General features: G+C 43.4%; 1 protein-coding gene and 2 long non-coding RNA genes across 4 annotated transcripts; 2 read left to right on the top strand and 1 right to left on the bottom strand.

Moving 5' to 3' along the window:
* Positions 1 to 487: 487 nt before the first annotated feature.
* Positions 488 to 47,524, top strand: LOC114233355 (uncharacterized). 2 transcript variants are annotated; one of them, XR_008557469.1, is made up of 4 exons: positions 488 to 685; positions 2,734 to 2,798; positions 19,409 to 19,696; positions 47,462 to 47,524. It is a non-coding gene; the product is annotated as an uncharacterized LOC114233355 (long non-coding RNA). The 2 variants fall into 2 exon arrangements; XR_008557468.1 differs by lacking the exons at positions 488 to 685; positions 2,734 to 2,798 and adding an exon at positions 4,168 to 4,267.
* LOC114233356 (uncharacterized) lies at positions 32,526 to 33,515 on the top strand. Its single transcript, XR_003619512.2, has 3 exons — positions 32,526 to 32,638; positions 32,779 to 32,932; positions 33,275 to 33,515. It is a non-coding gene; the product is annotated as an uncharacterized LOC114233356 (long non-coding RNA).
* A 4,795-nt stretch (positions 47,525 to 52,319) lies between the features above and the next one.
* On the bottom strand, positions 52,320 to 57,074 carry MSTN (myostatin). The gene is made up of 3 exons (XM_008146508.3): positions 56,683 to 57,074; positions 54,592 to 54,965; positions 52,320 to 52,726 (listed from the first exon to the last, which is right to left on the bottom strand). The coding sequence occupies exons 1-3, from the start codon at positions 57,053 to 57,055 to the stop codon at positions 52,346 to 52,348; spliced, it is 1,128 nt and encodes a 375-aa protein (XP_008144730.2). The 5' UTR covers positions 57,056 to 57,074; the 3' UTR covers positions 52,320 to 52,345.
* Positions 57,075 to 60,948: the final 3,874 nt, after the last annotated feature.

Genomic DNA, 60,948 nt, shown 5'->3' with positions numbered 1-60,948 from the left:
GGAACTTATGATTTTTTAATCAAATATTTATGGCACAGAGCACATAATACTTTCTTAGGAAATTGACCATATTGAGCAAAAACCTCCTGTAAGTAATTTTTTGCACTTTAATTATGTCCTAATCCTTGCATCTCACCTTATTAAAGAAGATATTTTAGATACCACTTCACTTTTATATTTAAGCTCTAAGAGCAGTTTTTTACCTAAGATTATTATTATGATTAATAGCTAATATTTATTGCATTCAATATATGAAAAATATTGTGCAAAGAACTTTATACATATTATAATATTCTTGTCCCCTTTCTAGATGAGGTAATTCAGCCTTAGGGACATGAAGTAAATTGACAGGTCTTATAGCTGGGAAGTGGCGGAGACGATTTCATTAAACCCAGGCCTCAGGCCTCTTGTTCTTAACAACTTTGCCTTTTTCCTGCTGTTAACGTCTAATATCGACATTATACAGGGAAAGTGATGTGCAGTGTGAACTTGGACAGTGTCCTGTGTTTGAAGCCACTGTGTGCATCCCAAAGTGATGATGATACATCCAGTCCTCTGGCCCAAAAAGCAAGCACATTTAACACATGCGTGGACGCATGGAGAGATGGAGAGCTCCGATTCCTGGTGTCTCACCCCACGATGACTGTGCCGATGCTCTTTGCCATCAGGAGTGTCTCACTCTCAGGTCTGCACTGGAAAAGACTCTCAAACTCCCTTTCGTGACTTTAGCCAATTGTGCTACTTTGTAGAAACAACTCCCAAAACCTCTTCCCTTTCCCAAAAAGAACCTTTTTTTTTTTTTTTTTGAGAGAGAGAGAGAGAAATATTAATTCTTTTAAAGATATGTTTCTATATTGTTTTTAAGAGGGGGAGAGAGATAGAAACATCCATGAGAGAGAAACATCAGCACAGATCAGCTGCCTCCTGCACAACCCACACTAGGGATTGAGCCCGATACCCAGGCTTGTGCCCTGACCAGGAATCGAAACAGTGACCTCTCGGTCAGAAATTATTAATTATTTCTATACTCTTATTTTGTCATTTGTCATAGGAAGTATCCCATTGGATATATGAAAAAACTAAGACTCAAAATTTTTTTAATAAATTGGCCGAGATCACAGTAAGTAAATGATATTTGTATGCATTTAATTTGTTAGAAAACTAGAAATCTAGAAGTATTCAGCTAATTATTTTTGTAGAAAGTTTTGCGATTTCCACCTGTACCAGATGGTTACATCAGTGTAGTTTCTCTCTTGACAGTGATGAGACTGTTCATAAGATTAACGAGGATCAGCGATGTCATAAGGTATAGCTAGAAGAAATTGAATAATGTAGAAGTCCATTATAAGGTGGTTCTTAAGAGAAAAAGTGTTCTTGCATGCAAGCTGTCTGAAATATCATAAAGATAGGCATCTTTTTGCATGCAATAATATGAAACATATTCCACGTTATCAGAGCTTTTAATGAATATTTCACATATTTTACTAAATGTAATTAGTTATCCTATATTCAGCATTACAGTTTTATCCAAATTGTTTCTTGTGTGTCTTCATCAAAACTAATTACTTAACACAAAGAACATGAGCTAAACGATGAAATGATATTTTATGCAGTACAGACATTTCTCAGGCAGAATTATTTGGTAGGTTTTTTTTCTTTGCATTTTTTAAGACTTTTTTATTTTATTCTTTTTTGTTGATTTCAGACAGGAAGGGAGAGGGAGAGAGAGATAGAAACATCAATGATGAGAGAGAATCATTGATCGGCTGCCTCTGACACATCCCACACTGGGGATCGAGCCCAAAACCCGGGCATGTGCCCTGACCTGGAATCAAACTGTGACCTCCTGGTTCATAGGTCAATGCTCAACCACTGAGCCATGCTGGCTTTTTTAAAATATATTTTTATTGATTTCAGAGAGAGAGAGAGAGAGAGAGAGAGAAACATTAATGATGAGAGAGAATCATTGATCAGCTGCCTCCTCCACACCCCACACTGGGGATCACGCCTGCAACCAGGCACGTGCCCTTGACTGGGAATCGAACTGTGATCTCCATAGATCAACGCTAAACCACTGAGCCGTGCCAACCAGGCCATTGCTGAAGAATTTTTAAAAGTGAAAGTTTATTTTGAGATCATTGTAGATTTGCATGTAATTTTAAGAAATGGTAAAACAGAGAGCCCATGTACCCTTTACCCCAGTAAAACTCCATAGCACAGTATCCCAGCCAGGACACTGATGGCGAAACAGTCAGGGTACAGGCACTTCCATCACCACGGGGATCCCTCGTGTCACCTTTCACAGCTGTGTGCTTCCACGCCACCCAGTCCCTTGGCCACGATAGTGGCTCATCTGTTCTCCACTCCTGTACTGTTGTCATGTCAAGCATGGGATTTTCTATATGGACAGTCATGTCATCTGCCAATCGGGACCGTGTCCTTTCTCTTCAGTTCCTATGCATTTGTTTTGCCTTTTCTACTTGGTTGCCCTGGCTGTACCTCCCAGCACTATGTTAGAGTAAGGGGTTACATCCTTTCTTGTTCCCATTTTAGGGAAAAAGTGTTCCGTTTTGCAACGAATTGTAGGTTTTTATAGATACTCCATCAGCTTGAAGAAGTTCCCTCTTTCCTGTTTTTCTGAGTTTTCTAAAATGAAATGGGTATTGAATTTTGTCAAATGCTTGTTATGCATCAGTTCATATGGTGATATTTCTTTATCTTGTTAACATGCAGGAATACATTGATTTTCAAATAGTGAACCAGCCTTGTGTCCCTGGAATAAACTTCAGTTGGTCATTGTGAGTAAATCTTTTTATATATTGCTGAGTTCTAGTTGCTAATGCTTTGTTAAGAATTTCTGTGTCTATATTCACGAGGGGTGTTGGTCTGTAGTTTGCTTCTTTTGTACTGTCTTTGTGGTTTGTGTCAGGGTATCACTGACTTCATTAAATGAATTGCAGCGGCCACAGAAACCGAGATGAATGTGCATATTGTGAGCTGCTACGTTTGTGACAGTTTATGACACTGCAGTAGACAGTGAGCAGAGTGCCCGAATATCCATTCCCACTTTCTGCACGCAGTGGCCTCGCCTCCTCCTTCCCCTCTCCCTTCCCCTCCCACCCGGTGGGCTTGTCGGGAGGAACCCTTTTGTCCATTGTCTGCTGTGATCTCTGGACCTCCTGCCCGAAGGTTCTTGTCCATGGCCACCTTTAAAGTGCACGTTCAAGAATATGCTCTCGGTGGATCCACTTTCTCCTGGTGCGTTTTTGGTAGCTCATCGCCTACTTTAGTGGTTAAATAAGGAAGGAATGTGACTTCCTTCAGAAATCCTCTCAAATCTCAGGCTTCCCACTCAGCTGAGTCTAGTTTGTCACAAGTGTAGGTAACCATAGCCCAAACCTCAACTGGACATGCCTCTCTTCCGGTGCCACGTGCTTGCTGCTGCCTGGCTTTCCTTTCCTTCCGCGTCAGAAGCGACTGGGAGCGGTGAATGCTGATTGGAAACGCAGAAAGAACCGGGCCGGGCGGACAGTCACTTTCCTTCTAGGAGAACATGTCCACTGCAGATCCTGAGAATCTGCTCGAGACGGTGGATGCACACGGCGTGAGGGTCCTTTCCATGGAGGCCATGGAGCAGGAACACAGATCAGTCCCACTTCGGTCTCCAGCAAACGGTGGTGCCATTTTCAGGAGGGAATACAGGAAGAGCAGTGTCAGGGGAGGCAGGAAGCATAGGGGTCGGAGAGGATGATTTTAATGTCTGGCATGCAGAGTTAGAGGTTTCTGAAAGACAGCTAACCAGATACGCCCACGAGTCCATTAGTGGGTATGGACTTCAGGAATAGTTTAGGATAGGAGTTTTTTTGGATTCATTCCCATATGTGCAACGCATGGTTTCTGAAGACAGGACTATGGGATAAAATCACCCAGGGATAGTGTGTATAATGAGGAGAGATTATGTGGGCCTAGGACCGAATCTTAGAAGTAACAATTATGCCTGGGTCTCGGGCTCAATCCCCAGTAGGGAACATGCAGGAGACAGCCGATGGATGATTCTCACATTGATGCTTCTCTTTCTTCCTCTCCATTCCTCTCTATTTTAAAAAAGAGAAATGAGTAAAGGAAGGGGAACGTGCAAAGGATACGAAAGCAGAAGAAAAGAAGAAGAAAACATAGATGATCAAAGCCGGGAGAAAAGGATGTTTTAAGAAGGCAGAGTCTGTTATCGAACACCATATCGACATTAAGGACAAAAAATTAGTGAAAAGTAAACATATGATCTTGCTGAAAAAATGATTTTAGTGAAGTGATAGTAGAAACCTGCTTATACTGGAATAATGTATGTGTAGAAAAGAGAAATCTGACTTGAAATTAATTTAGGTACTTTTTCTTCCTTATTGTCCCAGTTTTCTAGTTAACAACTTTTGCAGTGTTTATTCTTGACATTTGATTGTTCACGAATGGCTGGAATGTATAGGCATTTTACAATTTATTTTCCTAAGGTCGAACCCACTACATCTCACTCATCGCAGGACTTTGCATTTCATTCTGTGGATATGACTGTACTTGTTCCACATTCTCAGAAAGATGTCCAACATGTTGTCTGTGTTCTCTTGAGTGACCTTAACTTTTCAATACCTTTTCTGCTTTAGCTATTAGTACTCAAGCTGAAATATGAGCTCTCTTATCTTTTCTTCTCTGCTAACTGCAAAAGTTTAGAATAACTTATATTATGCACTTTTGATCAAGGAGTGAATACTTGTTTGAGTGATAGAGGAGTTTTTTATGAAAATTAAATTAATAGTTGAAGGCTCATATTGCAAAAATTAAGTGAAAAGCTCTGGGCTGGGGTGGCTCAGTTGGTTGGAGCATCGTCCTGTACACCAGAAGGTGGCCAGTTCAATTCCCAGCCAGGGCACATACCCAGGTTGCAGGTTCCATCCCTGTCAGAGGCGTGTACGGAGGCAACCCATCAGTGTTCCTCTCCCTCTTTCTCTTTCCCTTCCTCTCTCGCTCAAATCAGTAAAAAAACAAAAACTACGTTAAAAATATAGTAATGAATAGGAACTTGGTTAATTTATATTTACAAATAAGTTCTGGTGGAAACAACTAATTTTATGCAACTTTTTTATTCTTTTCTTTTTTAATTTGAAATAACGTTAGACTTAAAAAAGAGTTGCAGAAATAGTACAATGATTTCTGTATGCCCTTTTAAAGTCTTGAGGTTACACACAGATGCCTCTGAACCTCTTAAAACTTCACTGTGTGCACCCTAAAAATAAGGAGTCTCACTATTTCAATACAATTATGAAAATCAGGAAATTGACATTGACATAGTGCTATTATCTAACCTATAAACCTGTGCCGTCCAATATGATAGTCACTAGCCAAATGTAAATGTGGCTATTTACATTTGAATTAATTAAAATTAAGTCAGAGACTCAGTATCTCCATCACGCTGGTCACATTTCAAGCATTCAGCACCCAGTGACTGTCCTATTGGAGGACACAGATGTGCAGACCGTTCACATCACTGCACAGTGATGTTCTAGACCAGAGGTTCCCAACCTTCTCCTGGCCATGCCCCCCTAAGCATCTGTACGATCCCGATGTCCCCCTGTGACATATAGTTCTTATTATTCAAAAAGTGAGCTCCTGTTCACAGGAAGGAAGCCTAAAAGGCCATAACTTGGTCTAAACAAGCTTTCAAAGAACCTGGCATCCATGAAAGAGAAAAATAAAAGAACGGAAGGACAGTTGAAGGACTGAGGAAGAAATTGTTTTAAAATAATAATAATATGAAGTGATATGAAAAAATAGCAAATAAAGTTTCAAAACATATAATAGAGTACTGAAATGCCTAAATATGTCACAATATATATTTACATACTGTATATGAGGCCCCTAGAACCATAAGAAATGCCAAAAATTCACAGTTAATAACTCACTCTCAAATTGCCCCCCGGTGATTGCCCCCACTTTGGAAACCACTGCTCTAGATGTTGAAACTGTGCCAGTTGTCCCACCAATGTCCTTTCTAGAAAAAGAAAAAAGAGTCATTCCAAATTTTGTTACGTATTCCACTGTCCTCACTTTGGTCCAGGACCCCTGATTCACTCAGTTGTCACATCTCTGTTAGTCTCCTCCAGTCTGGGGTATTCATGACAAATTACCTTTTTTCTAATTCTATCATTTCTACCACTTTTATTAGTTGGAATTCTATTTTAAGAAAAAATGTTTTCTCCTTTATTTATTTACTCTTATTGGTAGGTGCTCATGAAGTCTTTCATTCTGTAGTTAAAATCCATTACTGTCAGTTATTTTATGCTCAAATCATCCCAGATGTGAAGAGTAAGAGCCCTCTAGGCTGGTTTATATGCTGATTGGACAGATCCCCTAATAAAAATGGGGTTGTTTTGCAGTGTTGGTACCATTCAATTAATTAAAAATCATATGGTTCATGGCATTTTTTATCTATTGAACCATAAAGCTATTTAAAATATCGGAATCATCATTATATCCTAAAAAGCAAGGATTATTCATCATGTGCTTATCTGTATTTCTAGATTATCCTCCATCTCTTGCCCATTGTTAAGAACAATATATTTTCACTGACATTGCTTTGTTATCCTTAACTTGTTCACTGCTTACTGTTCACTTTTCAGCTTTGAGAGAGCTTTCATATAATCAGTATTTCATTATTTTCCGTTAAGTGCCTTTACTGATGTTAGTGCTTGTGAAACAAGGTTAACACTACATAAGAGTTGAAATTGGCATTTATTCATGTACAGAAGTCTTTCTCAAAAAGATTCCTAGTCTTGGGGCGGGGCAAGACTATGAGGGTGGGGTGGGAGCAGCTTCCAGGAAGTCCAAGCCGCGTACCCAGTGCCCCGCACTGTGTAGGGCCCTGCCGGTGCTCTGTAACCACCTGCCGGACGAAGGGGTAACAGCGAGAGGAGGGCTCCCCGACAACTTCTTTTCTCCTAAATTCCTTCAGATTGTTTTTCACTTACTAGTTTTTCACATCCGGGCCATTTTTACTTTTAACATTTTGCTGCCTAAATATCTCTAATTATCTATTAAAGCATTCCCAAACTGTGTTCTGGGGGGAGAGGGAGAGGGGGAGGGAGTGGTGTTGACATTTTCAAAGCGGGGTAGGAATTCCCTGTAGAACAAAGAATTCCCTGTAGAAATTTCCTGTAGGGTGGTTATTTTTCTGCACTTTGCTCACAGAGCCTTCCGCATGTTTTTGTGCACTGTGACCTCTTAGGGAAGGACAGCGCCCCCAGATGACATGTCCTAAGAGGTCTATTGATTGCCTCTGAAGCGGAGCCCTTGAAATGGAAATGGCCTTAAGAAGATTACTCATGTAAACATGTGTCACAGACTCACCAGGCAGACTTAATGCCGTTTTCAAAATCACTCAGGTTCTCTGTAAGCCATTCCGTACACCTTGGTAGAAGATATTTTGTAGCCTATAGAAAAAGTAGTCGAAATTTTAAATATTCAAGGAATGTTGAGTCATTCTTTTAATTATACCTCGTAAGAAAAAGGTCCGTAGAAATAGAACCAAGAGGAGTCTATATAAATAGCAATGTGAAGAAGGGTGGATTCCTTTTCAGCTGTAACATCACATTTTTTGCATGTTGCACACATTGCTTAGCTGTTTCTAAACACATTTCCATTTACGTCATTTGTGAAAACCGCCTAGTCTCATGTTCTGGAAAACGGACAACGTGGTAACGAACAGATGCAGATTCCACAATTGTAATTGGCTTTTCCTCAGAACTGATGCTCTGACTCGGGCGTCATTCAGGATCCCTGCTTCCCTCCATCACTGCCTGACAATCTGAAAGGCTGTCTCAGGTGAAGCACTCTGGGTGACTTTTTAAAATTAGAGCTTATCGCTTTCTGACCTATACATTCTCTAATCACTTGTATTTAACTAGAATTTTATTTTAGCATGCCCTTTTCAACATTTTTGTCAGATTTGGATTTTATGTGCTTCATTTTCCCTTTGTATTTTCCAGAGAAGCACATCATTTTAAATATAATCCTCTTTTAATTACATTTTTCTATTTTTTTAATTAATACTTTAAAAAAACCTAGATATTATAGAATATAATGTATCTGCTTTGTTTTTCACAAATTCAACTTGCTCTCTGAAGAGTAAGTAATATTAGTGAACCCCAAACAGAAACAAAAAGATGTACTCTCATATTACTTATTTTATTCTGCTAAGATCTTAACAATAATATGGAAACAACTTTATCTTCCAGAATAGGACTAACTTAGGTGACTATCTGAGGGATTTAAAGGGACCAAATACTCTCTCTAAGCATAATGCATATACATTATCAAATAAGATTAAATAAATCCAAAAAGTCCTTGTTTTTGAACAATTTCTATGACAGTTTCTGACTATTGCTAAAATTTGTTTTATGAATAGAAAACACAATATTTATTAATGAAGAAATGCTAGTGTTATAATTATTTTGGGGATGTTTGTAGGTTCTTTTCATGAAAGTACCAAAATGCAGAGCAAATGTTCTGGCATATCATTGCCTGTTGTAAGGAAGATTTAATAGCTTGTTATGGACTATTAATATGAACAGAAGTCATTTAGAGTTCAGATGTATATTTAGAACTAACGTGTGCAAAAAGATACAAAGTGAATCAAGAAATTCTGGAAAAGATTATTTGAAAAGGACAAATTTCTATTTTCTGGCTAGCATTAATGAAATAAATATGGAAGAGAGATTTAAAATCTTTATTTGGAAGGATTTTATGAAGAGCCTCAAATAGGAGCTTAAAATTGATAGAATTGAATCAGTGAAAGCATGAAACTTTATCCAAAATGGTAGTTACATAAATACCATTTAATATCAAGTGTTATCTAGGAAATCCAAAAAGATTACAGCTGTTGGTTAGATGATTACCAACTGAACATCTATCTGAGTTTAATAATAAACTGCTATTTGTTATTGCTTACTGTACAGTTAAAATTAGTACATATAAATCCGTTTTCTCTGGTTTTGAAAATAGTTTTTCATAGAGAGGAGAAAAGCTTCAGTTCCAGATACTTTTTTGAGCAAATATTAACAGGAATGCAAGTGAATGGTTTGATATTTAACTTTAATTTGTGGGTTAAAAGGTGTGTATAACGGAAGCACATGCCAAGGGGGTTTGCTGCATGAATTTTGCAGCATATGGTAAACTAAAACCCTGTGACCTTTGGTCTTGTTGATCACATGCATGAAGATGATCACCTGTTAATCTCTACTAATCACTGGCACATCCTTGTATAGAAGACAGAATAGTTATTTGTGCTGCATTTGCTCTTTTGGAAAATGCTTCAACAGGAACTTGTGAAAACTATTTTATACTCTTAAGATTGTGGAATATTTTATATGTAAAAAGATAATTTTAAAATAAGAATTAGAATTTCCAACCTGTACATATCTATATATTTTGGGGGGGTTTATGAGTTTATTTTGGATAATAATTTTCTGAAAGTCATAGATGTGAATGACTCTTGTGTTTATCAGTAAACATACACACAAGCCTGTACACTTTCGCATATACAATATGTGCTGTTTCTTGTTAGAATTGTGAGGGTATGGGGAGCACCAGTGCTCTTAGACTTTGATGTGCATGTGAATTACCTGGGGCGCTTGTTAAAATCCAGATTGGAGTCAGTAGTTTTAGGGTGGGGCTCCTAGCTAAAGACTCACCTGTCAGTCTCAGATCAGCAAACTTGTTTTTTAAGCGTTAGGTAGGAAATATTTAAGTGTCTGCAGGCAGAGAAGCAAAATGAATATATTATGTAGTTGTTTATGTAGCAAGAGAAAAAAGCACAAATGTCTACAAATATATTATTGATGAAATTCAAAGTATAAAAATAATTGAGTGTTTTTGAGGTCTATCTATATAATGAAACTCTATTCAGCAATAAGAAGAAATGATCTACTGACACAACAGGATTGAACCTCAAAAACAGGCCACGTGAAGGAGGCCTTACACAAAAGCTACATACTACGTGGCTCCATTTACATGAAGTTCTAGAAAGTGCAAACATCAGCAGTGACAGGAAGCCCAGCTTCTCCTGAGCAGAAGGGCAGGAGCCCGGGCTGTCAACTCTGAGAAGGAAGAGGGTTCTCTCTAGCTCACTAGACCGCTGAGGCAGTTGCCATGGGAGAAGAAACCGGACCAGCATCCTGATCCGGAGCAGAAGCTCCAAGGCAGCAAGCAGGCGAAGACAGTGCCAAGACTGGAGCAGGCACCGTGTGTGTCTACGGCCATTTAACAACGAGGTGCCGCCTTCCTAGGCAGCCCGCAGGAGAGCGGCTTTGGGGGCGCTCAGGCTTCGTCCTGCCTCTCCTCACTCTGCTTGCACACGGCAGAGCTCAGCCCCTGGTGCAGAAAGGACGTCTGCTTGCTAATCCAGGGCACCCATGTTCCTGTGACTGTGTACGTGGCCCCAGCAGTTCCATGAACAACATTTAAAAAAAACCAAGACAAAAACCCACTGCTGAGGCCAGAGGAGAGGAGAGGAGAGGGTCCTCACGGAGCTCTGTGGATGGCAGAGCTGTCCTCGATGCTGATGTGCTGGTGGTCACAAGCATGTCTATGTTTGCAGACCCCATGGAGCGTGGAGAAGCCTTGACGTGGTGTCTGGGCTCCCAGGCAGCCCTGCGGGATGTGCAGATGGTTAGGAGCTCAGGTCTCCGGCCCAAACCCAGCAAAGAGCAGAGGCCTCCGTCCAAGACCCACGTGAGGGAGCCAGGCGAAGCTCGCTCTCCAGCCCCCCGCAGCCTTCGGGGAAGCGCATCCATGTTTTTTTCTTTTTGGGGTACTCACAATGCTGGGCTTAGAAAGCGCTTTTCATCCCAAGATTATGCATTTGTTTATATCTTTGCTAGTTCTTTTAAGGTTCTATTTTTACATTGAACTCTTTAGTTTTTGTTAAATGAAAGCCAAATATAGAGGATAGAGAAGCATATCTGTATGTAAACTGGATATCTGTTACCAACGTTTATTTCACTGTCCTGAAATATTTCCCCAGGTACCCTGCTAAGGCCTACAGGTTAGAGTGTCTGTACGGTTACAGACCATCTTACCTTACCCTTCAGGAGAGCATTTGCTGGAAGCACAGAAGGGCAGAGGGTAGCCCTAATTTCTTCCCTTGCCCCCAGGTGGCCAATGCTATATCCTCAGAGCTTGAGCTTCTGATCTTCCAAATCAGGCCCTTGTGGAATTGAAGCAAAACCATTTTCTCCTGGAGTGAGTACCTCAGTCTTGGAGGGAGGGAGCAGAGAAGGGAGAAGGGGGAAGAAAGCTCATACTATGAATATCTATTTTGGAATTCTAAGCCTAGGATTTAGCTCTTTTAAGGTTTTATTTATTCTTTTCTCTGAAGGCAGTATTTATAAATGAAGAGAAATAGGTAAATGAAAGTTAACAAGGAGTGGAAAGAGCAACCTTTTAATATCTAAAAACATCCCATTATAGTTTTTATGGAAATTTTGAAGAATACTTCCACCATACTTAGGATACAGCCATGTGTCTTTTTAAGAACTTTTTATCTTTTGATGGGGAGGGTCACATCTTACAATTTATTAACTGTACACTCAGAGGGTATTCCCATAGTTTTTTTTGGTGATCTAACTAGCTGATTCTTATATAATATAATAATGATCAGTCTTCACTATATTTGAGTTACTTTTAGTTTAGGATTTGAAAATTGTAGGTTGAATGATGGAAAGGGGAAAAGTGTAAGCTAGAATTAATGTCAAAACAAAAGACAAGAATGTGGTGATAGCAACAGAAATGAGAAATAGGTGGTTAGATGGGTTTTGTTATCTGTGCCAGTCCTAGGAATTGTATCTTCCATTGATGTCAAGGGTCCACTTAAGAATCGGAGATAGAGCCATGGCAGGTGAGGCTCAGTTGGTTGAGCATCATCCCATGCACCAAAAGGTATCCAGTTTGATTCCAGGTCAGGTCACATGCCCGGGTTGCAGGCTTGATCCCCAATAGGGGGTATACAGGAGGCAGCCGGTCAATGATTCTCTCTCATCATTGATGTTTCTCTCTCTCTCTCTCAAATCAATAAATAACATATTAAAAGAGAAAGAATCTGAGATAGTAAATTTGGGATAGTTTGCATCTAAAAGGACTTTTCCAAAGGCCTTGCCTATCTAGTTCACCAATATAATCCACATATGTAGTAGAATGCTTGGCACATAGTTACTAAAAAACAATAATAATAAAAGCAACGGACATTTACATGGTTTTTACTGCATGTTAGGCAGGCACAGTTATAAGACTTTTACACATATTGATTTGTTCATTCCTCACAACAACCTGTGAGATAGGCATCGTCCGTACCCTCTCTTTACAGATGATGAAACATACACAGAAGATAAATGACTTTTCCAGGTCTAAAGGCTAGTAAACAATCGTGAAAACCAAGATGCAGGCAAGTCATGTGACTTCAGGTTCCAGGTCTTAACCACTTTTATTTGTTTATTGTTTGTGATGTTGAATGAATGAATGAATCCCACAATTGCATTGCCAAGATGAAAACAGTCAGAGGGTTAGGAGAGATTAGGTGAAGATGTGGTAGGTATATGAACATTCAAGTTGAGGATCAAGGTTAGGGAGAAGGCAAGAGAAAGGGAAGAAAAGAGATATAATCCAAGTCAGGTATTTCTAGAAGCAAAAAAACCATTCTTCAAGTCCCTTTTTCCTAACTCTCTTGGTATAAACTTCAAGATGCACATCTACTTCATCAAATTTTATTTTCTTATATAAGAAAATTACTTAATGAAGTCACAGTCTTATATAGTTGATTCTAAGTAGCAATCTGATAAATTTGCATATGCACACACGTCACTTAAATCTATGGTAACTTACTTTGCAAATCATTAGTACACATGGTCTGACCAAATTTCTCTTCTGGTTTGTTGATATGTTTATATGAGAAACCATACAAATATATAAACATTAAATCATATTGTGTTAGAATATTCAACAAATTTTTAAAAACTCTTACAAGTAACATATTTTTGCATCATTTTTATCAGTGACTAATCCAGTTCATTTAATTATAATTTTTTTCAGACATCTGTTGGCATATCTCAGAATAATACATCTGGAATATTGAAGTTTTTTTAACTTTATTTTTATGCATCTTTGCTCAGAATTAGACCATTCAGTTATGCACTTTTGTGTGTTTAATACTGATGTTTAAATTGCCTTAATCGTTACAGCGTTCTAGTATCTTTGACCTATACAAAGTTTATCTTTAACCTACTCGGCCAGCACATTTGAATCAGGATGTGATTTAAGAACACCAGATTTCTCATAAACACCATCATGTGACAAAGCAGGAAGAGAAGCTCAAAACGGATTTCATGTCTTTGCTGCACCATCCCACACAGGCAGGGTCTTTAAAAAACGGAATCCAGTGTAAGTACCTTAGAACTTAATGTACCTCAGAAAATTAACACAGAACTAGCTGAAGCCAGATATATTTGATCTCAGTCACAGTGACTATCATTGTTAACTCTGCTTTGTTCGTTTCCTTGCCTTGTCAAAACTATAATTTTTGTTCTTCTAAATTTGGATATAAGAGATTTTCACAGATGACTTCTAATGTTGAAGTCATCTTCATTTTGGAAGTAACAAGGTCCACAATCTCAAGATCTTCCAAAAATTCTTAAGAATTATGAGGCATTTTCAACTTAATGCTTTAGCCTCTTTAAACTTACTTTGCTTAGTATATTTTTAAGAGCAGTTATAAGACTCCCAAACCTTACATAAAAACATAAAATTAGTCTTTTCTGCCCTCTAATAAAATCGCAGTTTACATTCCACATACAGCTATAACATTTTAATAATAATTTTCACTTCCGCTTGAAGAATATCAGACATGGTTTTCACTGTAATGGTATCCATGCTTGTGGTGTGATGTTAAGATGAGAAAAGTAAAAAATGTCCTCCTTCCCCGCCCTCACTCCCATTACATAGATGCTTCTGTGCTTATGCACACAGATCCCTCTTGATAAACAAATGACCTCAGCTCCATTATCCATTCACATGCTGCAAATGTGTCTTTGCAGCCAATCTTCCCTGGTGTTTTCTTGCAGTTAAGTGATAAGCTATACAAAACTTTTCAGAAATCTGTGCTATTTGTAGCTACAGATTTATCAGCCAAACAAACTAATTTGTTAGTAAGTCAGCTGCCACCAAGAACAGAGAAGAATAATCATTTAAACAATCATTTGAGTCACAATTTTTATATTAACTTGTTTTTAATAAAATATATATTATCATACGATAGAATAACATTTCCCCAGTTTCTATAGTATAGTATTATAGCTTTTGTATTAAGAATCTTTTTTCATATTTGATAACAGTATGAAAAATACTTTTGAACAAAGAAAAGATGCTTAAATAGTACTACGTTAAAATTAAGAACTGTTCATCAAAAGACATAGAAAGAGTGTAAAGACAAGCCATGGAAAAACATTTTTGTGCCATATAATTCACAAAGGATTAATTTCCAGAATACATAAAGAACCATTCCCCACTCAGCTAAGAAAAGACAAGCAACGCCATAGGAAATAGACAAGAGACTTAACAAGCACTTCACAAGAGTTTATCAATATGACTGATAAACAAAAAGGTACTCAACCTCATAGTTAACTGAAGAAGTGAAAACTAAAACCCCAGCTAGATACAGCTTGGCTTACATTTAAAGCCTGGCAACATAGAATATTGACAAGGGTATGGAGCAATTGGGAATACTGCTGGTGAAAGTATAAATTGATAAAAAGCACATTAGGAAAGAATTTGACATAAATATTCTATTCATTTACATATTACATATAATTTTGACACTTTATATGTATATATATATATGTATATACACATACATGTCATTATATCCCCAATAGAAATTCTTGCATATGTGCACCGAGAGAGTTATGCAAGATCGTTAGCAAACTAGGTAATAGGAAAAACTGCAAACAAGCCTTAGTATCTATCAACAATAGCATGGATAAATACGTAGTGTTACTTTTACATAGTGCAGTGCTGCAGTGAAAATGCATGAGTTACAGCTGCAGGTAATAATTTGAATGAATCTTAGGAATACAGTGTCAAAGGACAAAATAAAAATCAAAGGACACTTACAAAATTGCTTAATTTATATAAAGTTGAGAATGTTCACAAGTAAACAATAAATTGATTAGGAATGAGACCTTATGGAGTTCAACCCTAAAGAAAAGCAAGAAAACGAAGAGCACAAAAGCCAGGGGAGTAATGGCCTGAGGGACAGCGGGGCAGCCAGTGGGTTCAGGAGGACACACAGCCGAAAGGATGACATCGTGCTCTTAACCTGGGTGGGCTGTGAAACATTCTTGTTATTCACATGGTATGTTCTTTGTAAATACTATTTCTATCAATGTTTTCTTTCAAAGTTCTAAATAATTATATAGAGTATTTAAATTTAATATAGAAATTGAGGTCTTTACATAAATCTAAAAACCTGAAAGTGATTCTCTTACGAAAGGATGTGTTTTTGCTTTCTTCAGGAGACTTACATCCAGAAACAATGCTCTGGAGAATGAGTCCGTTACAAAGGCTGTGCTGTTTTCCCCATAGAGATTTTCTAAGCAATTAGACCCTTTTTAGCAGATCAAGTCTTTCTTGGAAATAAAATAAAATAATGGAGCTGATGTCACTTGAATGTTTTTCAAAATTTGAGTGATATTTGTAAATTTCCCATTACAAGTCCTAAGCATGCTTTAAATAATTGTAAGAAAATATTTAGAAATTTCCGTTCTCAAATACTGACATTTTCCAGAGGAAATGCTATTATTGATACGTGATTGGGTTTTGCTGAGTAAAGCTGTTCCCCGCACAAACAGCGCGGCCACCTGCACCTGCTTGTCAGTGCGCTCTGAGAACACGCGTGGTAACTGGAAACGCAGGAATGCGTGACCAGCCAGCAGCCAGCTGTGCAGAGCCTGCCTTCTTCCAGGTGTTAAAATAAGTATGACCGTTTGGTTCACTTGGAGCTCAACGAGAATATTTCAGATTTGTTAGCTTAAAAACCCATTTATAATTTTTATTGGAGGCAGTAGATCATGCTATATTCATTTGAAATGAGAAAAAAAGACATACCCGGAATGTGTGTGGTGTCATTACTTATTATATTCAATGGCTTCTTCAAAAATGAGAAGAATTTTAATGTAACATTTGTGTAGATATTTTTTTCACAGGAAAAGACAACTGAGCCACTTCTGCCTATAGGCATCTGAAAGGATGGGAAGAATGAATGAAAAGATGTTTGTCAGTCAGAGTTCAACTTGGCAGAACCCGTTCCAGACTGGTCTTACATTAATTTCTGTCTTGGGCACACACGGATGTCTGATCGTTACTATTACTTATTGAAATCGTAGTAGCTGTTAGGTGTTAGCTCAAGAGACCCAGGTCCCTAAACCTTGCCATGGCTGACGTCTCCATCCTCACAAGGTTCCTGAGGGAGAAGAAGGTAGCAGTGAGAGAACTGCAAGCAGAAAATCCAGATCCCTTTCCTTATTAGATTGTCTCGTATCTGAAACCAAATGCAGGACAAGAATGGAATAGATGGTGTGGCAGCCCCGCCCCCGGAAGTAATACACTCAGGGAGAGCAGAGTGGAGGGACCTGGAAGAGAGGAGAGCTCTCAGGGCTTCTCGGCCCTGCCCCACCCGTCGCACACGCACACTTCATTTCTAATCTGTGGATCCAGTGATTGCTATGATCCACTCAGGGCAAAGCAAAGGAGTGATTCTAACGCTTGGAAGAGCAGAGTCTTTCCTGTTTATTCTGGAAAATAGGATAAATTGCCATGATTCCTGGACATTTAATTAAGCTTGTTAGTTTCTGGCAGAGATTCACAATGTTATAAAAAAGGAAAACATTGGCTCGGCCGGTGTGGCTCAGTGGCTGAGCATCAACCTATGAACCAGGAGGTCACGGTTCAATTCCTGGCCAGGGTTGTGGGCTCAATCCCAAGTAGGGGGTGTACAGGAGGCAGCCGATCAATGATTCTCATCATTGAAGTTTCTCTCTTTCTCTCTCTCTCCCTTCTTCTCTGAAATCAATAAAAATATATTGTTTTAAAAAAGGGATGCATTGATAATAGACAGCTTTCTTTTCTTTTAGTGAGACCTACCATGTGACTAGCCAGAGGCTATTAAAATCAGGATAGTATAGGGTCCTTGTCCCCACCTCTGTGTGACCTGCTGCTTTGATATTTACTATACTTTTTGTAAAGTTATAATGGGCTTATAGAGATGCCTTTTTAAAAATCAGCCACTACAGGCTAACAATTAACTCCTACTGCAGACTAAATAAAAGAAAACTCATGCTAGCACAAATTTATTTATTGAAATAGCAAATATTTGTTTTGCCTTCATGTGCTAGAAACTGAATATATAATGGTAAATAAGATAGATCACCATCCTTACCCTAATGGAGCTTACAATTTCAAATATGGAATGCTGTTATTGACAATGATGTTTGTCTAAAAAAAGATTTGATATGCCTATTAGGCATCCAAGTATTGTTGTAATACTGTTCTTTTTCTATTTAATTGCATTTGTACCTTTCACTTGATATATAATTCTGAATAACAGGGTGTGTGTTTTTTCCCTTCAGCATTTAAAAAATGTGCCACTTTTTTTATTATGTTTTTTATTGTGTTTATATGCATACATAACCACATATGTATATAGTCCTTGACCCCTTTATCTCAAGAGTGTTTATAATTGCTTCTTGGAGCATTTGTATGCTAACTCTTTAAATCCTTGTTTGATAATTCCAATAGCTATATCATGGTGTCTATTGATTGTCTTTTCTCATTCAAGTGTCTTTTCTCATTCAAGATTTTCCTGATAGGAAATATAACTTTTGATTGTTGAGTATTATGTTATGATAATATATTTTCTTTTAAATATATTTTTATTGATTTCAGAAAGGAAGGGAGAGAGAGATAGAAACATCAATGAGGAGAGAGAATCATTGATTGGCTGCCTCTTGCATGCCCCACACTGGGGATCGAGCCAGCAACCCGGGCATGTGCCCTTGACCAGAAGTGAATCATGGCCTCCTCGTTCATAGGTCAACCACCGAGCCACGCAGGCCGGACAGTACTATATTTTCTACTTAAGTCTTATCTTCTAACAGCCAGTCATACTTTTAGGTTCAGAATATGCATCCTGACCCATTTTTGGTGGCTATGACTTGAATGTCAAATTAGTTTCCAAAGCAATTGCAGTGTAAATCTGGCCTGCCTCACTTGTGCACTGCCCAAAAGTTAATTTGAAACCCGGGAATGTCTATACCACAGTTAAATTCTCACAATTTTCACTGTGTGGATTCTCATTGGCGTCATACAGGGCCACTTGGGGGTGTGCCCAGGACTTGACAAACAAATGGAAGGAATCCCTTTCTTCAGCTCTCTCCTCGCTCTCACCGTCCTCTCCCCTAGTTTGGAAGGCATGGGAGCTGCTCTTTGCTCTTTTCCTCGCTGCAGGGTAGGAACAGTGGTTGGCTGGGCTCTAGCCGCAGTGACTGGTGCGGAGGGGAAGGGGCACTACTTCTCCCCTGAGGTTTGCCTGGCGTTGGGGGTACAGTTAAGAGCTCTGCTCTGCAGAGATGCCCCCTTGCTAGTCCTTTGGCTGGAGAAAATGGGTTTTCATTGGGGCTCACTTATTTATTTCTTCATTTAGAGAGTCTGTGCCAAGTGCGTATACAGGAGACAAACAAAAGAAAAACAAAACCCACACACCCACACAGGTCATTTCTCAAGTCCCGTGGTCTCCACCTTGCAGGGTCTTCTGATAATTGCTTTATGTATTTTGTCCACAGGTTGATTGTTGTAATCTTGAGGAAGAATGGGGTTGAATATGCTTACTCCATCTTACCAAGAACTAGAGTTTCTCTAAGGATTTAAATATCACTTCTTTAAACTTTTCTTCTGCTCCTAGTATTCTCTTAGTTTCCTCTTGATTTGATTTTTTTTGTTATATTTTCATATTGGAGGCTTTTCCCAAATGTAAATTTATTGTTCAGATTTAATGGCGAGGCACCAAAAGGCTGATCGTAGGCAATTATGTATCTATGGGCCTAGATGACTAACAGTTCTACTACAGGGCAACCTGTGGCAAGCTAGCTTTTTATGGGATGCAACTGTTAGAGTGTAACTTTCAAATTCATGCAAATATAAATGAACAAGTATCAAAGATTTTATTTGACTCAGTAAGATGTTATGACCGATTAAAAGAGCAGTTGAGAAACTCCCGTATGTATGTTATGTATATAAATATATGTATTTTTTCATCTGGTTATAGAAGAGGACGTCAGAGAGACACTCCATGGCCTCAAAAGCACATGCCAGGCTGTGACCTGCCTCAGGAGGCCACGTGGGAAAGAGCTGAGTGGCCCGTGATGATGGTCAGCAGGGAAAGGGGCACCGAGGAACCGCATTCTGTCAACCAAAAGAACGAGTTTGAAAGGATTTTCCCCAGAGCGTCCTGATGAGAACTCCGTGTAGCTGACAGCTTGGTCTCAGCCTTCTGATGCTCTAGAACCCTCCGTGCTTCACGAGACTTCTGACCTACGGAACTGCCTGCTAATGAGTGAGTGTTGTTTTAAGCTGCTAAGCTTGTGGTAATTTGTTATGCAGCAAAAGAAAACTAATGCAATACCAACAAAGGTGTATATAAATTGGTAAACATGTAAGTAAATCTACACAAACAACTGTGTAAAAATAACAATATTATCTATTTGGGGGGCCTTCAAAGACAAAAATAGAATCCCGAGCAAAAGCCTATAAGTTGAAAGAGAGCTTACCATAGTTAAAGTATTCTAAGATCTTTGTTTTGGGGGACAGGGACTTGTAGGTATGGTGTCCCTCCTAAACCCTGATCCCCCTCCTGCAAATGTCCATTCAGCCAGAGACCACACGTCCCTGCATCCCATACAGCTAGGTATGGCCATGCATCGAGTTATCACCAATATGATGTGTGCTGGAGTCATGTCACCTGTCACATGATTTGCTTAAAAGGAAATTGCTTGTCTTGGACTTCTCATTCTCTTTTCTCATGCTTGGAACATGGACAGTGGAGAGACTTTGCTTTGACCATACGCATTCAGACTGTAGGAGACTGTGTAGCAACATGGAATCATCTGGGTCCCTGAATGACTCGGTAGAGCAGAGCCATACTGCTAACCTGACTGTATCTTGGGGCCATTGCCTGAGAGAGAAATGTGCATTAACCCTTTGTATTTGTAGATGTCTTTCTTAGAGTAGCTTCACCTTAACTAAATCAGTCCCTGGAACTGATGTGCAACAATCACAGAAACCTAAAATATGGGGCATTTGGCTTAGCAAACTTTAGGGCTTAGCAGTGAGGCAGTAGATCTTATGTTGTTTGGGGGACAGAAGTAGTTGGCTTTTCCAGCCTGTGAGGCTCAAATTTCTGGATTCTCTATCCTCTTCCTTCTCTGCTTGCAAATTGGCATATTCTTGCCTTAGCTCATCTTTTTCTTATAATACCTTGCTAAAAGCAGCAAGAGCAGCCAACACACATTCCCTATTGCTTTCAGTAATGTATTAGAAGAAATAGCATGAAATAAACTATGACTCAAACACTTTCCCTAAAGCTTCCTCAAAGAAAGAAGGCAAGCCTTTGACAAACACCAAATTAAGAATGTTGCCTTCCAACCTAATCATATTGTTCAGAGAGCCTCAAAGTTGCTGTCATTAAAAGGAGAAAGAGGGAGAGAGGGAGCCAAGAAGTCAGGGGAAAGGCTGCTTAAAAACTTCGTTCAGAAAAACAAAACAAAAATATTTGATGTGGTAACAAATAGGAAATAAATAGAACCAAAGCCTAATCAGGGGCTTTGAGAATTGCATTGCCAATGAGGCTGTAAGTAAGATCTTGTGAAAGGTTTTGGTTGTTTAAACCTTAGAGCAACCCTCAGGCTTCCAAACCTACTCTAGTGGAGAAGTGGGCTATTAAAACAGTACACTCCCCCATTTCCACTCTGCCATACCGCCATCCTCTCCAAAGTCAGACGTGGCCACAGATTCTGAACAGTGGAGAACATTAGAAGGCAAAGGCAGAGACTGTAGGTAATAAAGGAGTTTTTGTAAGATATCAGAACCCATGTGTAAACAGGGAGCCCTCTTTTAATCCCAGGCCAAAGGGTTCGTTATCATCCCTGTGCAGCAGTGTTCTTCCTGTCTGTGGGCCATGACTGCTCTGGATCTCCCGTTCTTCCTTCATCTCTCATCCTTCCTTTCTTTATCCAACAGGTCTTCCATCACCATATGCTAGGGTTCAGGTTCATATAACTTGACTATTAATATATTGCTCCCAGGACTATGAGCAGAGTCATTTGAAATGTGGAGAATTTGGACCTTGGACTAGATGGGATCTTGAATTATGCTCCAAAGAGAGGCATTAAAGTCCTTTCTATGTATGGGAAGAAAGTAGATATCGGTGTTTTGATGGCCAGACTTCTAGTGTCCCCCAAAAAACTCTTCTCCCTTCTTTCTAGGTAGTTGGTATTACCAGCAAGAGACTGTATTTCCCAGGCAGAGTTGCAGCAGTATGTTGTTATGTTACTCACTTCTTGATATTGGACAGAAGTGCTGGGTGCCACTTCTGCCTCGTTGGCTTAGAAGAACATTGCTTGCACAGGATTTTCCCTTGCCCTTTGCTATGGCTGTCAACGTGGCAGCAGTCTGCCTTTGCCTCTGCAGAGGACAGCATCCTGGCCGATGGCAAGACAGTGGCATGCAGGCAGCGCAGGCCGAGCGGTCGCATAGGCAGAGCCACCGTGCTCACCTGGGCTGCTCGCAGGAGGACTGTTACGTGAAAAAGAAAGGAACTTCTCATTGAGCCACTGTATCTCTGAGCATCTGAGCCTTTCCCTAATTCAGAACGCTAAGAGAGCATCTTAGTTTAGACGTTGTTGTGCACTCATGATACAATCTCAAGGGTAACCACTAAAAGAATAGAGGGCATAATTTCTAGTATAAAAACCTCAATCCTCCTATTTTGCCAAAAAGGACAAGAAAGTAGTAGAAGCAAAGAAAAGGCAGGGCAAATAGCACAAGGTAAGATTATAGAAACAAGTCCAGAAATGTAAATGTTCTCCATAAATGTAATGAACTAAACTCACCAATTTTGAATTTAATTCCTTTGTTGTCAGAAACATAACTGCCTGTGGGGAAAATATATTTTCAGAGTCTTTTACATCAGCACACAATTTCCATTTTGCTGCTATTGATTCTCTCTATGGACTGTGTTATGGTGTGGTGTCCTTTCCTTTCAGCCGGGAGGCTTTCTTCACTGCCTTGGCAGGGCGGGTATGCTAGCAATAACCCTCTCAGATCTACTTATCTGGGAGTGGTTCCATTTGATTTGATCTGCCCTGCCTCTGGCTGGCTGACTTTCCTTCCTGACACACTAGAGAACAGGTACCTAAGAAGCTGTAGGGTGTACAGTCAGGAAACTGTTGGTTTTGGGACCATGAACTCTCAGAAGCCTCCTTCCATGACAGTCTTGGTTTATTTTTTATTTTTTTTAAATATATTTTATTGATTTTTTTTACAGAGAGGAAGGAAGAGGGATAGAGAGTTAGAAACATCGATAAGAGAGAAACATCAATCAGCTGCCTCTTGCACACTCCCTACTGGGGATGTGCCTGCAACCAAGGTACATGCCCTTGACCGGAATTGAACCTGGGACCCTTCAGTCCGCAGGCTGATGCTCTATCCGCTGAGCCAAACCGGTTAGGGCACAGTCTTGGTTTATTATTGTTCAGGGTCAGGCATGAATTTTGACAAAAACCTAATTTTCTTGGACATTTGATAACATGGACTCTTATGAGAGCCTCTGCAACTAGTTCAGTTGTAGAGTTTGGGCCTGCATGCAACAGAAATTGTTCTTAACATAGGCAATTACAGAAAATTTATGGAGCCCTGGCCAGGTAGCTCAGTTGGTTAGAGCATCGCCCTGATATGCCAAGGTTGTGGGTTAGATCCCCAGTCAGGGCACATACAGTAATCAATGAATGCATCAGTAAGTGGAACAACAAATCGATGTTTCTCTCTGTCTCTCCTTTCCTCTCTCTCTCTCTCTCTAAAAATCAATTTAATTTTTTTTAAAAAATTATGAATATATACTGATTTGTTCACAGAATCAGAGTAAGAGTTAAGTAGCTAGACTTCTAGAAGTATAGGAACCAAGACACCTATGGAGAGATTAGAAACAGGGTATCTTGGGACATCTTTTTTGTTATTTCCAGGGTATCAGTAGCCCAACCACTGATGATTCAGTTACAACTACCTTTTGTTCTTGTACCTCAGACCAGGCTAGACAGACAAGCAAGCACCTCCCTGTGTCACCTGACTTTACTGTGCACGCTCCCATCTTCCCTCTGTCCAGTCCCTTCCCCGAGGGATTTGCAGGGAACTGCCCAGATGACTACACTTACAATGTCTGGCCTTTCCCATGATTAATAACTAGGTGATTGCAATGGTAACAGCAGCACCAGCCATTCTTTCCTTACCTTTAAGCACCAACTTAACTTTTCCTTATCTTTACATTTTCCTTGGTCAGTTTAGTTGGGATTGGGAAGAAGGGAAGCAGACACTTTCTAATCTGAATTTATGTCCCTTTAGCCTCTTTCTTTGCAATACCTGGTGTACTATATTGTGCTCAGTACATAGAGCTTTTACTGTCATCCAGTGGAGGTGCAAATGAGCACTACAAGTCCCTAAAGATTGTATCAGAGAACTGGAGAATATTAAACAATTGCAGTTAGGAAGGAAGCATTCCTTGACAACATTTCTGGAGCATAACTGAGAAATATATATTTTTTAAGCTAGACTCAAAGTAAACTATCTGACTAAAAGACCACAGAAAGTTTCATCACCACCAAAGATCACCTCATGCTGTCTCTTTGCTGTCGACCTCTCTCCCCATCCCCATCCCCATCCCCATCCCCATCCCAGCCTTTGGGGACCTCTGACCCGAGTCTCATCCCCACAGCTTCGCCTTTCCCAGGATGGCATGGGAATAGACTCATAGCATATTGCCTTTCGAGTCTGGTTTCTTCAACTTAGCCTAATGGATTTGAAATCCACTTACGCTGTTGTGTATAGGACTAGTTTTGAATCATTCATATTTACGCTAAGCAAGACATCTCTGTCTGTAACCTCTCAGGTCCTCCTGACGGGCATTCTTTATTTCTGGAATGCCTTATTAGCCTACTGCACATCTACTCGTTTTTGAAAATTCAACTCAGTTTTAACTTCTTTCTCAACATGACGTGACCATTCTAGGCAAAGTTAGGCATCCCCTTTTCTCTATTACTTACTACAGTGCATTGCAATGTGCAAACTATGGCCTGTGGGCTGCATCCAACAGCCACTCCTGCAACCCCTGCCTCCTTGTGCTTGAACACCTGGAACTAAGAATGGCTTTACAAATTATTTTCATTTCAGAAAGAAAAAAAAAAAAATATATATATAAATAAATTGGCTTTACTTTTTTGACAATTTGCATATTAGCCTTTTATTATATAGGATTATTATATAGGATACTGTGAACAGAGATAATAATTCATATTGTTTGTACAAGCACAACAAAGGTCTCTTCAGGATGACCATTGACCTCACCAATAATAGATACTCCAAAATTCAAATTAAAAACAAAAAGTCATGTACACCTTCATTTAAGGCCTTGGTCAGCAATACAAAATTAGCCAATATTGGACAAAGAGGAATTTTCTGCTATCATGCTGTGCCTTCCAGAGCACAAAAGCTTTAGACCCCACCATATCCATTTACCTCTCCATGCTGACAGATCATAACTTTCCTTTCCAATCATCCCAGGCAGTGAATAGAACCATGAATTAAAGATATAAAAGAAAAACACACCTTTACAAAAACATAAAAGGTGCAGAGGACAGCAAGCAGTTTGCAGGTTGGTGAATTAGAACCTGAAATAATTCATCAGAGCTCATGTGCGAACCACCATGTCCCTGTCAGAAGTAGCACTTCTTAGCTGAGGACGGGTGCTCTGGAGGAACCCTGGGTCAGGTGCATTACCTAGTCAGAGAGAAAGGAATGAAGATCCTGCTGAGAGGTCAGAATAATCATCATTTCCTCAAGCACAAGTGGAACACAGAATACCTTTCCCCTGAGCACGCAGGTGATGTGACCAATGCACATTCCTCAGGTGGTTGAGGTGAAATGGCTTCAGCCACAAATACTCGCAGTGACATCAATTGGGTATTAGGTCTGGGCAGGTTGGCAAAAGCAGATCCTTAAAGCCTCACTTGTACCTGAAGCTTATGAGGAACCTAGCAGAGTGTATGTTTCAATAAAAGGAGTTTATATTCAGGTACATGGGTCCCAAAGTATCTCCTTCAGTGTTGCCATTCTGAGTGAGAAAGATAAACTATTCTCTGGACATTTAAGGCTTTTCTCCAGTGTGAACTCTCAGGTGTGTGACCAGGTTATGTTTGGGCTTTACTTTTTAAAAAATATTTCAAGAAAAACCATCTTAAATATAATGTTACATGCAATAAACATTAATATATCAAGAAAAACGATTTTAAATACGATATTACATGCAATAAGCACCAGTTATTCAAGAAGAATGATCTTACATATAATAATATTACATGCAATAAACACGAATATTTCAAGAATAAAAGGATTTTAAGTATAATAATATTACCAAAACTGTACTAACATAGTATGATATCATAAAAATTGTAGGAAATATTAAAAATCTGCAAATAACAGGATTACTTCTATTATATCCTAGTATATCCCCCCCCCCCCCGCTCTATTTTTGTTCATCAATTTATGTTGTTCATTATATTCCACAAATGAGTGAGATCATATATTTATCTTTCTCCAACTGGCTTATTTCGCTTAGCATGATGCTTTTAAAGTCTATTTTGTCAGATATGAGTATTGCTACTCCAGCTTTTTTTTTCTTTTCCATTTGCATGGAAAATTTTTTTTCCATCTCTTCACTTTCATCCTGTGTGTGTCTTTTGTTTTGAGGTGGGTCTCTACTATATGTAGACAGCATATAGTTGGGCCATGTTTTTTTATCCATTCACCTACTCTACACCTTTTGATTAGAGCATTTAATCCATTTACATTTAGGGTTATTATTGAGAGGTACTGATTTATAGCCATTTTAATTCTGTATGGCTAGGTTTCTCTCTCTATTTCTTCTTCTCAGCAATCCCTTTAGCATTTCTTGTAATGCTGGCTTGGTGGTGATGAACTCCTTTAGCCTTTTTTTGTCTGGGAAGCTCTTTATTTGACCGTCTATTTTGAATGATCGCCTTACTGGATAGTAATCTTGGTCTCAGATCCTTGCTTTACGTTACCTTGAGTACTTCATGCCATTCCCTTCTGGCCTGTAGAGTTTCTGATGAGAAATCAGGTGTCAGCCTTATGGGAAGTCCTTTGTAGGTAACAGTTTTCTTTTCTCTTGCTGCCTTTAAGATTCTCTCTTTGTCTTTAATTTTTGGCATTTTAATTATGATGGTGTCTGGGTGTGGGCCTGTTTGGGTTCTTCTTGTTTGGGATTCTCTGTGCCTCCTGAACTTGTGTGACTTTTTCCTTTACCAGGTTAGAGAAATTTTCTACCATTATTTCTTCAAACACCTTCTCTATTCCTTTCTCCCTTTCTGCCTCTTCTGGCACACCTACTATTCTAGTATTGTTACGTTTCACTTTGTCCCACAGCTCCCTTAAGCTGTCCTCCTGTTTTTTAATTTAATTTTATTTTTTTGGTTCTCTAATTGAGTGATATTTTCAACTCTGTCTTCTAATTCACTAATTCGATCCTCAGCTTCCCTTTATCTGCTGTGTATTCCTTCCAATGTGTTCTTTTTTTAAAAATATATATTTTATTGATTTTTTTACAGAGAGGAAGGGAGAGGGATAGCAAGTTAGAAACACTGATGAGAGAGAAACATCAATCAGCTGCCTCCTGCAACACCCCCTACTGGGGATGTGCCCACAACCAAAGTATATGCCCTTGACTGGAGTCGAACCTGGGACCCTTCAGTCCACAGGCCGACGCTCTATCCACTGAGCCAAACTGATTAGGGCCCAATGTGTTCTTTATTTGTGTTATGTCATTCTTTATCTCAGACTGTTCTTTTTTCATAATTACTATATCTTTTTTCATACTGTTGAGCATTTTTAACATCATTATTCTGAACTCTGTTTCAGATAAATTTCTTATCTCTGCTTCATTTATCTCTTCTTCTGGAGAATTTGCTAGTTTTTTCATTTGGGGATTGTTTCTTTGTTTCCTCATTTTGGTTGTCTGTTTGGGTTTGTGACTATGTATTAGGTAGATCCTCTACACCTCTCAACCTCTAGTGAAGGACAGTGTTAAAGGCTGTTTCTGACTAATTGGATCAGGCAAAGACTCAAAGCCTCCAGAGACCACCTCTGTCTACAGACTAATAGGATTCTGACTTGAATTGCCCCCAGGCAATCATCCTCAGGTGTGGCAAGAGTTTTTTCAACAAGGTGGGGTAGTTGCTTCTGCCTGGAGACTAATTGTTACTTTTAATCTCTTAAGTGGCCTCAGGGCAAGGTGTTTTTTCAATAGGGTGTGTCAAATCTTCCCCCAAGGCAAGGCAGATGTCTATGTGGGACAGATGTCCTCCACTGTGTGAGGGAATGACTCAGCTCAGGAAACTTGCAGTGTCTGCCTTCTGAGCTCTATCCCCCAAGTCCCCAGTCCTGGGTTCTGCTCTCACAGCTTCAGTCCACTTCACCCTCCCTCTACCAGAGCACAAGGTGGGTAGCTCCACAGGTAATTTTTGTGCATTGGTCCTTTAAGAGGGTGCCCAAACTTTCAGCTGCCACTCCCTGGCAGAGAGCACCCCATTGCTTTTCTCAGCTAGATATTATGTGGGTACCCTCCTCAGTTTGGTGCTCTCTGCTGGGGAGCCCAGCTTTGGGATTAGATCCCAGAGTTCTCAGTGGCCCCCCCGTCCCCCACACACAGCTGAGATATCTCTCCGGGGCTTAAGTTGCCGTCTATGGGTACCCAGCAAGCCCTTCCGCGCCTCTGCCCCTCCTACCACTCTATGCAGTCTCCACCTTCTATCCTCAGGTATCAGGATTCTCTCCTGTGAGTTTTCCATTGATTATTCAGGAAGCCTTCCCGTATTTCAGTTGTAATTCCAGCTTGTTCCTGGGAGCATGTCTGTGCAGCATCCTCCTACTCTGCTGCCATTTTTAATCTCTCCACTTCCATTCTTTATTACATTAAAGTGTTATAAGAAAGCTATGATACAGTAATTATTATCTTATTGGCTTTACATTTTTAAAGAGGAAATTTCATTTCAAGGAAAAAGGAGCCACGGCACCAAGATGTGAAAGCAATGGCATTTAGGGGAGTTAGTACTGTGTAGCTGTGTTCAGTGAAGTTTTATGTTAAAGCACCAAAGTTTTTAAAATTATGATAAATATTATTGGATTATAAAACACATGAATTTACTTAAGTCATATATATCCTATATAATAAAAGCCTAACATGCTAAATATTTGGTCGTCCGGTCATTCCTTCAACCAATCAAAGCGTAATATGCTAATGATACGCTAAGGCTGCTTAACTGCTCACTATGATGTGCACTGACCACCAGGGGGCAGGCGCTCCGACCGGTAGGTTAGCTTGCTGCTGGGGTCCGGCCGATAGGGACTGAGCGAGATGGGCCAGACCTGCCCTGGAGCCCTCCCATGGTCCCTCTCGGCTGGCCAACCTCCCGCATCCCTCCCCAGCCTCAGTGATGTACCAATGGGGTCCCTTGACCTGGCCTATGCCCTCTTGCAATCTGGGACCCCTTGGGAGATGTCAGAGAGCCGGTTTCAGCCAGATCCCACAGGGCAGGCTGAAGGACCCCACTGGTGCACGAATTCTTGCACCGGGCCTCTAGTGTGTGTGTGTGTGTGTGTGTGTGTGTGTGTGTGTGTGTATTGCAATTGTGAAATTCAATGTAACACAGATCCGAAATTCCACGACTAGAATTTGAGAGCCATTTTATTGCATGTACTAAAATACAAGCACTTAAATTGGCTCTTGGAAAGATTATGTACCTTAGCATGAACTTTATACTCAACACCATTTGTTAAAAGAGTAATATTTCTTGCCCCCTAACCCCACATTGACCTCACCCCACATGCCACATTATGTTCCAAACCCAAGCCTGGGACATGCATGCACAAGGCTCCGTTCTTAATTGAGGCGGTGGGAATTCTGTGGCGGCTCTGTGCGACAGCTCAAGCTAACTCACTTCTCTATCAAGTTTCACACGCTGTCTATACCAGTCACCCTATAGCCATGGCCTCGTACTAAACTTTGTTTTCGTTTTTATGTAAGCAGGAGGAATTAGATTAGAATGCAGATTTTAAATGACATCCTTATTTTAAATTAAGTGATGTATATGAGTCTGCCACAATTAGCACCCAAAATTCAGTGTGACCTCCATGGCAGCTGGTGATACTGAATATTTCTGAGTAGAACATAAAAGGTGAAAGGGCATATCTCCTTTCAATGTGCATATGTAACTGCGGTAAGTATTAATAGGAATACATACTTGTGGGTAATCCTGGAATGTATATCTATATTTATAATTAGGAATAGTTATGTGAATGTGATATAAATATCTGTCATCAGTGGTTTTTTATTATCAATTTCCCTTGTACATTTTTTAAGCACTATAAGCTTATGGTAGCCTATTAGGTTTTTATAACTGGTAATGAAAGAATATTTAAAGAGTTAAAAAAAATTTTTCATGTGCAGTAGTATTTTTCCAGGATCCATAAATTTAAATATGAGGATGCTTTTTCATTTGATTTATTTTGCAAAGCTGTAGCAAATGATCGGGCTAGGCATTGTGGAATTTCAAAATGTAATTCTCTGTATGAAATCTAATTCCTAATTGCCTGTTTTTGTAACCCCATAAAAAATGCCAGGAGCAGAGGTGATAGTTGTATTATATTCTCTCTGGACAGAGTTCCTTCTTTTCCGGTCTCTCTTAGCTCTCTCTTTCTTTATGTCACTCTTGTATTACCTTCATCCCCTGCCACTTGCTCAGATCTGTGTGGTAATCAGTGGGGAGGAGTGAAAATAAACACAAAAGCATGCCTGTGTGATGGGTTCAGGTAGATTTCACTTCCTCCTTTCTGTTTTCTGTTTTTTTTAAAGTTCATAAGCATTAGAAAAAAGGGGGGTGGGGTAATTCTGCTTGCAAAAAGCCAGCATTCACATTCTGGAAACTAAGGACTTGATTGGTAAGGTTGTTAATTAGTGTACTGGCTTTAGAGACAACCCAGCATCTCTGTGATTATATTAATTTTCAAAGGAATTGATTTGACTTGTTTGTGATGTTGCTCTTTCCAGGACATGTTTTTTTTGTGTGTTTTTTAAAATATATTTTATTGATTTTTTTACAGAGAGGAAGGGGGAGGGATGTTTCTAGAGAGCTAGAAACATCGATGAAAGAGAAACATCCATCAGCTGCCTCTTGCACACCCCCTACCGGGGATGTGCCCGCAACCAGGGTACATGCCCTTAACCAGAATCGAACCTGGGACCTTTCAGTCCACAGACCGACGCTCTATCCACTGAGCCAAACCGGTTTCGGCCCAGGACATGTTTTTTAAATAATTCACTGAATTTTAGGAAGCTCCTTACATTTCATATGTCAAACAGAACGATAACTCCTCTCTGTGCTAGATGGTCGCTGTGAATCCCGCAGCCGTACCTGTTTCCTTCTTTAGGTGGAAGGTAGCTGTATTTCCTGTCTTTTATCTTCAGTAGATATTTGTTGAATGATTTAAAATATAGCACACTTATAATCAGTTTATGAAATTCTCCAACAGAAAATTGGCAAAGTACATGACATACATTTTTGTGTAAAAATAATGTAATGCAATACATTATTTCACACAAAAAAGAAGTGCAAACAGCCAATAATCATGAAGCAAACAATACAAATGGAAACAAATGGTATACTAGTATCTTTTTTTCAATGATTCAAAACACATGCTTATGCTCAGCATTGGCAATTGAGTAGAGAAAAATGTACACTTTCTCTTTTGTTTTGAAAAAGTGAAAATTAATTCATTCTGGGAAGCATTTTGGAAATGTTTCAGATGTAATGTTTATGGAGCATTTGACCCCAGAATTCTGTCTTTAAGAATTTATCTTAAGGTGATAATCAAATGCAGTAAGATTTCTTGGTAAGGATGTTTGTGACAGCATTGATTATTATATAGAAGAGTTCGAACTCTTCAGTAGAGATTTACTAAATAAACTATGCTCCTTTATATAATGAAATTCTATGCAGCCATTAAAATGATCTACATTCATTGATCTGTAAATATATTAATAATACATTGTTGAGTGAAAAAAAAAGTTTATAAAACAGCATGTGTACTATGATTCTGCATAACTTCTGCTGTAAAAGGCCAGGTATTACTTTTTTTTTTTTTTAGAAATGAAGGGAGAGGGAGAGAGAGATAGAAACATCAATGATAAGAGAGAATCATTGATCAGCTGCCTCCTGCACCCTCCCCCGCCCCTTACTGGGGATGGAGCCCGCAACCCGGGCATGTACCCTGACCAGGCATCAGACCCTGACCTCCTGGTTCATAGCTCGATATTCAACCACTGAGCACACTGGCAAGGTCCAGGTAGTACATTTTTTACGTTTGCCAGTCATACAGGCCCTGTCACCACCAGCTCTCCTGTGGTCGCGTGAAAGTAGCTGTGGACAATGTGCAGACAAGTGAGCGTGGCTATGTTCCGGCAAATCTTTATTTTCACAAACAGGCCTCCGCATTAGCTCCCTGACCCCGCTAAGCATGTGAAAGGGTGGGGGTGGGGGTGAGGGGGAGAGAGAAGACTATAGATTTACAAAAGAATGTTGACCCAGAAGTTAATAGTATGGCTCTGCGGGGATATCCTGGATAGTTTTTACTTGCTACTTTATTTTCCTGTGTTGTTTGATTTTACAGGCATTACTATTATTTGTTAATTCATAAGTAAAGTCTGTTTACCCTTCAGGAAAACAGGTTAGTGGGGTAATCCGCCTGAGCTCGGCTTCTAAGACCTCGTGTTACATGTGCGTGTATGAAATACAGTAATGTTTAGATGCAGCTCACTGTGCTACCTATGCAAAAGCTTCTCACACCTGCATCATTGTCCTTGTCTCTTAACAGTAGTCTTCTTCCGGTTTTTATAGGCCTTCATCTTCCTGTTACACACACAATTGCCAGTTTTACCTAAGTATATTTTTACATCTAGAATTCTGCTATCTAGGTCTTCTAGAATCTCAGAAGTCTTCCAGTTTTGTAATAAACACACTCACTGCAGCTTGGCTCCCCTCCTGGGGACACTGCCAGCTTTCTGGTTTCTCTTCCCACTCCCCCTATGACGGGGCCCGAGGTTCTGTCCTTGTTCTCGTCTCTCCCAACATGGTTTCCTCTGGCATCCTCATGGGTCCAGGTACCACCTCCAGGGGAGGGCTCATCGGGACATTCTTGGAGGTCGGCGCCCGGTAGCCAGTTGTGTCCTGGGAATTTATTTAAACCCACACCTACTTACAGTAACCACTTACCCATAACTACGCTCACCTCCGCTTGCAGGTTTTCGCTTTCCATCAAAATTCTCCTATACATTTGCCAAGTTTAGATTTACTCACTCAGATTTCCCATCTGGCTCTCTGCATGGACCTTGATTGGGAACCTAGATTTTTATTATCAGCCTCGGATGAGAGGCGGTTTGGCACCTTCTGGAGAGGTAAGCAGAGGCAGAGAAGAGTAGAAGCAGAGAAACGAGTTAGTCTCATGCGCTGCAGTGAAAATAGAAAGAAGTAGTGGGTTCTGGGATTTCAGTGACACTAACAGCAGTGCGTGGGGGACTAGGTTCAGAGAGGGGCGGGGAGGGTCTGCGGGAGACAGCCCGCAGCTTCTGCTGGGTACCAGGGGTAGTGGCTGCCCTCATCTCCTAAGGAGGAGAAGTGAAGGGCCGGGAGTTTGAGGATTTTGCCAGGCCAGGGTGGAGGGGTATTTTCGGCAGAAGAAACAATTTTAGCAAAGGCTTGAAGGCGTGGGGATAACCAGTGTTTTCTAGACATTGCAGGTAACTGCGTGTTCAGTAGTGTGCGGTGTGAAGCAGGGAGGTCTGCCTAGAGGAGGAAGCCGGGAAGCAAGCTGCAGCCCAAGTGCCCAGGGTCCTGAGTCCCATGCGAATTCGTGTTTGCCCGACCCCATGCATCAGCTGTCCCCAGAGGTTTCGATTCATAACTGCTAGCCATTCATCGCCAGCTCAGGAGACCAGCATAGAATTGCCTGCTTTTATTTCAAGCAATTGCAGCAACAGTAAAGCCACTATTTTACTTAAAATCTGAGACCTCTTAATATATATTTTTAATTTGACAGTGGTGACAAGGTAAGTCCTATAGAAATTAGTATCATTTTTGTAGAACTTTATCTAGTAGCTACTGAAGAATTGCTGGAAATGAATAACCTCTACACTTCTGTGTGAAGAGGGAGCTCGGAAGCTAGTTCCTTAGCTTCAGCACCTTAGAAAAACAGCCACAAATCACCAGGCAAGTGGAGAACTTGAGCAATGAAGAAGAATAGGGACAGCATTGCTGAGCCTGACCATATGATAACATGCTTACAAGGCCTTGGCACATGGCTGGGCTTCCAGTGTCATGGAGGGAACGATGATTTATGCTCAGTAAATAGGACAAATGCTGGGACTGCTTTTTTCCTATATTCTGAAGATGTGTTAGCAAGAGTTCCATGTTCATGGCTCTTTTAGGTGATAAAATTCAGAATTGTAAATGCCCATTTCAAAAGATGGATCTTCAGTATAGATCATTGTTAAGAAATTTTCTTAACATCTTATTTACACAATTTAAATTTTCCATCTATACTCCCCTCATGGACAATTGTGTTGAATACAGAGGCAGCGGTCTGAATGATCCAAATATTCTCTTCTTCTTTTGCAACATTAACTGCTGTTTTTCCTTTATGTCCCATCGTTGATAGTTTTCTGTTAAGGAGGTCTTGAAAACAGAACGCTGGGCATTTTCTCCTATTTCAGGAGTAGCACTAGAATGGCCATAGCTCTCAGTTACATTATAAAGGAAGCTAAAGAACATATAAATCATGCCAAAAATACTTAGGATTCGGAGGCCTGGAGGCCTCAGGGAATTGGTAATTTGACCCAAAGCCTGTCACCTGTTAAGATTTATCCTGGGTCGGGAGGGCCTGGAAGCCGTCAGGACCTGACAGGTGCTCCGGGCTGCGTGGGAAACGCAGGGCCGACTCAGTGCGGGTCCTGCTCGACACGTGTGCGCATTGCTGAGCCCCCGGCCGCACTAATTGATAACCGTGTGGCGATGGCCACGGCGGTGCCAAGGACTGACGGCCTGAACTCTCTTCACCCCGACTCACTGCTTTTTAAACAGGCTCCAGGGTGCTCGGGGAGACAGTGCTCGGCCTGCCCCGGGGCGCCGACGCACTCCCAACAGCGACCGGCTATGTTTCTTCCCGTAGATTCCTTTGTTTTTAAAGAGAGATGAGCTCTCTTCCCGGCCTCCCCCTGGTGATGTTTCCTCCGCCCGGTGAAAGGCTCCAGCAGCGGAAGGCATTCAGCTGCTGCTGTGCCCGCAGGGTGAGGAGCAGACCCACCCCCCTAATGTGCTCTCTGCTGGGAGGCGAACCCAGGGGCACCACTGCTCCTCTTTACTTACTTGTTCTTACTGAAGTTGTTTGTTGGAAGGTAATTACAGATACCTTGCTGTCTCTAGTAATTTGAACAATGGACCAATCATTTCTCTGACCAGGACAGCAGTGAAATACAAAATCAGCTGGCGGAATTTTCCTCCTTTAGTTCCCGTCTGAGGACAAAACGTTTTTTGTTTTTAAATATACTTTTATTGATTTCAGAGAGGAAGGCAGAGGGAGAGGGAGAGAAACATCGATCGGCTGCCTCCTGCACACCCCGCACTTGGGGCTCGAGCCAGCAACCCTGGGCCTGTGCCCTTGACCGGGAATTGAACCGTGACCTCCTGGTCATAGGTCGGCTCTCAACCCCTGAGCCAGGCGGGCCGGGCTGCAATGAGGCTTGACTTTTGTTCACTCAGAGCGGCAGCGCCAGGGCCGCTTTCCAGGGGCGCCTTCGGAGGACGGCGGCGGGTGCGGCGGAAGGTCAGCGTGGACTCAGCCGCCCGGAGCGCCTCGCTCGCGTGGTCCGTGGCCGCCGCCCTGCGCTCGCTCCGTGGCGGTGCCTCCCCAGAAAGCAGCGCTCCGGGCCAGCTGCGCTCGGTGTTTGGCAGCAGGTGGGCCCTGGGGTGCCGTGGACACGCAGGCAGGGCAGGGCGGCTGCTCCTCTCCTGTGGGAGGCGAGGCCTGGAGGATTCCAGACGCTGGGCCTTCCTCAATCCACGTCCAGAACTTAGCCCTCGGGGCAGTGACTGCCGTCTCCAGAAGGAAGGGGTCCCGTTCGTACACACCCTAACCCCACCCGCAGTCACCGCCCCCGCCTTTCCCGGCTGCGGGGAGCACAGCCCCGCCTGGCCCTGTCTCAGCCTGTGTGTGAGGACCCACAGGAGGCGGGCCGCGGGGCTGCGGGGCTGCAGGGCTGCGGGCACCCTGGCTCCACCTCCCGCACAGCCAGGCCCTGCTCGGGCAGCAGCTCCCTCTCCGCGGGGGCAGCCTCTGCGGCGGCCCCCTCTTCACAGACTTGCTAGTTTTCTGACGTCTGATGGACTGCAGCTGCCGGGTGCTGGCTTTCCAAGGACATATTTCCAACGTGGATCCACTCCGCTGCACGCCCCGCGGAGACCCAGTGGCGCTGGCCCACCGAGCACGGTGGACGGACCCTGCTGAAGCCCGGCAGTTGCTCTGAAATGTTTAAGACTTTACATCACAGCCATTCAGAACGAAGTAAACACCACTGACGTGGTTTTCAGTGGAGTTAACATTGGCCATTGAAAAATTGTTGCTTATATATTAGAGAGTCGGAGATGAAAGATGCAGCCCTCCCCGGTTAGGACTGGATGACGAAGGGGAAAGCGGAAAGGTGGGTCCTTACTAGCGCCGTCTAGTGAGGAGAGCAACTGCTTTCTCCTATCTAAGTATGGGGTACGTGGGTCTCTGTCATGAATTTAGCCTCAGCCATGCCAGCAACAAGATTTTAACCAGGTGGAGCAAAGAAACAGACTTCGTAATACAATAATTTGCCCAGCCAGTGTGGCTCAGTGGTTGAGTGTCTACCTATGCACCAGGAGGTCACGGTTCGATTCCCAGTCAAGGGCACATGCCCAGGATGTGAGCTCGATTCCCAGTAGGGGACGTGCAGGAGGCAGCCCATCAATGATCCTCTCTCATCATTGATGTTTCCTCTCTCCCTCTCCCTTCCTCTCTGAAATCTATAAAAAAATATAAAAAGTAATATAATAATTTGTGCTGGTGATCACTTAGATCATCCTTGATTAGCAGTTATGTAGTCTCCTAAATTTAACTAGTAAATTATTCTCTCCTCTACAGCTCCTTCCAGAACCCCAAGGAAGGCTGGAAAGAGCGGCTCTTAAATGCATCTGTTCGTAGGCAAACATGATGATGGCATGAAGTATAATCTGACTTTCCAATAGAAGCAGGAAGTGGAACTGTATTTCCAGAGCCTTGCCTCATGGGTAACCACGACCCTTTGCAGATAGGCTGACCAGAGCTGTAGACATACCTTGTGACCAGGGGACAAAACCAGCTTCTCCTCTTGTGGAATAAACTCACGAACTCATTAGCAACATGCACTGTGAGCTGCACGGTTCATGGACTGACAGGAGCAGCTCGGGCATCGATGAGAAACGAAGCACTCTGTTTTGCTGGTTTTGCACAATGATTCCAGGCAGTCCCCCTTATGCTTGGTACTCCTGCCTTCATGGCTTTGCTCATGCCCTCCTAGTTCCGTGGCATCTGCTCCCCTTCTTCCTCCCTTCTCCCTCCCCGCCCATCCACAACCCGCTCCTGGCCAAGGAACTGCTGACTCATCTTCCTAGGTGTAAAGGCCTATAGATTCCTTCCTGGTCCTCCCAGCCATATCCATTTCCACTGGGGACAGTATCTTCCTTTCCACACACGGAGCAACGCGGTCGGATTTAATTTGTGGGTTTCTCGAAAGAGAGACTCTGGTGCGTTTAACATGTAGGAGACACTTGGAGATGTTTACTGTACTTAGACATGTTTATTGAGGGAACATTTTAATGAATAATTAGAGCTTTATTCTTTTCATTTTGTTGTGTTAAAAGTAAATGTTTTGTCTCACAGTGAGATAAACTCTAAAGACTGACAGAAATATCTCAGAGATACATTTAAGTGTTTTTGCTACTGAACTTAATTTTTAAAAATCCTGGCCATAATCTTATTGGCTATGGCTTTTAAAGCAGTTTTCATAACTGTTCATTTGTATACATATATTGGCCAGTGGACTTTTTTCTTTGATCAATTGTGTGGAAGTTCCATAAGTTTTATGCTTTGTCCCAGAGACAAGTGGGGCAAAATGGCTGGGGGAAGGCGGGTATTCATGGCACAAGCCTAGCAGTTTCTAAAGTAAAAAAATTAACTGCCATTTATGGAAGAGCTTAAAGAGATTCAGAAGTAGGGAGAAGTCTAGCGGGTCCCCACTGCGCCATCACCAGCTTTAACCATGCCAACCCTTGGTCACTCTCCTTGTATCTACTCGCCCACCCATTGCCCCGGATTGTTGTCTTACAGGGAGGCTTACTGGTACGTGGTTTATATGAAATACAATGTGCCCTCTTTAAGTGTGAAGTTCAAGTGTTGGGATGAGCATACACAGTTGTATGTGAGTTCAAGATGCAGAACATCGCCGTTACCCCACAGATCGTCCTCCCGCTGCTGTGCGGTCGGTCCCTTTGCCACCCCCACTCCTGGCACCGACTGAGGCTCACCTTGGTCTGGAGGTCAGACAGTGGATGCAGGCAGACGGGCCTTTGTGCCTGGCGCTTCCCGTTTACCACCATCCTTGGGAAATCACATGTCGCTGCTCTTACCAGTAGCTGTGCGGTCGGTTCTGTGTCATGGATGTGACAATGTGTTTACCCATCCAAGGTGATGGACATTTAGGTTGCTTCCTGCTTGGGACTGGACGTTCCCATACAGGCTTTTTTAAATGGACATTCTCTTGGGCAAATATCTAGGTGTGGAATTGCTAGGTCATATGATGAGTATGTGTACTTTTATATGAAATGGCCGAACTGCTTTTTCAAAGTGTATGTACCATTTCAGTGAAAAATTCAGTGCATCTCAATGCAAATTTTTTAACTGAGAAAGCTCCAAATTTTTGAGTTTTGCGTTTCTGTTACTAATAAATCGTTGATCTAAAGTTCTTGGCTATTTTTATTACTCAAAGCAACGAGACTCACTGAGGCAACTATCAAGACATCTTGTTACTTGCTCCTGGCAAGATCCTGGCGCGTCTCTTAGACAGACTCGGCGCAGCCTGCCAACTATGTGCTCCCGATCGCCGTGCAGCTGACTTGATCTCTGCAGCATGTTCGGGTTTAGGAAAGTCAGGGCTTAAACGAGCCAGCATCTGATAAGATTTCAGATTCCAGGAGACTCATTTTTCTGATTAAATGAAACTGCTCCTGAGTACATAAGCCTTATATACAAAGTTAAAATAGGCTTTTATTAAATAGGTTTTTTAAAATTAAATAAGTATCATTGCTATTAATTATTTTAGACAGAAATATAAACAATGGCATCCCCGTAGTTTATCCTTTGATTTGGTGAAATAATTTGATTATGTCAAGAGTTCCAGATTCTGGACAGTATTTTTTAAATTTTTTTTAGAAATCAGAGTTTTGAAAGATCCTGGATTTAAGACCATGACATATTTTCTAGTATATTAGAAGATTAAAAGCACTTTATTTTAGTTCTTGCTTTGGTATGGTCTAGAATAGATTCAGATATATTCTTATCAGCATTTCATTGTCAACTACCATTAATGGCGTGCCACAGACAGTGAGGCCTAACCTAGGTCTCTAGCTCATGTGTCTTTTAAGAAGAACAGATTGTGTTAAAACTGCTGGGTAGCTTCCAGAAGACCAAGGACACCGCCTGCACCAGCAAGGTGCAGGCGTGATCGGATCTGTTACATGGATGACAGGAATTATCCTAGGCTGGGAAACAAGTTTTGGCAAGTTCTAAAAGAAGACATGTATGATAATTGTCTGAAATCTATAACACAACACAACTGACAAATTGTCAGCCAAGGTCTGAGGTCTCATTTGCTTTCAGAGAAGGCCACATATCTGCTTGGTAATGATGCTGTTGATGATCCCTTGAACTGGGAGAAAGTTCCAGTGACTGAAATGACTGAATTCTGAGAGATGAGATGCCCTTAAAGTCTACGCATAGAGTCATCGGACTGATTTCCTTCAGCTTCCCAAGAGTTGGCCTGATTCTTTGCTGTAGCTCCCCAGACTGGTAGCTGGACGCGGTCCCACAGTAATACCCATTCGCCCAAATGCTGTAGTCATTCAGGACCCGTCTAGGACGCTCAGCATCTCAGACACCGCCAGTATCTGCATCAGAGAGTGACGGTCAGTCTTAGACCGGAGCTCTGAGCCCGAGGCCAGGGCCAGAAACTTGTGAAAGAAATGCTCGCCAGCTTGAAAGGGGAGGTCCCTTTGCTTGAACTCTGAACTTCCAAAGTCCTGAGACTGCGGAGGGGAAAGGCAGAGACAACTTGGGTCCTCAATTTAGTGGGTGAGGCCCAACCAGAACCTGGCCTCCAGGCCGGGAGAAGGAGCGCCTGCAGCTGGTAACGTTGGAGCCGAGGACGCCCTGAGAGGCCCAGGGAAACCACAGGGCACTCGGTTGGCTTGGTTGAGACCCAGGTGGCTCTTCAGCCGAGAGTCAAGCTCCAGGTCGGCAACTCTCTCTTCCTTGGAATCCCTGGTGCAGTCCACACAAGTGGGACTGGGTTGTCCTAGTCACAAGCTGGGATTGAAGAGATGCAACTCACTTCTCTGTCTTTAACTGACCTCATCTTGGTTTAAACCTTCCCTGCTCAACGATGGAAAATGCTCCAGCTTGCCAATCATTTACCTGTTTTCCAGTTTAAAATGTAGGGTTTTTTTTAAAGACAAACAGATACTAAATAATTTCACTTATAGGAGGTCTATGAAGTAATCAAACTCGAAGAAACAGAAAGTGAGGTGCCGTTGGCCAGGGGCTGCAGGTGGTGCTGGTGGCCGAGGAGAGTGTGATAGAGAGTTGTTCACCGGGCACCGAGTTTCCGTGTTACAGGATGGACACGTTCTAAAGACTTGTTGCACAGCAATGGGGAAATGTTAGCATTGCTGAAATGTACACGTAAAATGGTTAAGATGGTCTATTTTGTTATTTTACCAAAATTTAAGAAAAATAAATTGGACTCATCAGGAATCATTTAGGTTGGGCTATTGCTCTTGTTCAGCATTTCTCACTTCAGAGAGGTTCTCCCCCTCCCACCACCCTGCCTTTCTGGATGCATCTGGAATCCGGAGCACATGGCGAGGCTTTCTGTCCTCGCACGGGCTCGGTTGAGGTGGCTTGTTTGGCTTGGTCTCGGCGGCACCCTTTCCTCTCCATGTTCCTGCTCTGACTCAGTTGGGCTCCCTGGTAACCGCGTGTCCTGGACGGGCAGCCGCTGAGAGACTGCTGGCCACGTGGCTTTAGGGGCATCGTGCTGGCGCTGCTACCATGGCTACGCTCTTGCCTTCCCTTAGGAGGTTCCTGTCCTTTCCAAGCCAGCCACCCCTTTACCAAGCTGTTCCCTTTCTTTCTTCATGAGTGTGGTTAAAGGTTTGTCAGTCTGGTTTATCTTTTCAGAGAACCAGCTCTTGGCCCCGTTGACCTTCTGTATTGTTTCCTTAGACTTTATTTTGTGTGTTTCTGCTCTGGTGTTTATTATTTCCTTCCTTCTCCTCACTTTGGGCTTAGTTGCTTGTCTTTCCTGAGGGAAGCCCGTCATGCTATGAACGTCCCTCTTCGGACTGCTCTCACTCTGTCCTAGAGATTTTGGGTTGTTTTGTTCTCGGTTTCATTTGTTTCAAGTTATCTTTTTATTTATTCCTTGATATCATGTCAACGCTTTTCATTGTTTAGTAGCATGTTATTTAACCCCCATGTCTTTGTGTGTTTTTAGTTTTTTCTTGTGGTTGATTCCTAGTTTCATACCATAATAGTCAGAGAAGATACTTGATATGATTCCAATCTTCTTCAACTTATTGAGACTTGTTTTGTGTCTTACCATGTGGTCTGTCCTAGAAAATGCTCCGTGTGTGCTTGAAAAGAATGTATATTCTGCTGCTTTGGGGTGAAATGCTCTGAAAATATCAGTTAAGTCCATCTGATCCAGTATGTCATTTAAGGCTACCGTTTCTTGTTGATTTTCTGTCTGGAAGATCTGTCCGCTGATGTCAATGGGTATTAAAATCCCATTACTGTCAGTCTCTCTATTCATGCCCATAAAGATTTGCTTTACACATTTAAGTGCTCCCATGTTAGGTGCATAAATGCTTACCAGAGTAATAGCCTCTTGTTGGAGTGCTCCTTCTATCATTATGTAATGCCCTTTTTTTTTTTTTCCCCTCTCCTGAGGGAAAGGGAGGAAGAAAGACAGAGAGAGAGAAACATTGATTGGCTGCCCCCAACAACCTTATAGAAAAAAATGAGCAAAGGATAAAAGCAAACAGGTAATAGAAATGGAAGTACAGACGATCCTTAAACATGAAAAGATTAATAACCTCTTTTAAAATAAGAGAAATGCAGTAAAATTTATGATAAAATACCACTTTTCACTTATCAGGCTAGAAATAAGAATGATGAGGGTGTGCAAAAATAGGTAATTCATATACTAGTATTGTTAAGGGAAATATAAATTGGTACAACCTCTGATGATATCTATGAAAATACACTAGTAGATAGTCATATCCTTTGATTCTGCAAAGGGGGTTACACACACACACACACACAGTGTGGCTCCCTTCAGTTCACATAGACACTACCATGTAAACTACGGCAGCATCTTAGCATCATAAAGGCAGACGGCCCGAGAACCACGCCAACACAGTGCGGTGACAGGGTGGGAGGCAGGAGGAGTCTGTCTCCACTGAGAGTGTCTAGCTGGTGGCACTCTCCCTGGAGCTGCCGTACATCTGCACTGCGGGAGAGAGTACATTTCCCACTGTTTACGCCATATTTGAACTGGGGTTTCTGTTATTTACAGCTGGAAAGTACCCCAAATGAATAAACATGTGTAGAGCAGGTGTGTGCACACATAAATTATGTATATATCAATACACACACATATCTTTACATTTGAACATGCTACTACTAAATCTATCATAATCAATGTAACCACTCCCTCTGGTTGGACTCTATGTTATTTGCCATTTAAAAAATTAATAAACAACATGATTTTATACAAATGTTTTCTTTGGATAAAATTTTAAAAGTAAAATCATTTCATAGAAATTTTAAGGATCTTGTTAAATGTTGGAAGGCAGCTAACTCATCGGGCCCTTCTGCAGGCAATGACTAGACTATTCCTTTCTGCCCCCTTACTAATAACACTAGGTATTAATATAAAAATGTAATGCAATTGCAGGTAACAGAATGACATGTACTTTAATTTATTATTAGTGAGAAGTAACACTGTGATTTACTAAACGATTACATAATTTTCCAACAGTGCCTATTAGATCAGAATCAGATAAAGATAAATAGCAACTACTTAGCTTTGAAGTTAAAGAGTCTAGGGTTCAGGTATATCTATATATATAAAAGCCAAGCGACCGGAACAACTAGAATGACCTGAACAATCTGGACGACCGGTCACTATGACGCACACTACAGCCGAACAACTGGCCTGATCGGAGGCGGGGCTGGCCTGCCAACCTCCCACGGGCCCTCCTCCGGCCAGCCAGGCCCCGAACGGCCTTAATCGGGGTGGGATGGCCAGACCCCACCCGTGCACAAATTCATGCACCGGGCCTCTAGTGAAATACAAAGAATTCATAAACCGATTCAGTCAGTCAGAACCTGTTCTTGTATCTTCTCACATAAAGACCTTCTGAGCTAATTTTGGGAGTGAATTTGATGGAAGAGAAAAGCTTCAGAATTGGTGGTTTTTGGTGCCCTACCTTGTAGGCTGAGCTGGACTTAAGGAGGTAGAGACTGTATAATCCTCCTTTCAGTTTAAAGACTTGAGAGGCGGGGACACTATGCATTGTTCTGGGGGAGTCCAGGGGAGCAAGCATCATTGGAGCAGTTCCGCCCACGCCGTGGTGTCGTCTCTAAAGGAGAAATACTGATACAGATGACGGGCTCAGGTAAACGCAGGTGCCAGTTTTGCAAAAATTGTTATATTTTTCACCCTGGTGGCATGGCTCAGGTGGTTGTTGCATCTCCCATGCACCAAAAGGTTATGGGTTTGATTCCTGGTCAGGGGACATACCTGCATTATCCCCAGTTGAGGCCCTTATGGGAGGCAACTGATCGATGTTTCTCTCACATTCATGTTCCTCGTGTGCGCTCTCTCTCTCTCTCTCTCTTCCTCTCTCGAAACATATCCTTGGGTGATGATAAAAGGAGATAAAAAGGGGAAAAGAAGTTGTATTTTTTCATATCTGAGCTAATGACTGAAAAATGATGCCACTACATTTGTATTTGTTCCTCCCATCATGTAGCACCCATCTTAGTCACTTACTAGTCATGAGCATCTCTGAACCTCAACTTCCTCATTTTAAAATGGAGATAATCCTATATAATAAAAGCCTAATATGCAAATTGACCAAATGGCGGAATGACCAGTCGCTATGCCGTGCACTGACCACCAGGGGCAGACGCTCAACACAGGAGCTGCCCCCTGGTGGTCAGTGTGCTCCCACAGGGGGAGTGCCGCTCAGCCAGAAGCCGGGGCTCATGGCTGGCTTGTGCAGCGGCGGTGGCAGGAGCCTCTCCCGCCTCCACAACAGGACTAAGGAGCAACAAGCTGAGCGGTAAGGAGCAGCAGGCAGTAAGGAGCAAGGGGTCCTGGACTGCAAGAGGGCACAGGCCGGGCTAAGGAACCCCCTCCCCGCTAGTGTTCAAAGTTTGTTCACCAGGCCTATAGTCTATATATATATAAAAGGCTAATATGCAAAGTGTCCCCTCGGGAGTTCGACCGGGAGACCAGTTCAGTCACTCGCTATGATGTGCGCTGACCACCAGGGGAACAAAGGAAGGCCCTGGCCAGCAGCCGGAAGGCCTCAATCGGCCTGATTGCCGGCCAAGCCTAGGGACCCTACCATGTACAAATTTCGTGCACCGGGCCTCTAGTATCTATATAATGTGTGTTTCTAATAAGTAAGTGCTTGTGCTTCTTGTCCAAGATCCTACAGGTGGTTTATTCCTTGCCAAACTGAATTAGATATGCAAGGGCCCAACACACTATCAGGTAATAATATACCTGATCAACAGAGATATTGGATCAATACAGTGTATGTTGTCTCAGCAAATACGCAACCATATCCCGGCCTCTGGCACAGACCCTGCCTGAATTGGCCCTGCTCTCTGTGGCCAGAACCAGGAATCGGTCAAACACCTGGCCAGGCAAGGTGGGCTCACTGCTCACAGTCTGCTCACCTCCGTCAGCAGAGGAGCACTCTGCAGGCACCGCAGGGGCAGCGTGCTTCTCCCAGGAGACCCCCACCTGTGCAGCTTGTTTTGGTCGCGGGGATGGATCCTGCCCTGTGATAGATGGGGACCAGCAACGCTCTTGAAGTCTGTCTGGTCCCAGCTCTAAGGATCCCAAGTTCACTGTGAGCCACAGGTCCTGGTCTAGACCTTGGGGCAGTTGTCCTGGCTGCAGGTGCATCTGCAAGTGGAAGGGCCACCTCCTCTGCTCCTTGCCGCTGTGATTTCTGTCCTGGCACCTGGCTGGTGTGGTGCTCCCAGGGCCCTGGGCTCCTGCAGACCCTCCACACAGGCATGGCGCATCGGTCACGTGTCCGGGTCTCTGAGAAGGAGCAGCTTTTCAGGAAGGCATTCTTGGAGCTGGAGGCCAAGCCGCCGCCTCAGTGGCCGCCCGATTGTTTCCATTCAGCAGCTTGGCTGCTCTCCCACACTCACCGCAGTGCGCTCAGCTAGTGGGTGTGTTATGCTCGATTCTCACTTTCAGAATCCTCCCCAGCCTCACAAGGATCCGATGTCATGAGGGGGCAAGTGCGCCTGCATTGACAGGTTGCATTTTGCCTGGTTGGGGGCTAACGCCAGAGCTCCGAGGGCCGTGGGCAGAGAGCCAAGAGATGCTGGCTTCCCAGTCGGAGCTCGTGTCCGTGGGAGCGGATGTGGGAAAGTCCTGTGAAGGAGCCATGGCCAAAACCGCATAATCACATTTTGTTCTGAATAGTGCCCTTCATGAGACATCAGGGAAAGAGAAAGAAGCCTCACAGAGAAACCATTTTCCTAATAGAGTGAGCTTGAATGGTTAGAAAAGCAGAGAGGTAAGTTAGCAGGTTAATGCTTCTACATTCAGGGGTTAAAGGAACCTTTCAGATTTAATTGAATCAAATTTTGCTGTCGGCCCCTCTCAGGAGGACTTTCCAATAGATTTCCTTGGGATCCGAATCAGAGCATATGTTGTAGATCTCTGTAAGCTAATTCTAAAGTAAAAGAATTTTATGAAAGTCAGTTTATAAAGAAAGTCAATATATGTGTGTGTTTAATAAAAACATCACCTTTATTCTGGAGCAGGAATAATAGCAGTATACTACGACATTTTTTTCTTCCTTGCAGTAATCCAATACTGGAATAAATTAACACTAAGGTCACATGTCTTTGTTTCGTTACCAGAGTATGTACTTCTATGTCAGGAACAATTTGCATAATGTTAACCCATAGCGGAAGTGAAATACTCAACCTTTATAATGGACTAGAGGCCTGGTGCATGAAATTCATGCACGGGGAGGGGGGGGGGTGTCTCTCAGCCCAACTTGTACCCTCTCCAATCTGGGACCCCTCAGGGGATGTCCAACTGCCTGTGGGATTGGGCCTAAACAGGCAGTTGGACATCTCTTTCACAATCTAGGACTGCTGGCTCCCAACTGCTTGCCTGCCTGCCTGATTGCCCCTAACCGCTTCTGCCTGCCAGTCTGATCACCCCCTAACCACTCCCCTGCCAGCCTGATTGACGCCTAACTGCTCCCCTGCCAGTCCAATTGTCCCCAACTGCCCTCCCCTGACAACCCGGTCACCCCCAAATGCCCTCCCCTGCATATTCCCTCTTTATATGATAAGGTTTTTTCTTTAGCATATTGGACAGCCCTAACTGGTTTGGCTAGGTGGATGGAGCATCGGCCAGCAGACTCAAGGGTCCCAGGTTCAATTCCAGTCAAGGGCATGTACCTTGGTTGGGGGCACACACCCAGTGGGGAGTGTGCAGGAGGCAGCTGATGGATGTTTCTCTCTCATAGATGTTTCTAGCTCTCTATCCCTTACCCTTCCTCTCTGTAAAAAATCAATAAAATATATATTTTTAAAAAAGAAACATTTAAGATTCCTCCATATCTGCCTGGCTGGTGTGACTCAGTGGTTGAGACCCCAGGCTGCCACTGCTGGAAGGGGATCGCACTCCGGCCAGGCTGAAACCCCAGCCCGGGCTGCCGCCCCAGCCTGGCCGGGGATGGCGCCGTGGGGGGTGCGCGCCCCAGCCAGGCTGATACCCCAGCCCAGGCTGCCGCCGCTGGCCGGGCATCACGCTGGGCGCTGACGCCTCCCAGCCGGACACCCCGGATTGCCACCACTGGGCGAACTGGGGCACTCCGGCGGGGCTAAGAGGACTGGGTGCTGCCATTTTGTCGCGGAGTGACGGTTAATTTGCATATCACTCTTTTATTAGATAGGATTTTTAGAGAGATGCCCACTGCTTTTACACAGACATTTATGTCTGTCAGATAAGATGAGCAGCCTCATGTGTAAAATCTTACGTTCTTGGGCATCCTGTGGTTTTGACAGGATGTGATATTCATTGAATGTTTGATGTGTCAAAGTACATGTAAATAGTCCCTCTATCTTGCGTTTTAAATGGCAACAAAGATCGTCTTGCTAGTACATGCTATCTACTGAAAATGCGTTCATTTTCCAAAGACTTCCTCTACAAAATCCCACCCGGGTGTGAATGAACTAAATTTAGTGCCATTCTGCATTGCTTGACATCTTACTCAGGATGACCAAAATTAGTAATGTTTGATGTGTTTTGCAGTGTGTAAGCTGGAACTGAATGACCATGGAAATGAAATTTCAACACCACATGTCACATGCCAGGCAAGTCATGACTTCATAGCACATTGTAGTATATGTTTTAATTTATTAATTATATTTTGGGGTAGTATTTGTTTTATTTTTTTAAGTTATCATTTGTTATTTTTAATGGATTTTTTAAAATCATGCTACATTTTTAATAAGTACTGTTGGAATGAATGATCAAACAAGTGTAACACTGATTTATATTTCTGTTTTTTAATTGAAGTATAATTGATAGATTTCTATTTCTTGTATAGTTAATATACAGATATTCAATGCTATGTTTCCTTGGGCAAGTTGATTCATTTCTTTTAGCCTCAATTCCTCTATGACATGGGTACAGTAATAATACTTAGCTTTCAGCATTATAGAGGTAAAATTACATCATTAATGTGAAAGCACTTTGAAAACTATTTAATTATTATTTCAATTTTTATCCCTCTTCCCAATGAAGCAGTGGTTTAATCACACACTCCCGTAGATTTCCCTCTAGAGTCGGTTTGTCTAGAAAGATGCCCAGGCTGCTGGGCGATCTGTGGGGACAGGTGTAAGTTATCACACTCCTGTGGGCATTGACTCAGTGTCCAGCATTGCCTCTGCCCAGCTAAGAGTTCACGGCTCAGAGCGCTCTGGTTTTAGCTCTTCTGCCCTCTGCCTTTGGGCTCGTGCCCTATATGCGGACCGGCATCCCTTCTGCTCCAGCGTCTTGTTCCCTGAGCCAATCCCGGCATGCGCTTGGACAGTCCTCTCTGGGCTTCCGTCCTGTCACATGTGAATTAGATGACTCTAAGGCCTTCCAGCTCTCACATCCGACACCAACTCATTTCCGTGCCTGTGTATGTATATATCTGCTATGCTAATCACTTGCTCTTTATCCATCTTCTCATTCACACCCCTCTTCCTCCTTCACTAAAATGCAGCCACACAACCTTTTGCAAAAACCAGTGCTGAATCCAGATAAGGCTATCTCACAAAACACAGACATGAAAAAGCAGAGTTTCACTCTTCTGTTAGGGCTTGGTGAGGAGCTGTTGTAACCAGCACAATGAATCATTATTGCTCTTAGTTCAAATCCAGGCCCCGCCACTGACATACCTCCTATTGTCTCGATTCCTCCGAGTTCTCGTCTGTGAGTTGGGGACACTAATGTATCCCACACTGCGCATGTTAGAAAAGTTCCTGGCACAGATCCGGTACTGAATAAATATTATCATTTCACACCCTACTAATTCTGACACCAGACATCAGAAACCTGGATCGTTTCTTGATTTTGTTTTTGACACATAAGAAGAGCATGAGTTTATAATTTGAACTCATTTGTCCAGTTTAATCTATCACAACACAAAGTTGCCAGTTGGTGATTATATGATCCTTAAGAAGCATAGAATATTTTAGTAAATAAGTTAAGACATCCAGTGACTTTCCTGGCTGGCATGGCTCAGTGTTTTCCAACACTCACATTGTTTAATGACAAAACTAATTAATTAGAAAGCACATCTTTACAAATGCACTATTAGTTCATAAATAATAATTTTTATCTTAAGAAGGAAAATTCAGTATCCCTCCTAAGGGTTTCTAAACTAGGCTTGAAGAATGAGCTGTAGGAAGGACCTAAATTCCCTGATATTATGTTCAAATTTGTGTTTTATTTTTTCTGGTGAGAGTGTCCCTAGTCTTCAACAGATTTCAAAAGGGTCATTGACATTCTGATGTTTGTGAATCATGGCTTAAAGTGAAATAAATTGGATTTTTTAGGAGGGGGGAGTTTTACGTGAGTTTTAATTTAGTTACTGCCAATGTCAAATTATTGCCTTCTTTATTTTAATGAAATAAATTTCTATACAGAACTGGAAAATCCAGCTTGAATACAAAAAGAACTATAGAGTTTGGAAAGATTTTTTCTTTATTTTTATTATTTTTAACTCATATAAGTTTGTGGGAAGTATTACAAAAAAATTCAGAATATTAAACCTGATACAGTGCATTGAGCTTTACGTGATGTCTTCTCAAAATCTCAGGGATTAGAATCATGGTGGACACGTGTGTGTCCTCAGGGTGCTGAAATGCCAACGCCGCGCCGCGGACAGCCAGGCAGAGAGCCCTTGCCTTCCCAGGACCTCGCAAACAGAAGTGCGCAGGCGTGTCACAGAGCGTGTCCCGTCGCCTCCTCTCCCGGTCCTGCCAGCTTCACGAGAGGGCCACCACGGGGCAGTGGTGATGGGACCCTGGGCCCAGGTGAGGGGGACTCTAACGGTTGGGGAGTGGCTCCTAGGAAACGGAGGGTGCTCCGTCCTCACACTCCCCGCCTCAGAGGTCAAGGTGTCCAGCTGCTTGTATTCCAGCCTACGGTACACTCATGGGCTATGACCTAGCCCCGTGGTCGGCAAACTGCGGCTCGCGAGCCACATGCGGTTCTTTGGCCCCTTGAGTGTGGCTCTTCCACAAAATACCACGGCCTGGGCGAGTGTATTTTGAAGAAGTGGCGTTAGAAGAAGTTTAAGTTTAAAAACTGTGGCTCTCAAAAGAAATTTCAATCGTTGTGCTGTTGATATTTGGCTCTGCTGACTAATGAGTTTGCCGACCACTGGCCTAGACTTTTGGGTCATGAATATTCAGGTCCTGGAAGAGGTAGGTCCCCGTGTGTGCACCTGCAGTGGCCTCACCCCCCACAGGGCAGCCCTCTCCGCGCCAGCCTCCCCTGTGACATACGTCAGTGTTCACAGCAGCAAAAGGAGTGGCGATGGCTGTACTATCACTGATGGTTAAAAATTACATCCATGTGAGTGATAAATTAGCATTCAGGAGCCATGACACTCGATGGCATGTTAACCACCTGCGACTGCCTCACCGCCACGTCCCTGAACGGCAGAGGGTGCCGGAGGGAGTTCGGTCGGAGAGACGGGCGCACGGCTGCCCTCGGGGGGTGGGGGGGGAATAGGCACTTTTCCACTGTTTTCAACCAACGTGGGAATTGGTGCCGCGCAGCCCAGAGGAATGTGCCGGTGTCACCGAGTGCGAGGCAGCGAGGCGGCCGCCGTGTCCCGTGGCTGCGGCAGCTGTGACCCTAGGACCACGGCCACTGCCAGCTGCCGTCGTTTGGAAAGTGAACCTATGAAAACATATAAATAGTTTCCGGGTCACGATAAAGAGAGAGGAAACAGATAAAGCGAGTCCCTGCTTTTCTGTGTCAAGCAGCTTGACTGGGACCGAATGGACAGAACGTTCACTCGTGAGAACCAGGCGAGCAGACCTCAGAGTCCCAAAGCAGACTTCCGTGCTGAGCCATTTGACTGGTGATCCAGTGAAAACCAGAGGTCTAGAATTAATCTTCATAACGTAAAACTGGTGTGTCTTTCAGAAAAGGTGAAAACACTTTAATATAATTTATATTGTTGCTACACATTACATGTAAGAAATAATTTCACTTAATCATAAGTACAATGAATTTGATTAACAAAATGCTAATTTACAAAACAGAAGTGAATATATGCAGAAATATATTCATTATTGAATTACAAAATAAAATGAACAGTTCTTGTTAAGATCATCAGCTTATTACTCTGTATTTCAGATGATAGGATGAAGTCATTTTGGTATGCTCAGTAATATTTATAAGTATTAAAATAACGGAACGTTGAGATTTGAGTACAATGACAGTACACATGGAAATTTCACATTCACATTATACAGCATCATCAATCCGTAAGTGACTGTTTATAATGTAAAAAAATAGAAAATGATTGTAATATAACCATCTAACCATTGGCGTCTGGAGTTTTAAGACCACTATTTTATTTGCTAATTTCTCTGAATTATAAGCAGTTGCTTTTCTGTCAGGTGAGACATGTCTTTGTGCCTTCATACTTAATTTGAAATATCCTTACTGTAAAAATATACCAAAGTAAATAAAAAAGGAGACACTTATTTACAAAGAAAATATTGTATACACATTACATAAATGCAGTTGTTTCAAAGTCTTTTATACAATATTGATAGAATCTGTCATTTTTATTACTTTGTCATAAAAACTGCAGTGTTGCAAAGGCAGGCTGTAATTTTTAAATGTTTGTAATTTGGAAACTTTGCTAGAAATGAATACTTTTTGGCTACCTTTTAAGATAAATCAGTTTCTCCAAGTATACCACAGAAACGACTCTTCTTGTACTCAAGGAAATGCGTTCCCATGTGGAGGTCTAGGAAAGTGTGCCTGGAGAAAGGACTAACTCCTCATCCTGCTGAATGTTCACCGTAACCTGATAGCATCGGCCGCTCAGTCTTGTGTTAGCACCATGGGCATGGATTGTTATGTACTGAACCAATGAACACAGCAATGGGAGCTTGCATATTGCGTCCATCCCTATTTTTGTGGAATTTCACCTTACCAAGTATTCTATCAGACAGTGTAAATTCAAGTGTGTAAGGATGGTTTAAATGACAGAACATAACAGCGCTGCGTTTCACCAATACTACCTGCAGGGTTTGTGTAGATACTAAATGCAACTCTAGAGAATGAACTTCACAGCACTCCTTTCATCCGCCAGAACGCAAGGAGAGCCGCTCGCGGCTGCCTACATGTGTCATGCTGTATATATGAACCTAAGCCTAATCTGACCTCCTAGTTCAAAACTCCGGGAATCATAGAGCTTGCTAGTGTGCGATTTATTTTGATGGTTAAATGCCAATCATTGCATATATTCTCGCTTTTAGTTCATGTCCTGTCGTGTGTGCTTCTGTGACGGTAGCATACTGTAGGCTTAGAGCCTGTGGCACATAATTCACAGTTTCAAAATTGCTGAGGGGAAGGCCTTCCATGTTTTAGAAAGTTACGAACCAAATATCAATTTCATGAGCACCCACAGCGATCTACTACCATGGCTGGAATCTTCCCGTATATTATTTGTTCTTTGCCATTAAAATACAGCATATTAATGGGAGACATCTTTGTGGGAGTGCAGCAGGGGCCCGCTGAGCCCCTGGGGTTTGCTTGGTGTACAAGATGAGTATGAGGGTATTTTTGTAAGAATACGAATTCACACTCTCCAGAGCAGTAATTGGCCTTATATCGTTTGGGGGCGATAATCCAGTCCCATCCGAAAGCTTCGAAATCCACAGTCAGAGGGTAACGGCAGCATCGCGACTCTGTCGAGTGCTCGTCACAGTCGAGGCCAAAATCTCTTCTGGATCTTTTTGGTGTGTCTGTTACCTTGACTTCCAGAAAGGGGTTCTGGGTAAAAAGGAAAGAGCAGTCAGTACCACCCACAGGTCCTGAAACACTGGCGTGTCTCGAGAGGTCATTATTGAAGAGAAACTAATCCTTCTGCTTACACACGTTTATTTTTAAAAGGCACAGAATTAGGGCATTGTAATTCGCACTAGGATTGATTCTTCCCTCATACAGCAGCAATGCAGATTTCTCGGTGCATTTAGTGGGTGCTCTGGAAATATGTATAGACTATTTATGGGGAGAAAGGGAGAGCGGGGAGAGGGAAGAGGTTAGGTCTCTCCCTCTCTTCTCTCTTGTTGATCAAATATGTGGGCTCTGTCGGCGGACTCCTGGGGAGGTAGGCACACTCACTCACCCTTTCCCACCCGCGGAAACGTGGGTGTGAAAGCAGAATCACGTAGGCAGCCCCCAGCACTGCGGGGATTGTAATGGGAAAGGGAGGGGAGGGTGGTGAAGGAGGTGGTATTAGTGGGTTGGAAAGAGAAACTCTAAGAGAAGAGGGACAGATGCAGAAAAAGGTCCAATAATGTTTCCTTTATTCTTTCACTGAAAGATGTTTCTAATCAGATATTTAAACAATCATTTTCTAACCCTTCCCCTGCACCAATCTTTTCATGCATTTGAGACTGTTTCTTTCTACATGAAAAACTCTAAGGAATATGTCATATTAACCACCTGTTTAATAATAACTAAAATCTATCACATCACCAACTCTGATCATTAAAATGCTACTTATAAAAAGAACACTGTCTCAAATAATGAATAATGGTTCTTATCCTACACCAAAATCAAGAGACCTACCAGTCATTGTTATTTAAGATTATAAAAACAGTGACATCATTTTGAGAGTCAGTAACATTTTATGTAGCATATTTAAAGAAAAATAGGTCATTTGGAAAACTGTATCATTTCTTTAAGAATATGTTTTCATTAAAGTAGAGCTGACTCAATACCACTTAGTAAGAAAACTAAAAAAGGCAACATTTATTGCTTGCAAGTATAATCTTTTGTTGTAAATTATATCAATAGGTGGAAATGAAAATATGGTCACATTAATCCGTTTTTGTAAACACAAGCATAAGTAAACAGAAAAGTGAGTAGTTCTAAATTTACACTAGGTTTTAAACTTGTTTTTATTACTTTTTATAATATATAGGGCATCGTCATCTGCTTGGCCTGATATGAAATTAGTTGGCATACCCTAAGTAAACTCTTGAATATTTACTCTTGAATGGTAAGGCAGCTCAGAAATAAACTAGGCAGCTCAGGGTAACTAGCCAGAGCATTAAATTTTATTAGCATGAGTCACAAAGTAATCTACATATATATTTGCACCAACAGCCTACAAAATAACGAACATATTTATGACGGACCTTTAATATAGTGTATAAGACTAAACATATTGTACTTAGTTCATTGCTATAAGTAAAAGCATTTTGTTTTAATTATAACTTACAAAGCTTCTTTTGTATGCTTTATTAAGGCAAAAAAAATTCAACACATTGCACTCTGGGGCAGGGGGAGAGGGAGTTTAAATTTCTTGGATATGTACTCGAATCCACTATGAAGATTTCATGCTTGTATTCATATAACCATGTAGAACATATCCAGCCCCAATTCAGAAGAACTACCTAAGAAGCTAAGGGCTATGGAATCCCTTTTTTAAAAATCCTGATGCAAAGCAAAAGTATCAGGAGGGTGTTTCATCGGGTGTGAAACCAGACACCCACTTTTATTGGGTACAGGCTAAGGGACCGCGTTTGGCTGGTGAGAGAGGAGTCGGTGGCCTTTTTCACTCTGACCTGTTCCCATTCTGCTGGAAACCTCTCGGGGCTGGGAGAACGTTGCTTCCCACCATCACTTACCAGCCCATCCTCTCCGGGTCCCGGGAAGGTCACAGCAAGATCACGACCATTCTCATCTAAAGCTTTGATTTCAATGCCCAAGTTGGATTCGGGCTGTTTGAGCCAGTTTTGCAACACTGTCTTCACATCGATGCTCTGCCAAATGCCGGCGCCCGGGCTCATGTCGAGTTTCAGGGATCGGATTCCCGTGTACCTCGTCCCGTCTCTCATGGGCTTGACGAGCCGCAGGATTTGCACAAACACGGTCGTGGGCGTCTTGACGGGGCTCAGGTAGATCCACAGCTGGGCCTTGACCACCTTATTGAATTGGATTTTGGAGCTGAACTTAAAGAAGCAGCATTTGGGTTTTCCTTCCGCTGGCGTCAGAAGATCAGCTGAAAAAGGAACCGGAGAAGAGTTACTGAAATTAGTTCTCGTTAAAAAAATGAACAAAACCTTTCATGTTAACTGGTGAGTATTTTTTTTCTATTGGATTAATGAATGTATGTTTAGTCTTTTAAGATGAAAAACTGGAGAATTTCATTCATAACTCAGGAAAATATCCAAGAGAAGAATGACTCTGGTTCTTCAGAATTTTGTAGATGTTTTTTCAGCTGTTTATGAGGAATCTGCTCCCTTTCCAGAGAACGGTGGACTCGGGGAGACCCTGTGAAGGAACGAGCAGCGGATGCGATTTTAAATGATGATGATTAGAGAGAACAAGAGACACCGTGGAGGAACATCCACTTAGAATTCTTTGGGAATCTGAGCAGTTACACTCACTGAGCAGCTGTACCAATCAGTCTGGCGGAGGAGCCCTCCCCCCCCGGCCTGAATTACCTGGGGACAAGACGCGGCCACAGCCGAGCCGGGGAGTGAGCAGAGAACAGTGCCTCTGCCACGTTGGGGCTCTGGAATAGCGTTTTAAAGGGTCGAAACCAGGCAGGTGATTAGCACCAAAAGTTAAAGGCTAACGTGGGGCCGTTTCCAAAGCTAGAAAGCACGTCTCTGGTGCCAGGCTGTCGGTGGAGGCAGAAGCCCTGAGACATGCCTCTCCTCCTGGTTTAGAAATGAGGCAGAGCTGCTCCGGGGCCCGCTGGTAACGCGCCTGCAAGGAGAGGCCTCGGTCTGCACCTGGTGCGCGGGTGAGGACAGTGTTTTGAACCTGTGCTGGGCCCGGTTCAAAGGGCGGAGAGTTTAAACTGCGGAAGGCAAGCCCGCCGGCCACGGCACCAGTGTTTCCGGCCGAGCTTGTCTGTTGCGGTGCCTGGCTCCCTTCCTTGGAGGGTTTGGCGCTGACTGCGGGAGCGGTTGTATGAAATGCTTTCTCTTCCGGAGCAAGGAGCTGCCACAGATAGCCCTCCCTCCCGGGGGAGCGGGGTAACATTCTAGAAGTCCTGGGGCAGTGGGCCTCCTGGACTGCGCAGGCCGATGCCGCAGCCCGCACCGTGGTCCAGGTGTAGGGGGGCTTTGTGAGCCCGAACCTACGCGGCTGAAGTGCTTGCTTCTCAGGCTTTTCCCAGCCATTAGCTCAGGATAATCAGGATGCTGTGCTCGCGGTGTCATCGCACTTTTTAATACATCGCGTTTAAAAAGTATTTCCTCGTACTCTCCAGCGTGATCGCTTTTAAAATTAAATAGTTTAATTTGCCAAGAACACAGACACCCTGTGAGGAATGGTTTTGAATTCCAGGAGTCATTCCAGGTGGCCGGCAAATGCTCAGCTGGGCTCTGACTCACAGAGTCCCCCGGTCCCTGTTCTCAGTGAAAAGCCTCATCCCTAGACATGCACGTTTCAAGCAACCAGATGCAATCGTGGATTTCATGCGAGTAGTAGCATGGCCTGCAGCACCTCTCCTAGCTGCCCCGGTGCCAGTGGCTGACAGCCCGGCCCGTTACCGCGGCCACGTCCCCGGCACACGGTGAGTGCCTGGCGAGCACTCTCAGATCGGAGTCTCCTTAGTGTCGCTCTCATGCAATCCCGAGAAAACCTAGCAAAGCTGTGGTCCCTCCTACCTCCTAAACCCCGGCTCGTGAAAGAGCCGAGCACAGACCCGTTTCCCACACACCCCGGGAGGACAGCCGGCAGGGCCGGTGCGGGCGGCTACTCACGCGCCGTGGGCATGGCGATGACCGTCTCCGTGGTGGCGTGGTAGTCGTCCTCCTCCAGGGAGCCCTCGCTGCCGCCGTCCCGCTGCACGTCGTCCTGGTCGATGAGCTCCCGCAGCGGCGGGGCCCGGGGCAGGAGCTGCTGGATGGCCTCCTTGCTGATGTTGGGCGCCGTTTCCAGGCGGAGTTTGCTGAGGATCTGGATCTTGATGGCCTCGATCCGGGACGCCTTGGTGTTCTGCCTCCAGGCGCAGGCGTTGCAGGGCCGCTCTCTCTCCACATCGCCCTTCGGCTCGCCGCCCTCGTTCAGGTCCACGGGGCCGGCGACGATCAGCATGAACAGGTAAATGGACACGTAGACCTGCAGTTTCTGCATGATTTAGGAATCTGCGGTCTTTTCCTGGTCCCTGCTCCCTCCTTCGCTTTTGAGTAACGCCGAGCACCGTGTAATGCCTGGACAGTCGGAGACGCCGTGGCCACGCCGGGGAATCTTGCACGCTGTCTTCCAAGTGGCTTTTTATATTCCGACTTGGATGAGACCAGCGTCGTCGGGGCCTGTGATTGGCTCCTGCTCCACAATGAATCTCGCTGTCAGAGGTTAAACCCTGTCTGTCACAAGCCACCAGGCAGTGTTCTGTTACAGGCCGGGCGAGCTGGTGCATCTGAGCGCTTCATAAAAGAAAGAAATCTGCAGATCGGGCGAGAGAGAGGTGACGTGGAGGAATGAAAGTGTGTAAACAATAACATGGACTGCCCTCCGGTCTGGTTCATCTTCACATGTGGGCTCGGAAGTTATCATTGAAACAAGTAAGTCAGTTTACACTTCCTATTTTACAAGTCGAAATGTTACTTCCTCGAGAATTAAAAAGTATTTTATGCTATTTAAGCAAGCATTTGAAGTAAAAAAAATCATTTGTTGCATTACATTATTTTCAGTCCTGTGAAATTAGGAAAATGTAAATTTAAATTAGGAAGACCTGGATGAAAAGTCAAGGTTGTCATACTAGTAAAAGGTTTTCAGCTCTAATTTGAGAAACTTTTCTTCCTGACTACATTTTTAGCACATGTTGGAAATCATACTTATCATAATGTTATAGTGCACATGGAATTATTTTTAAATAATTTAGTATCTTTTACTCATATGAAAACGGTGCTCTTTTTTATTATTTACTATTTTTATTTCCTATTCTGAAATTGCAGGCGAATACTCTCAGAAGATGTACTGCTTCATAGTTTATTCCCAAGAGCATATTGTGAGCCGGTAGAAAATTCCTGAACTTAGAATAAGAAAAGAGTGGACTTTCTGACCAGCAGTGTAGCACCTACTACATCCGCCTCAGATGCCAGTGGTAAAAGCAAGACATGTGGTCTCTGCCCCCCAGAAACTATATCAGAATATTGTGAGCACACAAGGGAAGCACCCCACCGTCAAAGGGCGCCCGTTCCCCCAATACTGTGATGGGTTTGCACCCCTTTGCCATTTCTCATTCTGACCAGAGGGCGCACACCTGGCAGGGCTCGGGGCGGGGGGGGGGGGGGGGGGGGGGCGGGAGGTCGGGGAGCAGGACGGGGCCCTGTGCTCTACACCTGAGCGGCCTCTGCGGGGTCGCGCTCTCCCTCTGAGCTTCGGGAGCCGGGAGCCCAGCAGCCCCCCAGCAAGAAGCAGGGGCTGCCTCCCGCTCCTCTGGGGGAGCTGAGGGCTCCCAAGAGAGCTAATCCATTCCTTTCTTCCCCCAAGAGAGTGCCGGGGTTCATATCAAATATTTATTAATTTTAGGTCGCTGCCTCCTTTGCACATTGTCCACTAATTTACTGCCTCGGTGCACTAAAATGCAGCTCAGTAGCCTGAAAAGTTAATGCATTTTCATCAAATTCTTAAGAGGCATCTACATCTCTTGAGAAAAAAATGGCCTTACATAATGCATTAGATCTGCCCATCATTAAAGATTAAGGAAAGCCAGACACACACCAGATGCCCAGAGGTTCAGATGCTCTTTGTTGTTGGCCAGTATTAGACCAGGCTTACAGGGTTGTGTTTGTTGGTAAGTCTATTTCTGAATGTATAAATCTTTGTAATATTATCGTAAATGTAACACGAGAAGTCAGACCTTTTTTTTTTAATTAGAATTGCGGAGTTGGGCTCTGGGTCACACCGACCTGAGTTCCAGTCTCACCTGCCACCTCTAACGACGCGATAATGGATGGGCTGCGTGCGCGAGCTGCCGTCCCCGCGCTGTCCTCGCGGGTCGGGGGAGTGTAACTCAATGATGCATGTAAATTGCTGAATACAGCGCCTGTCATATACAAGTGATTGATCACGGGCCGCAGCGCTCGGTTTTTGTTTCACGCAGAGGGGTTTGGGGTTGTGCTTAAATTTATCCTCCGCGGGAACCAGAACCGCTGCAGGGGCAGCTGCCAACGGCCCGCGCGCACGGCCACCTCCGGGCCTCGGGGCAAACAAGATGTTCCCTCCCGGCGGCCACGGCAGGCGTGTCTCACTCCTGCTCTTGCTTCTCGGAATAGATAAGCAGAGGCTGTCACTTCCCCAGATGGCCAGTGCTCACCTACTCATGGCTTCCGTATTTGCCAGTTTGCCTACTTGCTAAGATTTATTTTTAACCCCCACATCGCTATTCATGGTCTTGTGTGGTCATTGCAGATGGCGAGCATGTCCCAGATGAGGTCCCAGGTCCCAGGTCCCAGGTCAGGTCCCAGGTCCCAGATGAGGTCCCAGGTCCCAGATGAGGTCCCAGGTCCCAGGTGAGATCACAGGTCCCAGATGAGGTCCCAGGTCCCAGGTCAGGTCCCAGGTCCCAGATGAGGTCCCAGGTCCCAGGTGAGATCACAGGTCCCAGGCGAGGTCCCAGGTCCCAGGTGAGATCACAGGTCCCAGATGAGGTCCCAGGTCCCTGGTCAGGTCCCAGGTCCCAGGTGAGATCACAGGTCCCAGATGAGGTCCCAGGTCCCAGGCGAGGTCCCAGGTCCCAGGCGAGGTCCCAGGTCCCAGATGAGGTCCCAGGTCCCAGGTGAAGTCCCAGGTCCCAGGTGAAGTCCCAGGTCCCAGATGAGGTCCCAGGTCCCAGATGAGGTCCCAGGTCCCTGGTGAGGTCCCAGGTCCCAGATGAGGCCCCAGGTCCCAGATGAGGTCCCAGGTCCCAGGCGAGGTCCCAGGTCCCAGGTGAGGTCCCAGGTCCCAGGCGAGGTCCCAGGTCCCAGGCGAGGTCACAGGTCCCAGGTGAGGTCCCAGGTCCCAGGTGAGGTCCCAGGTCCCAGGCGAGGTTCCAGGTCCCAGGTGAGGTCCCAGGTCCCAGGTGAGGTCACAGATCCCAGGTGAGGTCCCAGGTCCCAGGTCAGGTCCCAGGTCCCAGGTCAGGTCCCAGGTCCCAGATGAGGTCCCAGGTCCCAGGTTAGGTCCCAGGTCCCAGGTCCCAGATGAGGTCCCGGGTCCCAGGTGAGGTCCCAGGTCCCAGGTGAGGTCCCAGGTCCCAGGTGAGGTCCCAGGTCCCAGGTCCCAGGTTTTGTCCCAGGTCCCAGGCGAGGTCCCAGGTCCCAGGTCCCAGGTGAGGTCCCAGGTCCCAGGTGAGGTCCCGGGTCCCAGGTGAGGTCCCAGGTCCCAGGTTTTGTCCCAGGTCCCAGGCGAGGTCCCAGGTCCCAGGTGAGGTCACCCAGGCCTGGTCGCGGCTGCCCTGCTGAACACAGTGCTCTTCCGCAGCCGCTTAGTGCCAAGTTTCTCACATCAGTGTGTCCTTTACGGGGGCGGGGGAGGGGTGGGGGGAGGGGTGATTCTGCTGCATAAAATGGCCCCAAGACCCTGCTGAAGTGCGCGCTCCACAGGGAAGGGGTGGTGGGAGGAGGAGGATGGCCAGAGACAGGGGTCGGGGGCGGTTGCCCAATAGCCGAGTTCCCGCGGGCGGTCACAGCCCTGGCGTGCGCGGCGGTGATGGCTGCCCAGCATGTCAGTGCACCCGTGCCCTCAACAGCACACGCAGCCTGGGGAAATGGCCACGTTTATGTTCTGTAGACTTGACCACATTTTTTTAAGAAAAGGAGGTTGTGATATGACAGGAAACAATTTCCTTATGGAGCAGTGTGTGTTGGACAAGCTTTGTTCAGACTGAGTCACAGTGCTTTTGGCCTGGAGTTCAATGTTAATGAGTCAGTAACATCTATGAAATAAGATCTCTCTCAGCAGAAACTCCTATGGAGCTGGGTTACGCCCTGGTTAGTGGGCGAGACCGTGATGCCTGGGCGCACAGGAGCCTCCCTGCA

This window comes from Eptesicus fuscus, chromosome 11, assembly GCF_027574615.1.
Source record: "Eptesicus fuscus isolate TK198812 chromosome 11, DD_ASM_mEF_20220401, whole genome shotgun sequence".
NCBI classification, from domain to species: Eukaryota; Metazoa; Chordata; class Mammalia; order Chiroptera; family Vespertilionidae; genus Eptesicus; species Eptesicus fuscus.
This window is presented reverse-complemented; position numbering and strand designations above follow the sequence as displayed.

What these genes read in the sequence shown, in the direction of transcription:
- MSTN (XM_008146508.3), bottom strand. Translation starts at nt 57,055, where the DNA reads ATGCAGAAACTGCAGGTCTACGTGTCCATTTACCTGTTCATGCTGATC. An exon ending in CATCGCCATGCCCACGGCGC is followed by an intron (nt 54,966 to 56,682) that starts GTGAGTAGCCGC and finishes TTCCTTTTTCAG; the next exon opens with CTGATCTTCTGACGCCAGCG. An exon ending in GACCCGGAGAGGATGGGCTG is followed by an intron (nt 52,727 to 54,591) that starts GTAAGTGATGGT and finishes CTTTTTACCCAG; the next exon opens with AACCCCTTTCTGGAAGTCAA.